Genomic DNA, 72089 nt, shown 5'->3' on the forward strand with positions numbered 1-72089 from the left:
TATATTTTTATTGGACACAGGTTTGCTCCTCAAAACCAATCAGAGTCTACAGTCAATCACGGATTACAAAAAGAAAACCAGCCCCGTCGCGGACCAGGATGTCTTGCTCCCAGACAGGCTAAATAACTTTTTTGCTCGCTTTGAGGACAATACAGTTCCACTGACACGGCCCGCTACCAAAACCTGCGGGCTCTCCTTCACTGCAGCCGAGGTGAGTAAAACATTTAAACGTGTTAACCCTCGCAAGGCTGCAGGCCCAGACGGCATTCCCAGCCGCGTACTCAGAGCATGCGCAGACCAGCTGGCTGGTGTGTTTAAGGACATATTCAATCAATCCTTATCCCAGTCTGCTGTTCCCACATGCTTCAAGAGGGCCACCATTGTTCCTGTTCCCAAGAAAGCTAAGGTAACTGAGCTAAACGACTACCGCCCCGTAGCACTCACTTCCGTCATCATGAAGTGCTTTGAGAGACTAGTCAAGGCCCATATCACCTCCACCCTACCTGACACCCTAGACCCACTCCAATTTGCTTACCTGTGTCTGGAGACAATGAGGATCCTACTTAGACGCACCGCAAAATTCACACACGCGACACTTAGTCACACTGCGAAGTATTGCGTCGTAACCCATCTGGACAAGAGGAATACCTATGTGAGAATGCTGTTCATCGACTACAGCTCAGCATTTAACACCATAGTACCCTCCAAACTCGTCATCAAGCTCGAGACCCTGGGTCTCGACCCCGCCCTGTGCAACTGGGTCCTGGACTTCCTGACGGGCCGCCCCCAGGTGGTGAGGGTAGGTAACAACATCTCCACCCCGCTGATCCTCAACACCGGGGCCCCACAAGGGTGCGTTCTGAGCCCTCTCCTGTACTCCCTGTTCACCCACGACTGCATGGCCATGCACGCCTCCAACTCAATCATCATCACACATCACGGACAAACTGAATTGGTCCACCCACACAGACAGCGTTGTGAAGAAGGCGCAGCAGCGCCTCTTCAACCTCAGGGGCTGAAGAAATTTGGCTTGTCACCAAAAGCACTCACAAACTTTACAGATGCCCAATCGAGAGCATCCTGTCGGGCTGTATCACCGCCTGGTACGGCAACTGCTCCGCCCACAACCGTAAGGCTCTCCAGAGGGTAGTGAGGTCTGCACAACGCATCACGGGGGCAAACTACCTGCCCTCCAGGACACCTACACCACCTGATGTCACAGGAAGGCCATAAAGATCATCAAGGACAACAACCACCCAAGCCACTGCCTGTTCACCCCGCTATCATCCAGAAGGCGAGGTCAGTACAGGTGCATCAAAGCAGGGACCGAGAGACTGAAAAACAGCTTCTATCTCAAGGCCATCAGACTGTTAAACAGCCACCACTAACATTTAGTGGCCGCTGCCAACAATACTGACTCAACTCCAGCCACTTTAATAATGGGAATTGATGGAAATTATGTAAAAATGTACCATAGCCACTTTAAACAATGCCACTTAAATATAATGTTTACATACCCTACATTACTAATCTCATATGTATATGTATATACTGTCCTCTATATCATCTACTGCATCTTGCCATCTTTATGTAATACCATGTAATCACTAGCCACTTTAAACTATGCAACTTTATGTTTACATACCCTACATTACTCATCTCATATGTATATACTGTACTCTATACCATCTACTGCATCTTGCCTATGCCGTTCTGTACCATCACTCATTCATATTCTTTATCCCTTTACACTTGTGTGTATAAGGTAGTAGTTGTGGAATTGTAAGGTTAGATTACTTGTTGGTTATTACTGCATTGTCGGAACTAGAAGCACAAGCATTTCGCTACACTCGCATTAACATCTGCTAACCATGTGTATGTGACAAATAAAATTTGATTTGATTTGATTTTGAGTTGGGAGATGCTAATAAGGCTTTTTGAGCTCAAGCCKCCAGCTGAAACACCTGTTCCGAAGAGAGATGGTGACTCACTCCTCACAGTGATCTGTTATTATTTGGGACTATTCACATATGGTGCTAACAATGAGGATAGGGCCTGCCTATATAGATTATTCAGTGTGTCAACAGTGCTCACATACTTGGACATCAGTTTAAATTATTGTGCCAGAGCAGGGTGTCTGTATTAAGGCACATGCTAACATACGCTAGCATTTGCTTTGTAGTTTGTAGCAATAATTAACCGTATAGCCTTTATAATTGTTGAATTAAACACAATATTCCGGGTGCATTAGTGAACTGCAATGCATAGATATAGCAGATTTGCTGTGTGGTTATTTTGTTTTTGCCTCAACAGTGTAAAAATAACCAATATGGAGATGCATTCGTCGAGTGAATACTGCTTTCAGGAGCCATTGATCAGCTGCTGTAACAGGAGAAGGCACATGCAGTATACACAAGAACTCAGCTAATTATGCAATCATGCCATAGTCATTTGAAGAACGCATAGACGGGTTAGCTGAGGCTGACAACGTCACCAAAACGATGCGCACCCTTCAGTGGGGCAGAAGTCCGTGTTTTGTGATTCTGGATGGCCAGATAGCTAGCAACAAGGATAAGACATGTCTGTTTGCCCCATAGTTGCACACATGTAGTTTTTTTGCTAAACAACCAAACCGTTTATAGCTACGTTCCCAAAATCATAAATGTCAAAATAATATAGTGTCAAAAGTGAAGATGAATAGCAGCTTTCTAGAATTGTCCATTATTAGAGACAAGAATGTTGTTTTTGTTGCTAGCATGCTGTGTTGTCATGTGTTGCTGCCTTGCTATGTTGTTGTCGTAGGTCTCTCTTTATGTAGTTTTGTGTAGTCTCTCTTGTCTAGATGTGTGTTTTGTCCTATATTTATATGTTATTTATTTTTTATTTCTAATCCCAGCCCCCGTCCCTGCAGGAGGTCTTTTGCCTTTTGGTGTGCCGTCATTGTAAATAAGAATTTGTTGACTTGCCTAGTTAAATAAAGGTTAAATAAAAAATAACATCCTGTCAAACTAGACCTTTAGATGTCCACCTGTGTTAAGATGGTCTTCAAAGAGGCCCTTGACTTTCAGCTTTAAAAAAAATATCATTATTTAACTAGGCAAGTCAATTAAGAACAAATTCTTATTTTCAATGACTGCCTAGGAAGAGTGGATTAACTGCTTTGTTCAGGGGCAGAACGACACATTTTTACCTTGTCAGCTCGGGGATTCCATCTTGCAACTTTTCGGCTACTAGTCCAACGCTCTAACCACTAGGCTGCCCCAGCCATTCTAATATGTGATATCGGTCACCTCAACACAAGAACCTGACACCAGAAAAGGTCCAGATGACATCAAAGAATGGAATTATTCATTGACTTGGAAAAATATGTATATATTCATTTAGGAATAGGATTTATAGATAAACCTTCAAAAAAGTATGAGCTCACTTTGGTAATACTGAACATTTTACACTTGAATGAAAATGATGGGATGGAAACAGGCTATTGGTAAGTTTGTTGGCTGTATTCAATTGTTAATGGTGAGGTCCCCTCACTTGGTTTTTCACAGCATTGTCAAAAGTAACATAACAAAGGATGTGTTGACAGATTTCCTCCAGGACCAGGCTTGTCCAGCTGTCAGGTCTGTTGACTTTTCAGTAAGGTGTGGCGCTGTCACAGCAGAAATCCACAATGTACAGCAGACATGAAAAATAGCGCTGTATAACGCATATCGTTTTACTTCCACTTATGTTTTGTTAAACAATTGGGTTGATTATTAAACCAAATTGGTTTGGGTAGGGAATGCCGGCTGTAGTCATTTGTCTTCTTCATGCTGTATGCTCCATATTTCAAAAACTAAAAGCATTGTATTTGGGACAATTAATTCGCTAAACCCTAAACCTCAACTAAATCTTGTAATGAATAATGTGGTAACTGAGCAAGCTGAGGAGACAACTGCTTGGAGTAACCCTGGATTGTAAACTGTAATGACAAAACATATTGATACAACAGTAGTTAAGATGGGGAGAAGTCTGTCCATAATAAAGAGCTGCTCTGCATTCTTAACAGCACTATCAAAAAGAGAGGTCCTACAGGCCCTAGTTTTGTCTTACCTGGACTACTGTTCAGTTGTGTGGTCAGGTGCCACAGAGGGACAGAGGGCTCAGAACAGGGCAGCACGAACAGAGCTAACATTAATAATATGCATGTCAATTTCTCCTGGCTCAAAGTGGAGAGATTGACTTCATCACTACTTGTATTTGTGAGAGGTATTGACATGTTAAATGCACCGAGCTGTCTACTGGCACACAGCTCGGATACCCATGCATACCCCACAAGACATGCCACCAGAGGTCTCTTCACAGTCCCCAAGTCCAGAACAGAAGAACAGACTATGGGAGGCGCACAGTACTACATAGAGCCATGACTACATGGAACTCTATTCCACATCAAGTAACTGATGCAAGCAGTACAATTATATATATTTTTTAAACTGATAAAAATACACCTTATGGAACAGTGGGGACTGTGAAGCAACACTAACATAGGCACAGACACATGCATACACACACATAATATACGCACTATACACACATGTAGATATGTGGTAGTAGAGTAAGTGCCTGAGGGCACACACTTAATGTTATGAAATCTGTTGTGAATGTATTGCAATGTTTAAAAAATGTTTTTTATAACTGCCTTAATTTTGCTGGACTTCACAAAGGCAGAAGCAACAAATATGCTAGCTTTGTTTATACCCTGATGAAGACAGCTTGGCTGTCGAAACGTTGGTAATTACATTTTTGCATCTGAGCTCCTAGAGTGTGCGGCTCTCCTTTATTTTCAAGCTTTGTTTGGATGACAGACTTACAAACACACGCGTGTGCGTGTCAAAGTAGAAGTCAGCCCAAGTGATTTTCAAAAAACAGTCAAAAAACATGCCCTGCTCAGGGCTTCTGATCGTTCTCTCTCTGCTCGAGTACAAAGTAGAGCTGTGTTAACTTTCATAATTAAAAGAGAATATGGCAAAGCCATCCGATCCATTCAAATCAAATTTATTTATATAGCCCTTCGTACATCAGCTGATATCTCAAAGTGCTGTACAGAAACCCAGCCTAAAACCCCAAACAGCAAGCAATGCAGGTGTAGAAGCACGGTGGCTAGGAAAAACCCCCTAGAAAGGCCAAAACCTAGGAAGAAACCTAGAGAGGAACCAGGCTATGAGGGGTGGCCAGTCCTCTTCTGGCTGTGCCGGGTGGAGATTATAACAGAACATGGCCAAGATGTTCAAATGTTCATAAATGACCAGCATGGTCAAATAATAATAATCACAGTAGTTATTGAGGGTGTAGCAAGTCAGCACCTCAGGAGTAAATGTCAGTTGGCTTTTCATAGCCAATCATTGAGAGTATCTCTACCGCTCCTGTTGTCTCTAGAGAGTTGAAAACAGCAGGTCTGGGACAGGTAGCACGTCCGGTGGAAAGGTCAGGGTTCCATAGCCGCAGGCAGAACAGTTGAAACTGGAGGAGCAGCAAGGCCAGGTGGTCTGGGGACAGCAAGGAGTCATCATGCCAGGTAGTCCTGACGCATGGTCCTAGGGCTCAGGTCCTCCGAGAGAGAGAAAGAAAGAGAGAAGGAGAGAATTAGAGAGAGCATACTTAAATTCACACAGGACACCGGATAAGACAGGAGAAGTACTCCAGATATAACAAACTGACCCTAGCCCCCCGACACAAACTACTGCAGCATAAATACTGGAGGCTGAGACAGGAGGGGTCAGGAGACACTGCTGTCTCTTATACACATCTAGATGTGTATAAGAGACAGGCCCCACCCACTTTGCCAAAGCACAGCCCCCACACCACTAGAGGGATATCTCCAACCACCAACTTACCACCCTGAGACAAGGCCGAGTATAGCCCACAAAGATCTCCGCCACGGCACAAACCAGGGGGGGGGGGGGGGGCGCCAACCCAGACAGGAAGATCACGTCAGTGACTCAACCCACTCAAGTGACGGCATGAAAGAGCACCAGTAAGCCAGTGACTCAGCCCCTGTAATAGGGTTAGAGGCATAGAATCCCAGTGGAGAGAGGGGAACCGGCCAGGCAGAGACAGCAAGGGCGGCCAGGCAGAGACAGCAATTTAATTTTCAACAATGCTGTGATGGTCTCCCTTGTGGCAGGGACTGCTACATGGTTTCATCCGGAGTACACAAACTTGAACACAAATCAACAAGGTATTTAACTGAGGTAAATACTCAATCTTTATTTTTTGTAAAACTATACACACAATCATTTCGTCAAGGCCAATTGCACTGCATCCTGTAGCGACAACACAGAGTCAAGAAGCAGGTGAGATGTTTAGTAAACCAAAAATGGAACGAGACAACATAACAGTAGTGTCTACTTATAAACACAGGAACTATACTGACTGGGGAAGTACCTAAGGGAGTGCCAGATATAGAGGTAATAAATGAGGTAATGGAGTCCAGGTGTGCCTCATGATGACGTGCACGTAATGATTGATGCCAGGTGTGTCTAATGATGGATCCCAGGACCGGTGGTTAGTATACTGGCCACGTCGAATGCCGAAGGGGAGGAGCCGGAGTAGATGTGACATCCCCTGGATTGGACTCCATGGTGTCTCAAACTTACTGCGGGGAGAATAGAGGATCATTATAATTGAGTGTGTTTTACCTCTAGCTTTGCATGTTCTCTGTAGGTACAGGTGCAGCAGGGACTTGCTGTCTCTTACACTCTTCACACACATGGTGGCAGTGTCTAAAAGAGACAGAGGATCCTGCTAATACTTAAACTCAACAACGTTAGCTTTATTTATTTATTTAATTTTTCAAAAATATATTTTTTAAATGTATTATCCAAAACATACAATATACTTGCAGTGAAGTCGCTCAACAACTACACCACACCAGTCATCCAACAGACTCCCATTCAGACGTTAGCTTTATTATCACGCACACACCAAACACCATTCATGTGCCTTAACTTTAACATACATGATAATCCACTGGCATGTTAAAGTTTAAGCCACGATAGCTGATATTGCACTTACATACCTGTCACCCATGGAATGCTAAAATCAACATGTATGCCCATTTGTTTATCCAGCAACTCAGCATCTGCCACCATTTAGGCAGGGAGCATCAACTCCACTGAGGCCAACAGGCCCTTTAAAGTTGCGTAAAAAGCCATGTGTGACCATGTCACCATAGAAACCAGGTTTCCCCAAACAGTATTGTGAACAGACATGATGAAACCTGCTGTATTGACCTCTCTACTTCCTCCCAATGGACTCACCTGCAAYTTTTGGGAATGGGCCAAGTTTCTTCAATACATATTAGAAAGTGCATGTTTGTTTGTGTAACAGCTGAGTGGTAATTCCAATATTACTTTTGTAATGTCAGTGTCTTACCTTTGTAGATGAGCCCCCCCAGTGACAGCCATGCTTCCCAGAGAGAGGGGAAGAGCTGAGAGGTTAGTAGTGTCATACTGTATTATTTGTTGGCAGTTTGGTTGATGTTCAGCTTTATTTACATCATACCTTCTCACTGAACTTCCACTGTAATGGAGATCATTAACCCCTTTGGTGACTGATGGTCAGAAAACAAGGCGTTAAAAAACGTCCAAAGTCCTCTTGTGAACAAACCCTTTGAATACGGGCAATTATACAAAAACCACAGTATTTGCAGACTACTGTTCATCACTGAGCAGAGCAAAAAAGGAATGAGTATGAAAGAGGAAAAGAAAGACATGCGCATAGACAGACACACACCAGGTTGACCCCCCATCATCAGTCACCAACAGCGTCCAGCAATTTTCAGGTCTGAGACGGTTTGGAATGCAATTTTCAGGTCTGAGACGGTTTGGAATGCAATTTTCAGGTCTGAGACGGTTTGGAATGCAATTTTCAGGTCTGAGACGGTTTGGAATTCAGAAGGTAGAATGTGAAAACATGCCATTTCCAGGGAAAGGGGCTTGATTAAATTCTCAGGTCATTTATATTAATTTTACTTTTSAAAAAAAAAAAWAATAATAATAAAACACCAAATATGTTGCTGTAGTTTGTCCATAAATCATAAAAATGTTATACTATTTGAAGTTTACATTAAACTATAATATTTATTAGGTACAAACACAGTGTCTGTGTATATGTTTTTGTGAATGTGACAACATTTGTGACTCCACGGATTACATTTTTGACCTGCTTTTTTATGTATTTGTGATTTGCATTACCTTTGTGATTTGCATTACAAATTTGTGAGTTGCGTTTTACGGATCAGTTTGTGCAGATTAAGATATTAATGTTTTAGACACGTTTCATGGGAACATTCATGTGTCCAGTTCTCTGTGGGGTAGGAGAATATTCCATCAACGTCTAACCAAACATACTTAGAACATGGTTGCCATGTTTTCAGAATATAAAATATGAATGTTTGTGGCATATTGTATCGGCGGTCACGTCACCACTGAGGGAACGCAAAGCCCGCACACATCATTTGGAAAGCAGGAGATTCCAGCTCATTGCACTATACTTCATGACTAACTTGAATAAATTAAGAATTTATGTTTTAAAGAACAACTGTTCTCTTTAGTATTTCTTAGACAAGAAGATACAATATGGTACAATGACAGAACTCGCCTTTGACTCATCCATGATCGAGTTTTGGTCGAAAATTCCAGATGACACCAAGAGGCTTCACGTCACTAGCTAGCTGACGTAAACTCACCCCATTCCGTACAAATGTGCGCAACCGCAACATTCAAACGAGGCTACAAAGAAAACTAATGGGACTGTAGCGACTGTGTTGACTTCAAAATCGGGGGTGTGAACTAGGTTCCTATTCAAGCGTTGATCGACATGGTAATGGCTCTATAGTACTGGAGAAAAGTTAAAAAAACGGACCCTCCGTTACATCGTGACGTGTCATGTCGTAACGTACAGCACGCATAAAGCAACTATTTCTGTCTTACAATCTCTCTCCACCAGGTGTAGCACTTCTCTCATCGTTTAAAAACAAGAAATGGACAGTGACGGGGGTAAGGGGGGGATATCTAGTTATTTTTTGCTTCATCATTGCATGCGATCATCATTCTCAAAGCRGCTGTTTACTTCTAAGATCACTTTAGCACCGCCCTAAAAACCAGATTCAAATTCGACACAAACCTTCAAATAGGTATGTAATGACACATTATATAAACTCTTTATAGTGTTTTATTTACATTTTAGAGGCGATAAGGTGATAAGTTGGACAGATCGAGTGAAAAAAAGCAATTTTCCCACAACATCTCTCCTTCTCACTATCACGCATTAGGTTCGCTTCCCCACCCGCCATTTTTAAAAAGACCCGACGGGGCTCATTGCCTGCTTGAATTATGCAGAAACGGGCAGCGTTTAGGTCATGTAATTGATAATGTTGGAAAGGGGAGAAATTGTGCTTTACAATGGTATTGACATTACAGTTGATCTGGAAGTATTACGTTTTTGGGGCGCTAAAATAAGGGCAATTGTACGGACCAAGGCGATGTACGAGTTTACGTTAGCTAACTAGCCATTGGGCTAGCAAGACTATCTGAGGTAAAATTAGCCACAGAGCGTGCAGTGCATGTAGCTAGTTGTTTTGCAGTGCTAGCTGGCTAACGACATGGAGCAGCTAAAGCCTCCGCTAACAACTCAAACATTTGGTTGCAATTGCAAAGAAGGGTCTAGCATACACACCACCAAGGGTACAGAGACTGTTTCTGAAACTTCAGAAATACAACTTGCAACTCCAGTACAGGCCAGGGTAAGAATTGGTAGTGGCAGACACATTGTCCAGAGCTTTTGACAGCTCAGAACCAAACCAGATATACGAGCAGGATGAGACCATACATGTAAACCTTAGAGAGTTGCCCAGTCTCAGATGAAATGTGGACAGTTATTTCACGTGCTACTGCAAATGATTAGTGTTTGCAAAAGATGATTCAAACCATAACATGCGTGTGGTCTGTACAAGCTATACCATACCCTTATGGTCAATACAAGGATGAGCTATCTGTACTTTTAAGATGGTCATACCAAGGATCATTTAGCTATTTGAATTTTAAGACCCCTTAAGGCAATGTTTCCCAAACTCTGTCCACAGGACCCCAAGGGGTGCACGTTTTGGTTTTTGACCTAACACTACACAGATGATTCAAATAATCAAGCTTTAATTATTTGAATCAGCTGGGGGTCCCGAGGCCCGAGTTTGGGAAACACTGCACCTAACCATTGCTCAATAAGTTTTATCTTAATGGCATGTGTTTATTGGGCCAGAATAGTTAAGCCCTTTCCAGAAGTAGCCATAAAGCCTCCTCCCTAGGCACTTATGTAGATCTGAAACAACTTGATGTAAGCAATAGGGTGAATGCACTTTGAAGTAAATCTCAGCCACAGGAGGCTGCTGATGGGAGAACAGCTCACAATAATGTCCAGAATGGAGCAAATGGAATGGCATCAAACACATGGAAACCATTTGTTTGATACCATTCCATTACTTCCACTCCAGCCATTACTACAAGCCCATTCTCCCCAATGAAGGTGCCACCAACCTCCTGTGAATTCTCAGCCCCTTATAAAAGTAGACTCAATCAAATATTTGATTGATCATAGTGATTAAAGAGTATAATTAAAACAGGTTAATATGCCCCACCAACATTAGACAACGGCTATAGTTCTTGCCCTTAAGAAAAAAAGAGATCTATTCCTACTTACCCCATGGTCTCAACACTTAGTTTTCCTCAACCCACATTGGCTCTTTGCTTTGTTTTCATCTGTATTTCTGTCATGTTCCACGGGCTCTGGTTGTCTGCTCTATATTAGCATTCATCTTGGGGCCAGAACAAGATGGCCCTTGTGTATTATGATCAGCATCAGCATTATGATTATCTGTGACAGACTTGGTATCACGATTATTGAACTCTTAAAGGCTCTGCATGGTCAATATTTGTCTGATGTGGCCCTACAGCATTTACTGCGATGCAGCCTCCACAGACTTCAGGGGTTTCATACTTCTTGTTCTTAGCGGAGCAGAGCTGTGAGTATTTATTCAGGATGAATCGCACCCTCCTACCGTCAAGCAATCATGTCAATGCGAAGCTATACGGAGCCCTCTGCATTGTTACAACATTTGAGAGGCGTAGGGTGATGCGGTACGGAGCATGATTTGGCCTCTGCATGCCTCCGGAGGCTCCGCAATTGCGTCACACTCTCCATTCAAAGCCTCCAACCACATTTTTGGATTAAGCATAAAATTGGCTGTTAACCCTTCTACAATTTATGCGGCTCCGCGGAAATCTAATTAACATTAAAAAAAAATCCCTATCAAGGTGTGAATTTCTTAACAGGCCTCGAAGCCATGCCAGGACCATCAGAAGCACCAGCCCCGACAGTAGGTCAATTTACTACAGGTACATCCATGTAAACTTCATCAGTCTATTCTGTAGTTCTAGCAATCTGTTTAACAGCCTTTGCATATGATACATCATGACTGATCCTATATCTCTGAGCTTCTCTCTGTACCTGGCATCCACCAAATGCTGCACTGTGTTGCTCTCCCCCACAATTACAGCACTTAACCACATTGCTTCCACATTCACCGTAATCTGAGCAGCTACATGTCCCATTCTCTGGCATTTAAAACAACGCAGTGCATATTGGACAAATTCTCTAACATTGAAACTAAGGCATCCTATCTGTATTTTTCCCAGCAAGACTTTCTCAGACTCGCCTCCATTTCCGACCTCTCGTTCCCTCATCCAAAATCTTTGCCGAGGACCAGCCCCGCCCACTTGTAAGGGGAGTTCCTTACTAATTAGTGACTTTAATTCATCAATCAAGTACAAGGGAGGAGTGAAAAACCCGCAGACACTCGGCCCTCCCTGGAATGAGTTTGACACATGTGCTCTAGGGCATGTGCTCATTGGGCCAGTATAGTTAGACCCTGTCCAGAATAAACCTTAACCCCTCCTCCCTAGGCACTAGTGTAGATCTGAAACAACTTGATAGGTGTAAGCAATAGGATGAATGCACTTCGAAGTAAATCTCAACTCTGTTAAAAGTTCACTCAAGAACACGTTGACGTAAATCTCAGCTCTGTTGAAAGTACACTCAAGAAAATATTTATTGATCATAGTGATTCAGGAGTATCATTAAAACAGGTTAATATGCCCCAACAACATTAGACAACATTAGACAACTCCCTTAAATTGTTGAAATAAGTATATCAAATCAATGATGAGAGAATAGTTCAATTAATTGATAACTGACACAGACATGGTGGTGTTGAAGGAACATCTGAATGCTGTGAACCAAGAGGTTGTGAGTTCAAATTCCAGGTGAGGATATGTTGAATAGTAATTACTGTATAAATGAACATGCATAATGTAATCATGTACTGTATGTCAAATATGTAAGTTGAAAACACTATGTTAAAAGCAATGTGTTTGTGAGTATCCCCAACCTTGCCAACTGACAAAAAGAGCTGTGAATGGATCAGTGGTTCACTAATCAGGGCCTTGATGGGCTTAGCAACAGTAACAATGCGTGCTGTGTAATGGAAACACATTTTTGGGGATAACTTTCCTTTGGGACCATCAGACAACGTCCTGACAACTGATACACAGAAATGTTCCATGAAACGTTAGCCTGACGACTCACACAAAATGTTTCTGCTGCTCTGTCATTCGCAACATATGTTAGTCTGAGACTGCCATCATTGAAGTTGTTTGTGGTGACGAGGGGCGTTCTCAGAAGGTTTTTGCTAACTTTAGAAAGAATGTTTTCATAACTAACAGAAAACTGGACACTCAAACATTAGGGGAACATTACGAGTAACATTACAAAAACGTTCTCTCGCCCCCTATAATTGTTAGCTGGGTGGTTGGCTAGCTAGGTTAGTTGGCTAGGCTAGCTAGCAGGCTAAAATAACTAACTTTAGCTGGCTGGCTGGCTAAAATAACGGCATATGCCGGTAACATTATTTGATAACTGGTTAGATGGCATTATGTATTACCAAACTGGTTTACTTGAATGTAGCTGTAAGCTAGGTGTTGATCGCAACTGGCTGACTTATGCAATGCTAACGTAACATTAACAGGCTGGTAGGGCTAACGTTAGCAAGCTAGTTGGCAAGCAACTTTGCAAGCTGATTTGTAACAATAAATTAATCCCTCTCTGCCAACGACCTTGTCAACCACTTTGAAAAGAAGGTTGACGACATCCACTACTCATTCACTCAGCCTATTGAGTCTATGATCTCACTCACACAGAACTACCCTACGCCTTGACTTCTTCCTCCCCTCTCTCCAGATGAGATCCTGCGACTAGTAAGGTCTGGCTGCCCGACAACCTGCCCGCTCGACTCCATCCCCTCCTCCTTTCTCCTGATTATCTCTGGAGACCTTCTCCCAATCCTCACTTCCCTCAAACTCATCCCTGCCCACTGGCTGCAGTCACTCCCCTCCTCAAGAAACAAACACTCGACTCATCTGACGTCAAAAACTATAGACCTGTATCCCTTCTTTCTTTTCTTTCCAAACACTTGAGCGTGCCCTCTCTGATCAACTTCCTCATTATCTCTCAGAATGATCTTCTTGAGCCTAACCAGTCAGGCTTCAAGACGGGTCACTCAACCGAGACTGCTCTTCTCTGTGTCACAGAGGCTCTCTGCACTGCCAAAGCTGACTCTCTCTCCTCTGTTCTCATCCTGCTAGATCTATCCGCTGCCTTCAACACCATGAACCATCAGATCCTCCTCTCCCCCCTCTCAGGTCAGGGCGTCTCAGGCTCTGCACACTCTTGGATTGCATCCGACCTGGCAGGCCTCTCCTACCAGGTGACTTGGAGAGAATCTGTGTCTGCACCACGTACTCTCACTACTGGTGTCCCCCAAGACTTGGTTCTAGGCCCTCCTCTTCTTTCGATACACCAAGTCACTCAGCTACATCATATCCTCACATGGTCTCTCCTATCATTGCTATGTCGATGACACTCAACTACTTTCTCCTTCCCCCTTCTGACACCCAGGTGGTGACACTCGTGGCTGCGTACCTAGCAGATATCTCAACTTGGATGTCGGCCCACTACCTCAGGCTCGACGAGACGGAGCTGCTCTTCCTCCCAGGGAAGGCCTGCCTGCTCAAAGACCTCTCCATTACGGTTGACAACTCCACAGTGTCGCCTTCCCTGTTGTTCTCTGCAAACATCTGCAAACATCAAAGCAGTGACTCGCTCCTGCAGATGTCGCTTTGAAGAATCTCAAATAGAATATATTTTGATTTGTTTAACACTTTTTTGGTTACTACATGATTCCATATGTGTTATTTCATAGTTTTGATGTCTCCACTATTATTCTACAGTGTAGATAATAGTAAAAATAAAGAAAAACCCTTGAATGAGAAGGTGTGTCCCTTGACTGGTACTGTATATGTATCTCTATCGCTGTTTATAGAAGACTCACTATGCATCCTTAAATGGCGATCAAGCCACAAAGGGGGTCTAGTGTCTGTTGAGTTTGTGTAATAAAGGAACAAGCGTTATTATGTAATTGCTTGGATTAAAAAGTTCAGTCCCTTTGACTTATTCCACATTTTGTTGTGTTACAGCCTGAATTCAAAAGGATTAAATATGTTTTTTCTCACCCATCTACACACAATATCCCGAAAGTGAAAACATGTTTATAGAAATTTTTGCAAATGTATTGTAAATGAAATAAATAAATATCTCATTTACATAGGTATTCACACCCCTTTGCATGCCACTTCAAATTGAGCTCAGTGTCACGCCCTGACCATAGTTTGCTTTGTATGTTTCTATGTTTTGTTTGGTCTGGGTGTGATCTGAGTGGTGTGTTGTGGGTGATTGTTCCTGTTCCTGTGGTTAGTGTTCACTATTTCGGGACTGTTGCGTCTTCGTTTATTTTGTCAGTTTATTGTTTTTGTTCTTTCTTGAAGTATTCTAATAAATATGAATACTCACCACGCTGCATCTTGGTCTGACATTTCTTACTCCTCGTCAGAGGAGGACGAAAACTACCGTTACACTCAGGTGTATCCAATTTCCTTTGATCATCATTGAGATGTTGCTACAACTTGATTGAAGTCCACCTGTGGCCACTTAATTTAGAAAGAAACATACCTGTCTATATAAGGTCCCATAGTTGACAGTGCATGTCAGAGCAGAAACTACATCATGAAGTCCAAGGAACTGGCCATAGATTGCCGAGATTGTCACACCCTGATCTGTCTCACCTGTCCTCGTTATTGTCTCCACTCCCTCCAGGTGTCGCTTGTTTTCCCCAGTGTATTTATCCCTGTGTTTCCTGTCTCTCTGTGCCAGTTCATCTTGTATGTTTCCAAGTCAACCAGCGGTTTTCCCATTCGCCTGCTTTTTGCATGCTCCTTTTTCTAGTCCTCTCGGTTTTGACCCTTGACTGTTTCTGGACTTGGTACCCGTATGCCTGACTATTCTACCTGCCTTGACCACGAGCCTGTCTGCGACTCTGTACCTCCTGGACTCTGATCTGGTTTTGACCTTTTTGCCTGTCCACAACCATTCTCTAATCCCCTTTGGATTAATAAACGTAAGACTCCAACCATCTGCCTCAGGTGTCTGCATTTGGGTCTCGCCTTGATAGAGATAAAATTGTGATGAGACATACAGTATGTCTGGAGAAGGGTATAAACAATTTCTAGAGTGTTGAAAGTTTCCAAGAGCACCGTGGTCTCCATAATTGAAAAAATATGGTACTACCCAGACTCTGCCTAGAGCTGGCCGTCTGAGCAACCGGGCAAGAAGATGACCAAGAACCCACTGACCACTCTGACAGTACTACAGATTCCTTGGCTGAGATGGGAGAACCTGTCAGAAGGACAACAGTCTCTACAGCACTTCACCAATCTGGGCTTTATGAAAGTCCTTGAGCGGCCCAGTCAAAGCCCAGACTTGAATCCCATTGAAAATCTTTGGAAAGACTTGAAGATTGCTGTTCACTGCTGCTCCCCATCTAACTTAACAGAGCTTGAGAACAATTCTAAAAACTTTGTCATGATGGGGTATTGTGTGTAGATGGGTGAGAAGAAAATATATTTAATCAATTTTGAATTCAGACTGTAACACAAAATAAAAAGGTATGAATATTTTCTGAAGGCACTGTTTAAACAGGTTTGTTGTTTAGATGAGTCGGCTATGTGTGGTACACCACCATGGTCAATACCTCTATATCAGGAGCTCTCTTCCTTGTACTCTTTTCAGATTTGTCTCTGTGGATGTTACGATCTCCATGTTGACACTGGGACATACATCAATCTTGGCCAAGTTGTGTGTGTCTCACCATCTTCTCCCATCAGCTGGCTCTGCCTTCACTGTCACTGTATTCTCCGGTGTTTCAGTGCTCATGATGCCAAATGTCTGGAAGAACCTAATATTTGCTCAAATACTCTGCCCAGATTTCCTCTTGGACTACTAGTCTTCGTTGCTACACGTTTCAATTTACTCTTGTTTATTCCTCGACTACATTGTCCTCCTCACTGTTCCCTTTTTCAATAAACACTGCAGAGGCCCTGGTCGAAAATTCTCTGTGCTATGCCAAACAGCACCTAACCTGTAACGGCTAATTCAGCTTCACATTAGCCCGTTACAATCTGCTAGCTAGGGCAGGTCCAGAGTACAAAGACCTGCTGTGGTCTTAATGAGTATATCATTTAATGTATCAGTGGTTTCAAAAAGAACTCAAGACAATAATATTACAAACATTTGAAGTCGGAAGTTGCAGTTTTTCACAATTCCTGACATTTAATCCTAGTAAAAATTCCCTGTCTTAGGTCTGTTAGGATCACTTTATTTAAGAATGTGAAATGTCAGAATAATAGAGAGAATTATTTATTTCAGCTTTTATTTCTTTCATCACATTCCCAGTAGGTCAGAAGTTTACATACACTCAATTAGTATTTGGTAGCATTGCCTTTAAATTGTTTAACTTGGGTCAAATGTTTATGGTAGCCTTCCACAATCTTCCCACAATAAGTTGGGTGAATTTTGGCCCATTCCTCCTGACAGAGCTGGTGTAACTGAGTCAGGTTTGTAGGCCTCCTTGCTCGCACACGCTTTTTCACTTCTGCACACAAATTTTCTATAGGATTGAGGTCAGGGCTTTGTGATGTCCAGTCCAATACCTTGACTTTGTTGTCCTTAAGCCATTTTGCCACAACTTTGGAAGTATGCTTGGGGTCATTGTCCATTTGGAAGACCCATTTGCGACCAAGCTTTAACTTCCTGACTGATGTCTTGAGATGTTGCTTCAATATATCCACAATTTTCCTCCCTCATGATGCCATCTATTTTGTGAAGTGCACCAGCCCCTCCTTCAGCAAAGCACCCCCACAACATGATGCTGCCACCCCGTGCTTCACGGTTGGGATGGTGTTCTTCGGCTTGCAAGCCTCCCCCTTTTTCCTCCAAACATAACAATGGTCATTATTGGCCAAACAGTTCTATTATTGTTTCATCAGACCAGAGGACATTTCTCCAAAAAGTATGATCTTCGTCCCCATGTGCAGTTGCAAACCATAGTCTGGCTTTTTTATGTGGTTTTTGGAGCAGTGGCTTCTTCCTTGCTGAGCGGCCTTTCAGGTTATGTTGATATAGAACTCTTTTTACTGTGGATATAGATACTTTTGTTCCTGTTTCCTCAAGCATCTTCACAAGGTCCTTTGCTGTTGTTCTGGGATTGATCGCACCAAAGTACGCTCATCTCTAGGAGACAGAATGCGTCTCCTTCCTGAGCGGTATGACAGCTGCGTGGTCCCATGGTGTTTATATTTGCGTACTATTGTTTGTACAGATGAACGTGGGTACCTTCAGGCATTTGGAAATTGCTCCCAAGGATGAACCAGACTTGTGGAGGTCTACATTTTTTTCTGAGGTCTTGGCTGATTTCTTTTGATTTTCCCATGATGCCAAGCAAAGAGGCACTGAGTTTGAAGGTAGGCCTTGAAATACATCCACAGGTACACCTCCAATTGACTCAAATGATGTCAATTAGCCTATCAGAAGCTTCTAAAGCCATGACATAATTTTCTGGAATTTTCCAAACTGTTTAAAGGCACTGTCAACTTAGTGTAGGTAAACTTCTGACCCACTGGAATTGTGATACAGTGAATTATATGTGAAATAATCTGTCTGTAAACAATTGTTGGAAAAATTACTTGTGTCATTCACAAAGTAGATGTCCGAACCGACTTGCCAAAACAATAGTTTGTTCACAAGAAATTTGTGGAGTGGTTGAAAAACAAGTTTTAATGACGCCAACCTAAGTGTATGTAAACTTCCGACTTCAACTGTATATTATATGCCATTTGCTTTCAAGTCACATGACTCTTGCCACATAGCTGTTGTCACACAAGGACAACTATACATCAAAGAGATATTTGAGTCACTGGGAATAAAGTCCAGCTCAGTAAATGTAAATGATTTGGGTGTGCCAGCCTAGTCTCATTTAGGTGTTGTCCTCGGCTGTATTTACCAGACTGATGACTAGATTGCAGGTGTTATCGCCCTCTTGTGGTCTTGAAAGGATCTGATTGGAAACATAGGGTCTTTTATTGTTTATTACTCTGATCAAAAATATAAATGCAACATGCAACAATTTCAAAGATTGTACTGAGTTACGATTCATATAAGGAAATCAGTCAATTGAAATAAATTCATTGGGCCTTAATCTATGGATTTAACATTACTGGGAATACAGATATGCATCTGTTGGTCACAGATACCTTAAAAAAAAGGTAGTGGCGTGGATCAGAAACCCAGTCAGTATCTGGTGTGACCACCATTTGCCTCATGCAGCTCAACACATCACCTTCGCATAGAGTTGATCAGGCTGTTGATTGTGGCCTGTGGAATGTTGTCCCACTCCTTCAAGGGCTGTGTGAAATTTCTGGATATTGACAGGAACTGGAACACGCTGTCATACACGTCAATCCAGAGCATCCTGAACATGGTCAATGGGTGACATGTGTGGTGAGTATGCAGGCCATGGAAGAACTGGGACATTCCAGCTTCCAGGAATTGTGTACAGATCCTTGCGGCATGGGGCCGTGCATTATCATGCTGAAACATGAGGTGATGGCGGCGGATGAATTGCACGACAATGGGCCATTCATCCTTGAAGGTCGCTTTAGAAAATTTGGCAGTACATCCAACCGGCCTCACAACTGCAGACCACGTGTATAGCGTCGTGTGGATGAGCGCTTTGCTGATGGCTTATGGTAGAGAAATTAACATTCAATTGTGTTTTTAACAAAACTGCACATTTTGAAGTGGCCTTTTATTGTCCAGCACAAGGTGCACCTGTGTAATGATCATGCTGTTTAATCAGCTTCTTGACATGACACACCTGTCAGGTGGATGGATTATCTTGGCAAAGGAGAAATGCTCACTATCAGGGATGTAAACAAATTTGTGTACAACATCTGAGAGAAATCCTTTTTTTGTGCGTATGGAAAATGGCTGGGATCTTTTATTTCAGCTCATGAAACATGGGACCAACACTTTACATGTTGCGTTTATATTTTTGTTAAGAGTAGTTAAGTTCCCAGTAAGCTACAGTGGTTACTCTAAGAAATATTTCACATATGATTCCAAGAATATTTGAAGCACAATTTAAATATGAATACTAAGAAGTACAACCCCCTCTCATTACATGACTTAACCTGCTTATATTATCCTATGTTGAGTCAGAGATATATACTGTATCTATGATGAGGGCCTAATATATCTCCCTCTGACTCATTCACCTTTCTGCTATCAGAGGCTTTAAAACTACAAAGTTTTGTCCAAGTGTTGGTGACCTACCCTGCTGATCTTTATTTACAGGAAATAATGAAGTGTTGTAGATATGTCATTGTTTACCCAGGTTTGCAGTTTCATTTGAAAATCACAGAACAACATATGCCCTTTTGATTAAAATGTGTATGTTGCTTTATTTGTCCCATTCTAACCCATTAATCCAGGTGACAATTCATTATGTTCTTATTTTCCCTCTAGTGAAGCACTGTAACTCAATCTGTATTGACCTCTCAGTGCRCTACCCCTTAGTAAATGCCTCCTCCTCCTTGAACCCCTCTTGTGAGAACAGGATGTTTTCCCTGCATGTGACTGGGAGATCCCCACAAAGGCAGCCCTGTCAAACCCATCACTATAATGTAGTTATATAGGCTGACCTATTCCAGCAAACTAATGGGCTGCTCTTATGTGGAATCAAGCAGCACCTATTCTGCAAAGGTAGCTATGAAATGTAAGTCCTTTGAAATGAAAAGTACATGGCTTTTTAAGTTCCATACATTTATGAATTTGAGGCCAGGCACAGAATGTTACAAAATTGAGCTTTACGCATTATGCTTGTCAAATATGTTGCAGAAACATGGGATATCAGAATATCATTTTGAACTTGAGACAAAAAACAACTCATTCAGATAGGGAACAATAAAGAAAATCACGCCCTTCTGTAAACAACAGTTTTCTGTGTAACCAATTGTATTTTACAACAACGTAGTTGCTTATGACTGAAGGTAATTTTCACCATTCACAAAGTGTATTGGGAGGTTCCTAATGCGTGAACCGGCCAATGAAGGTCCATCGTGGGTTGGTTTTCGTTCTTGCACGAGGAAATTCCGATTGGTGAGGGGATTCGATTAATGCTCAGGGCATTCCCCGGGTGAACCGGCTTAGCGTTGATTGCGTCCATTTGGAACCGGGCTGCATCCCGGGCATGAGCCGCGTGCCCCGTTTTGGCCGGCGGAGAAGTCGGTTCAAAACAAAAGTGACGTCGGGTTAAGGTCATGGAGTAACGAGTATGTGTTTTCACCTGCAAAAGTGATTGAGTAAGATAAAAACGCTTTATCTGCCGTCCTAATGAAAACCAGTTTGAAAATTCGAGCATATATTTTATGAAAAATAGATGTTGTATGTTTCTGAACGATGCTGCACTGTTCACAATATGACTGAGAGGCGCAGATTACTGTTCGATTTGAAAAGAGCGTGCCTCGCTCACCGGTTTTGCCCGGTCACGTGTTGGGCCATAGTTCGGTTCAACCCGAGGCAGCTTAATCGAACTCTCCCATTGATATACGTAGGTACTTTTCCTAGCCAATGAACCTCAGCGGTGGGATGGCCTGGTTTGGAATTTTGACCTCTCACGTTCATCCAAAGGAGGGTCCAAATTCTTTGTCTTCAGATTTCCTACATGACACCAGAGACAGCCTATTATGAAGGAGTAGGGGTGCGGCTACTAGGTTCCTCGTCCACCCAAATCATCTGTGGGCATTGGTTATGTTGACATGTCCCGCCTACTGGCCGGTCTGCGGACTTCACACAGGCAGTTGTGTGTTTCATAAAAATGCACTCTGATGCGGCAAGTAAGTAGCTATAGTAGTGGCTTTTGGTGTGTTTAGGCTCCACGTATTGATAATTTACGTAACAGCGACCGGATCTATTGCATCTATCTGTTTATCTTTAGATTTAGCTGTTTATCGAGTGTCTAATAGAGGTATGTGCAGACTATCTGTCTATTGCCATTCTCTTTGTATTTCCAAGTGTTGTCTTGGGGCGCAACAAAGGGACTGTACTGTGTTATTGCTGAATGTACGCACTTTTTGTTGACTTATTGTTAGGACAACTAACGTTGCAAAGGCTACTATTCGGTTGAATACATCAGCTAAATATGTCATTATTGTCGACCTATTATACTGCTATTTTGTCGCTTATTTAAGGACGGGAATGAAGTGCTACTGCAAAGCAACTTACACTTGGAACAGTGTTGTGTAGGCTAAATAGGTCAGTTTTCCAGTCAACTGCGGAAAATTACAGAGGATGAAAATTGTGACGCAGTTCTGTAAAATATATTTCTATGCTTGCTGCAATAGAGCTGGCCGACTGCGCGTCATATACATCAACTGTTGCAAGAGAACCATAAGATACTTGCATGCACTATTCCATAGGATGTAACATTTTTGTATCGATATAATATGCATTCATCAGTTGGGGTGAGTGTCAGGAGAGGGGTGCAGAATGAAATGTTAATTTCTGAGGGTGGGAATTGTAGTCTAATTCCACTCTCCATTGATCAAGATCTTAGAGCTTTGATCCAGGAAATGGACTACAACAACCACAATGTCTCCCTCTACTCTCCAGATACTTTGTAAACTCTGTGCAAGTTGTGTCTGTATTGCTATTTTAAGTAGTCTATTCAGTTAGCGCTATCATGAGGTTCGGGCCTTTCGTTGATCTAGGCGTGTGAGCGTTTTGACTATAGAAACGGATTAAAAGCGAAAATGACACTTCTTTGAGCGCAGATGAGGAGATTACATGTTTTATTGGAAAGGCCATGTCGGCGTGGTGTTTAATCATAATCGACCACTCTACTTTTTTGTCTGGCATTCTGTGAACCCTGTTACATTTGAATACAATCCTCATCTGTCAATCCTGCTCATGATCTGACTGTAGACTACTGTATTATATTACTGTATTCTAATGTATCTACGTAGCTACAGTCCTTCATACCTCTTTCTGGTTCGTATTAGGCCCACTGAACGATTATAACGGCTCAGCATAAAAATGCATATTTTATTGTCAATCCCATCACGATGAAAGGCATTGATTATGTGCAGTTATGGCTGTTTGACATCACTATTTAGTCATCCCAACTATTTTGATACAAATTGTGAAGGTGATTAAGATGGTTGTACATGCATACCWTCTCATTCCTATTGGCTGAATGCAAAGATGTGACCCCTATGACAGAGGGAGGAGCATGATGATGTAGGCAGGCTGTGGMTAGCAGATGGTGAGTTCGCCCAGCTATCAGTGCCCTGGGAAACCTATGTTTCTCTGAGAAGCAGATCATTGTTTAATATTGCCTACTGTTGCGTGTCTGTTCCATATCTAATGTATGTAATGTAGTGGTGTTACATTTAGAGATGTGCTGAAATGTACTTTTCCCCCTTTAGATTTTCAGCTGAACTCCCATTTTTCTACACTGGCCAGCATCCACAAAATCTACCACACCCTGCACAGGCTGGTAAAAGCATTTTTCCCTCATACCAATATGTGTTTTTCATGTGACATATGAGTACCAGCCACCTGTTCCAACAGTTTACTTTATGGAGTTACTCTGGCAAAACGCTAAGAATTTGATCATGGACATTTACCCCTATCTACAAATGAATCCTAGTTATTAATGAGTTATAGACATGGATGGATTTTTCTATTCCTGGATGGATACTTAAAAGGGATTAATTCATCCTTCCTCTCATCCTATTTCTCTCCTCCCTCTCTCTCTGAAATAATAACTGCATCTCTAAAGGTTACAGGCTTGAGGAAATGAGAGAGCAAGCCTCCCCTCACACCCTACCCCTGCTCACTGCATGCGAACGTCGGTGCTGCTGTGTGTGTGTGTGTGTGTGTGTCTCTTGGTGGGGGTTGCCTAATATAGTTCCATTTATCTCTCCACTCAGAACCTGACGGAGGACGTTGGACAGGACGGTCACTCCACAGGTACCGACCCTGCCTGCACCTTAATGCAGACCCTCATGACACTTACTAGCTACGTTTCCATCCAATTGGCGGCAGGTTTTAACACAATATTAGCATTTTCCCACCACAGATGTGTTTCCATCTAATTGATTAAAGGCTGTGCGTGATGACGTAGTGCACATGAAAATAACTTTTGCTGTTAAATTCCCATGTACCAAAAGAAAAAGACAAGTTAAATGGGTTTCTATTGAATTTTAAACCCTACTGATGGTTTTGTCACAATCCTTTTGGTTATATAGCGAATGTTCCCACTCTGGCCTTGGCAAGTTCGCTCTAGCCAACAGCTCACAGATACAGTGCAGGTATAGCCTACATGATGAGATTATTATGGACAAAAAGAGCAAGATTATATTTATTTGTCAAATGGCAGTAAAGCATTGATCATCATGTCACCAGAATAAGACCTTCCATATTTATTGAAAGGAGCATCAAGCTCATCACCGTGCTCTTTCATCAACCTGTGAAGTTCATCATAACTTATTTCATCTGTAGCCTAATAAACTGCATGCTTTCCCAAGTCGTAGTGGGAGGACCACACAACATATCGTCGCGTGACTCCCAAGTTTACTTCGATGTGATGGTTATTTGCACCTAAAGGCATTTCCACCGCCATTTCTCACATAATACATTTTACCGACGCTAAAAGATCCCATCTTGTCCAGCGTGTTTTGTTTTGTCGACATTTGGAAAGTTTACCGACAAAATTTGATGTTTCCATCACGTCCTGTCAAAACATTTTCTATCTGACATGTATTTACTCGCATAAAAAGGTTGGATGGAAACCTGGTTGCTGTTCTCTATATCTCTCTCCTCACTCTCTCTCTCTCCTATTGTGTTTCTCTCAGCCTGCCGCTCCAGAGCCATGCCTCCTAGGAAAAAGAGGAGACCCACTACTGGAGATGATCTGTCAGCTAAGAAGAGTCGCCAGGACAGGTACTACCAACCTGGTACACCAACGAATGCATCCATTAGATCAGGTCTTACACAATAAGAGGAATTATATCCAACAGTCTTATTCAGATTCACTAATCACTCGTGGACAGGCTACGTAACATCTGTCAAAAGACTGGGATGACTAACACCTCGATCACACCGACCGACAGTCATTGCATTTTGGTACACCAGAAGTACATTCATTTCCAATGGAACGCTGTGTTTGCCTTGCAGCATTCCCTTGCGGAGGCAGTTGCGGTGCGTTCTGTGTGGTCTATATATCCAACGTATGCATCAAATTGTATGCGTCGGCTTGACAGAAATAGTAGCAAAAGGTGAATGTTGAACTTTTGTTGCACACATATCCAGTAAACATTTTTGGATTACATAATAAAAATGCTGTGTCATTTAATTACGCAGCGTTGACGCAAAGACACTGTCAGTCTGATCGAGGCATAGCGAGTAACAGTTATTCATGTGCGCAGGTTTTTCGTCACTGGCTATTTGAACAAGTCTTTATTTAGCGGGTGTGTGTGTGTCTTTTCAAAATTCGCAAGAGGAGGGTACATTTGACCCCTAGCCTGGCATAGAGAGGCGGGTGGAGCTACCATCCTGCTTTTGCTCCTCAGTCTAGTATATTTTTCTCATACATCTCCCCCCAGAACCTAATCCAGTATGTTACGCAATTGCGCGCAATTTTTGTTCTGGATTTCTGTTCACTGAAACGGTATGCATGTGTGATGACACGTGATTTGTCTCCCCAGTGGATTTGCATACTTCATTGTCAGCTTAGAAATCCAAAAGAGCAGCAAGAGGAATTTCCATCACATAGCTCATCCAATAGTTATTTGTCAGGATTAACTTTTTTCTACATCGTAGTGTGTGATATGCTCCTAGACGGTAGGATTTTAGYTCACACAATGTATTCCCAGCACCCGCAGTAATGTGTGAAATATGCTGTGTGTGCAATGCCGTAGATTGTCTGAATGGTATTTTTCAAAATGCAGTGTTTTTAGAAAACATGAGGCACCACAAATCCGAGAGGAAGAGACCTTCTCCAGTAAAAGATGTCTGGAGTGGTTCTATGAGTACGCAGGTGAGACACAAGGTTTGTAAATATACATTTTGCAATTCTCTATCAGTTTATATAAGCACACATAATGGTGTAAATACCTTTGTTACTCTTAGATTTGGGTTTTCATGTCATAGTTGAATTGTACTGTGTGAGAGCTGTGAATCGGGCATCATTGATTGCTTCATAAAGGATGTCTCTTGCTTGCTGAAATGATGTCATAGATTAATGTTTTGTGTTTGTCACCTGCAGGTGGGATAGGGTCATAGAGAATTGTTACGTATGTATGTACGCATTGTGATTGTAATTTTTGCTGTGATGATGTCAGAATACTTTGTTACCTCATTCTATGTCATAGAATTCTATGACATCATAACAATAGCGATTACAATCATAGTTTTCGTGATGTGATGTCATAATAGGGACTGCTTTGACCTCCGGATTATGACATCACACCATGTAAATATAATAGAATCTCTATGGTTGTGATGTCATAGCATTGTTGTGTCTGTGGCATACTATGATGTCATAATATCAGAGATTAATCCTATGTGTTTGTTTCTGGTAGGAGTGGATGATGTCATAAATAATGGCCCTGTATATATGTGTGTATCTTTGATAGGCTGTGATGATGTCGTGGGGCCAGAGGGAATGGAGAAGTTCTGTGAAGATATTGGAGTGGAACCAGAGAATGTAAGGATGGCTAGTCATGTCTATGTAGATGGGTGACATTTATAATCCATCCACATGTGCATGCACTTGGTTGTTATAGTTGGGTACAACTCCATTATTCAGAGATGGCACAAAGATGAAAATGACTAATTGAAAAGTAAACATCTCAAGCATTTCATGGTGTTATAGCATATGAGTGTATGCTGTTCTTTGTGAACAGGTGGTGATGCTGGTTTTGGCCTGGAAGCTAGATGCCCAGAGTATGGGCTACTTCACCCTACAGGAGTGGTTGAAAGGCATGGGCTCCCTGCAGTAAGTCTCTGCTCTCAGTTTGTGTGTTTTACTGTACGTGTGTTCTGTGTGTCTCCCTACTGTTTGTCCTTTTCTAGCTGTGCCATGTACAAAATGGTGCTGACCCCAGACTGGGTTTATAGTCTGCCTCCGTCTGTATAGTCTACTTTATAGTCAACAGTCTGTACTCTGTCAGCTGGGACTCTAGTCTGTCTCTAACTTGTCTCTCTGGCGTTGTCAGGTGTGACTCCACAGAGAGGCTGAGGAACTCCCTGGACTACTTGAGGTCTGTCCTAAACGACACCACCAACTTTAAGCTCATTTACAGATARGCCTTCGATTTTGCTCGGGTGAGTGAGGCAAAGCCGCATCTGCAGTATTCTCACTAGATTTCCTCTGACTGGGATAATTATTTTGACTGGTATATTTATTTGTTGATGTTTAGATTCAACACACGAAAGATGACAGACAAATGAAACTATTACCATTTGTAGAAATTAACACAAGGGATAAGTGACGTCAGGTAGGAAAGTAAGTCTGTGCTGTCAGCTTTCAGCTTAGTTTTGAGTGTCAAGATAATTTTCTTATTCGTCTTGCATGGCTGAAGCTCTCATCATGAGTACTGCTCTTTCTATTGAGTCAGTCATATTTGACCCCTGACTTCTGAGACATCTGTTAGGGCTTTATTCAATCTGTAAAGCTGAGGCGTTACAGACTCCGCAAAATACATTTAAAGGTCATTTCCGTTTGAGCCGACATATACAGCGTTTACAGGGAAGGCAGTCTCCGCTAAAGCGGGAACATTGCCTTTAAATTTSAGTCACGCCGTAAAGCTGAATTTCCGTGATACTGATTGAATAGAGACCTTCATTTCTGATTTTGTAGGAAAAGGACCAGAGGAGTTTAGACCTGAACACAGCCAAGTGCATGCTGGGGCTTCTCCTGGGGAAGACGTGGCCACTGTTTCCTGTGTTCAATCAGTTTTTAGAGGTATGGTGTCTTAACCTGTGTAACATTCAACTTGATATAGTACATACAACATTTGACACGGGTTTTGTCACTATGTATTGACTGCCTGTCCTGTCTGTCTGTCATTCAGCAATCCAAGTATAAGGTTATCAACAAAGACCAGTGGTGCAACGTTCTAGAGTTCAGCAGGACAATCAACCTAGACCTCAGTAACTATGACGAGGATGGAGCCTGTAAGTGGACACACACACAKACTAATACACAATCACTCATTCCCTAAGTGGTACAGGGGATCAGTGCTCTAACGTTATCCTTCTTTTCTCTCTTCTTTTGTCAGGGCCCGTTTTGTTGGATGAGTTTGTGGAATGGTACAAAGAAAGAGAGATGTCATAGCATTAGGTACACTGCAACAAAACCACATTATAATACAACGACGATGACAAACGGTTATGAGAAAACTAAAAACAAACAATACAAAATGGGAGAGGTGCTTGTCAGTGATGACAGGTGGTGCATCCAGGTAATGATAGCGATATGGTTTGGGGGGGGGGGGGGTTTAGGTGCAAGCCGCTCTGGCGAGATTAGGATGTAGGTCACCATGGAGACACAAACCCTCTCCAGGTAATGATCCCTACCCATGTTACATTGTGGGTAATCACACGGCGAGCCCCAGTGGCGTTGCGCCCCCTCACTGTGATGTCATATTGCTGCGTGTTAGGATATCGTGTTCTCATGAGTGGCTAAATGGTTTTGTGTGTGCGAGAGATCCACTCTTGAACCCTTTGCTCCCGTTCGGAGGAATTAAACCAACTAAATCCCTCCATTTTGAACGGTTGGTCTTAGTCTTAAAAACAAGGTCATTTTGACCCGGTCACATTTGAATATTGCATATCTGTGCTTTGAACTTGATCTGTGCTTGTCTCTTTATAACCTACAGAACCCATCATTTCTATCAGTTTTGTCCTGTTTGGGTTGAATTGGAATTCTTGAAGAAGCACACTGTCAAATGGCTGAGTGTTACAGTAGTTGGTCTTTTAGTCATGGTCATTAAAGCTGTTGTTACAGGTGGATGATGACACCTGTACAGTTTACTGTGATGAAGTCATTTGTGCCAGTGCTTTTTGAGCCCCTTTTTTTCCATCCTTAGTCTTACTGTGATACCAGCCTGTGCTAAAGCTTTGTAGCCCCCTGTGAAGGCTTCAGATTACCTCATACCACAACAACTAACCAATCAGCAGTGCTGCTTATTAACTCTTATTACAGTGCAGTGGTCAGTCGTTAGTGGACTGGCCAGCATCCATTGGTTATGTGACCAATCTATGTTTCTAAGCTGTAGGTTTTTAAGAGTTTTCTGTGCCTCTTTAACAATTTATAGAAGTCACTTTACTTGCTCCACACACACACACACACACACAGTGGTCAGGGATACGTTCAGGATTAAATTAGACTGTTTGGCCTAAGTTGCAAGTTAAAATAGAAACGTACCTCTATTTTTTCTTCATATCTGGCATATTGCTTTGGTCTTGTCTTCTGTTATGTCCACTGATCATGTCCAGTTTCATCCATATTACTAACGAGCCTCTCTCTCTCCCCAGTACTGAGAGTGTTATAATTGGAAGACTGTTTAAGGCCTTTGAGGAATAGGTTGTGTAGGGTAGGCAGGCTGTACATTAAGGGGAAATCCAATCCCAGCATGCATGCATTGCCATGTATCATTCAAGAGGTCTCAAAACCATGGACACTGACGGGTTAGATTTAGAACCCGGTGGTGATGCAAAGGTGTTCTTTTTGCCTAGCGTAGGGCTAATGTTCTTGTAACACATGTAAACTTTTGTCTCTAGCTGTGATGTGACGCTCAATTGTCATGAGAGTGAAACTTTGCATGCATGCTCTCCATCAGAGCCATCTGCGAATGGATGAGATCTTTGAATACTTATTTTATTGTTGTTGTTTTTGTACAGGAATTTGTGCAAGTGTTTTTGTGCTTCATTTGATATCCTTGGTCATGTTGTCTTAACGCTTTATGAAAACCATGACTGTGTATATGCAGAGCTGGAACACACATGCAACCTCATTTGGGGAAGAGGAGTTCCATCCTGCATTGCCCAACCACTCCCTTCTAACACACACACAAAGAACCACACTGTTAGTCTCTCAAACAAATGGACATGAACTGAAATTAACGAAAGTTCGAGAAATTGGAGAAAGGAGACAAGTTTTGTGCAGTGTTGAAGGTGTGGTGTAAGAATGGTATCAGGTCATATGTCAATCATTTATTGGTCAAACCCAGTGGTGTCTGAACTAAAGCATGTACAGTAAATGGTTCAATTTCTGAAGTAATAAGAACACATGATAGCTTCACCTATCAGTTATCCATGATGCTTTGACTGTCAGTAATCAGTGTATTTGTGTATATTAGGTTTTGGTAGGAGATGGAGCTAGTTGCTAAACTGCTCACTAATCATTTGCACAAAGTCTAATTCTGATGGTATTCTACATTGGTATTGCAGGAGGAAGAACAACTTTGTCCTGACTGTATGTACAGTATGTATGTCTGTTTTCACTGTAACCTATCTCTACGTATAAATGGGTTTATTAACTTATCGTTGTCTTTCATTTTTGCTTTACCATTTTCCTTTACAGAACGATTGTGAACAATTGTTGTCAAAGGATGTTTCATTCTGCGTTCCTAAATTGCACAGGATCATATTTGGTCCCTCTACTGTAGGGCTAATGTATTTTTGTTCTGACTATTGCATTACCACAGTAATAACTACATGTGCTGTGTGTGCACCTTATTATTCAGGTATCCATAGAACAACAGAGACAAAGGCATCACAAACACAGTATGGGTTACTTTCTTTACAGGTTTATTTATGATGCATACCAACGTGGTCTCCGAGCATTTCGTATGATATGTTATGAATTTCAATTCATACAATATGTTACGCATTTGCAAAACGTACGATATGTTACGAATTCCAATTTGTTGTGGCTAGGGGTGGCTAATGCTAATGTTAGCTGGGTTAGGTTAGGGGGGTTAGCTAAAATGGTTAGGGGAAGAGTTGGCTAACATTTTAAGTAGTGGCTAATTGGCTAAAATGCTCAAGTTGTCCATGATGAGGTTCAAACACATAACCTTTGGGTTGCTAGGTGTTCACGTTCTATGCTTACCCATCCACCTGACCAACCACCCTCCGTTTGTACTCCCTGATGAAGGCCATGTAGCTGAAATACGTCGGATTTTTAAAAACTTTGTTTCTATTGAACATGCCATACAAAAAAAGGCATTTTTAATTATATGAAGAGTGCCTTGGTCCTCCTTTCTTTTTGATGACCAATTCACCCCTTTTACCAAAGAGCACCTTCTATCTACCAAAATGTACTATTGTGTCCCTTAGTAGTGCTTCCCTTCCTCCTCTTTCCACCCTCCTTTTGATTTAAGTAACCTATCTTATGTAAACATACCAAACATAACATACACTACATGACCAAAAGTATGTGGACATCTGCTTGTCGAACATCTCATTCCAAAATCATGGACATTAATGTGGAGTTGGTCCCCCCTTTGCTGCTGTAACAGCCTCCATTCTTCTGGGAAGGCTTTCCACTAGATGTTGGAACATTGCTGCAGGAACTTGCTTCCATTCAGCCACAAGAACATTAGTGAGGTCGGGCACTAATGTTGGGCGATTAGGCCTGACTCGTAGTCGGCGTTCCAATTCATCCCAAAGGTGTTCGATGGAGTTGAGGTCAGGGCTCTGTGCAGGCCAGTCAAGTTCTTCCACACCAATCTTGACCACCATTTCTGTATGGACCTCGCTTTGAGCACGGGGCCATTGTCATGCTGAAACAGGAAAGGGCCTTCCCCAAACTTCTAGGTTATTGTATGCTGTAGCGTTAAGATTTCCCTTCACTGGAATTAAGGGGCCTAGCCCGAACCATGAAAAACAGCCACAGACCATCATTCCTTCTCCACCAAACTTTACAGTTGGCACTATGCATTGGGGCAGGTATTGTTCTCCTGGCATCCGCCAAACCCAGATTCGTCCGTCAAACTGTCAGATGGTGAAGCGTGGTTCATCACTCCAGAGAACACATTTTCACTGCTCCAGAGTCCAATGACAGCAAGCTTTACACCACTCCAGCCGACACTTGGCATTGCGCTTGGTGATCTTAGGCGTGTGTGCTGCTGCTTGGCCATGGAAACCCATTTCATGAAGCTCCTGACAAACAGTAATTGTGCTGACGTTGCTTCCAGAGGCAGTTTGGAACTCGGTAGTGAGTGTTGCAACCGAGGTCAGACGTTTTTTACGCGCTTCATCACTCAGGGGTCCCGTTCGGTGAACGTACTGACTTGCTGGAAAGGAGGCATTAGAATTACGGTGCCACGTTGAAAGTCACTGAGCTCTTCAGTAAGGCCATTTTACTGCCAATGTTTGTCTATGGAGATGGCATTGCTGTCTGCTCGATTTTATTCACCTGTTAGCAATGGATGTGACTGAAATAGCTGAAAACATGGCTGCAGGGGCAGTATTGAGTAGCTTGGATGAAAAGGTGCCCAGAGTAAACTGCCTGTTCCTCAGTCCCAGTTGCTAATATATGCATATTGATGGAAAACACTCTGAAGTTTCTAAAACTGTTTGAATGATGTCTGTAAGTATAACAGAACTCATATGGCAGGCAAAAACCTGAGAAAAAAATCCAACCAGGAAGTGGGAAATCTGAGGTTTGTAGGTTTTCAACTCATCACCTATCGAATACACAGTGGGATATGGGTCAGTTTGCACTTCCTACGGCTTCCACTATATGTCAACAGTCTTTAGAACCTTGTCTGATGCTTCTATTGTGAAGTGGGGCCGAAGAAGAGGGGAATGAGTAAGGTCTGCCATGAGCTGACCATGCGCGTTCATGTGAGAGCGAGCTCTGTTCTATCCCATTTCTGAAGACAAAGGAATTCTCCGGTTGGAACATTATTGAAGATTTATGTTAAAAACATCCTAAAGATTGATTCAATACATCGTTTGACATGTTTCTACTTACTGTTACGGAACTTTTTGACATTTCGTCTGCTTTTAGTGAACGCGCTTCGTGAATTTGGATTTTGTTTACCAAACGCGCTAACAAAAGTAGCTATTTGGACATAAATTATGGACATTACCGAACAAAACAAACATTTCTGGTGGAAGTGGGAGTCCTGGGAGTGCATTCCGACGAAGATCAGCAAAGGTAAGTGAAGATTTATAATGCTGTTTATGACTTTTGTTGACTCTACAATTTAGCGGGTAACTGTATGGCTTGCTTTTGTGGCTGAACGCTGTTCTCAGATGATTGAATATTGTGCTTTTGCCGTAAAGCTTTTTTGAAATTTGACACAGCGGTTGCATTAAGAACAAGTTTATCTTTAATTCTATGTAAAACATGTATCTTTCATCAAAGTTTATGATGAGTATTTCTGTTATTTGATGTGGCTCTGCAATTTCTCTGGATATTCTGGAGGCATTTCTGAACATGGCGCCAATGTAAACTGAGGTTTTTGGATATAAATATGAACTTTATCGAACAAAACCTATATGTATTGTGTAACATGAAGTCCTATGAGTGTCATCTGATGAAGATCATCAAAGGTTAGTGATTAATTTTATCTCTATTTCTGKTTTTTGTGACTCCTGTCTGGCTGGAAAAATGGCTGTGTTTTTCTGTGATTTGGTGGTGACCTAACATAATCGTTTGTGGTGCTTTCGCTGTAAAGCCTTTTTGAAATCGGACACTAGTGGGATTAACAAGAAGTGTATCTTTAAAATGGTGTGAAATACTTGTATGCTTGAGGAATTTTAATTATGAGATTTCTGTTGTTTGAATTTGGCGCCCTGCACTTTCACTGGCTGTTGTCATATCGATCCCGTTAACCGGATTGCAGCCCTAAGAAGTTTTAAGGGGTGTCCACATACTTTTGTATATATAGTGTATCATACTAATTTCAGGGTCCCGGATTTACGTTTACTATGTTACGTCTAGTCTATGACCAGTCTGTGCATACACATCATGTGGAGAGGCAGTGTCATGAAGATATATTTTGTGGCAAAGAAAAAAGGGGATTTGTGTATCGAGTAAGGTAGGTAAGGATGTGAWTCTGGGAAATTCAAACAGTGTTTAATGCTCCCACCTTTATTATATCATTTAAAGTCATATAAACATCTATTTTCATTACGATAAACATGTCTGGTTTTCCAGCACAAATTACTCATATTTTACAACAATGTAAGAACAGTATAATTCTGTAATAAAATATAAAATCCAACTTCTAATCTCTTTGTCATCTGCTGCGTTTTTCTCAATATTAAGTGAAACTTTTCTTAAATCAGCACAAACYAATACAGTTGGTCTTAAGCCTCACTGTGTCTTACAGTGGAGAAGGTCAGGTCAGAACCATCCCTCTCAGAGATCTCACTATGCTGTGTGGCCATAATGGTTTCTGGGGTAACGCTCTGATACTGACGAGCTGTGCCGAATGGTTTAGCAGCCAATAACCCCATATAGTTCTTCTCTCCCTCATCTCCCTGTGTCTTGGAAGTACGGCCAAATCCATCTATGGCTCTCCACCTCTGTTGTCCCCTGCTCCTCCATCCAGAACCAGCTGCCTCTTCTCCCTCTGGGAAAGGTGGTGGTGTTCCTGGGGCAGCAGGTGGAGCCAGGTGGGGCTGAATGTCTACAACTAGACGCCTCCTATGGCGGCGGATTTGGAGTGGAGACTCTATAGGCCTCGCCTCATCAGTGGAAGTGGAGAAAAAGGGTGATGTTTTTGGCAAAGACAGTTTGGGAGAGGGATTGGTTTCTTCCTTAAAGCCTCTGTCCTTTCTGCTAATGGTACGCTCTAGTATGGGACTGCTGTAGTGTGCTCTGGCTCTCCTGCCCACCTCATCTGTGCTGCTGTCTGGGTTGATATTGAGAGCACTCCTTTGAGAGAAAGAAACATTCATGTTTGTAGAACTGTCCTTTGTGTCCCACCTTTGTGCCTCTGACAGTGCCTTCAGACCATCAAGCCCTGGCCTTTCCCACCTGTCCTCTGCTCCGGTCTTCCTCTCCACCTCATCTGTGGCACTAGCTGAGTTGTAAAGGCTGATATTGAGAGCTCTTCTTGGGGCAAAGGAGACATTAATAGGCGTGTCCCCAGGACTGAGCGAGAAATCTGTGACGTCTCTCCCTGGTTTCTTTGTGTGTTCTGTAAGCTCATCTCCATTCTCACTGCTAGCAGAGGATGATTCGGCAGGTGTAGCATCCTGAGAGGGCTGGATATTCTGATGCCTCTGGAGTCCAGGGATGTAGAGTGGAACTGGTGGCTCCTCAGTTCTCGCCCTGTCTGAGGAGGTGGAGTAAAATATTGATGTTTTGGGAGCAGGCTTGGCATCTTCCTGAAAACCTCTATCATTTGTGGTGGTTATACTCTCATACTTTGACTCTGATGATTGATTTTGAAAACTCTCCTTGGAGAAGCCGATATTGAGAGCTTTCCTTGGAACAAAAGAGACATTAATGGGTGTGTCTCTAGGACTGAGAGATGGATACTTATTTGGGACCTTAGCTTTCTCCTCTTCTCTTTTTTGGTTCATTGTAGTCTCATCTTCCCTCTCACTGCTGGAAGAGGGTGATTCAGAGTTATGTGATGTTCGTAGGGAAGCAGGTGGAGTTTCCTGATGAGGCTGAATATCCACATGTCTCCTGAAAGTAGGGATATAGAGTGGAACTAGAGACTCTTCATCCCTTGTCCCATCTGAGGGAATTGAAGATTTGGGAAGGGGCTCCTTTGTACTGATGGKAATCTGGGAGGTTAGACCCATGTCAGTCAAACTTGGCTCTGATTGATACTGAAAACCCTCCTTGGAGAAGCCAATATTGAGCGCTTTCCTTGGTGCAAAAGAGACATCAATGTCTGCGGGAATGAAAGATGAATATGTGAACCTGAGATTTCTCTTCTCTTTTTTGATTCATTGTCGTCTCATCCTCACTTTCACTGTTTGAAGAGGATGAACCAGCATGTGGCGTGAACCTGGGGCAGCAGGTGGAGTTTCCTGAGTGGCCTGAATATCTAAACGTCTCCGGAGGCTGTGCATAATCTAGTGGAGTTTTCTCTAGTCTTGTCCTTCTGGGAATCGATGTTGGGGAAGCGGCTCTTTGGGGTGATATCACTCTGAGAGGAGAGATCAAGCCAGGCGACCTTGTCTCAGGCTCTTGTTGATATTGAAACCTCCTTGGAGAAGCTGATATTGAGAGCTTTCCTTGGGCTAATAGAGACATTAATGTTCTCCAAGACTGAGAAATGGATCTTTGTGTGTGACATCTGGACTCTCTGTCAAGTTCTTACTCTCACTTCCAGAAGAGGATGAACAGAGGTGGTGGTGTTGTGGGGCAGCAGGTGGCGTCTCCTGATGAGGCTGATTCACATGTCTCTTAAAATGGGGATATAGAGTGGAACTAGAGACTCTTCATCCCTTGTCCATCTGAGGGAATTGAAGATTGGGAAGGGGCTCCTTTGTACTGATGGAAATCTGGGAGGTTAGACCCATGTCAGTCAAACTTGGCTTTGATTGATACTGAAACCTCCTTGGAGAAGCCAAATTGAGCGCTTTCCTTGGTGCAAAAGAGACATCAATGTCTGCGGGAAGAAAGATGAATCTGGACCTTGAGATTTTCTTCTCTTTTTTGATTCATTGTCGTCTCATCCTCACTTTCACTGTTTGAAGAGGATGAACCAGCATGTGGGCGTGACCTGGGGCAGCAGGTGGAGTTTCCTGAGTGGCCTGATATAAAACGTCTCCGGAGGCTGTGCATATCTAGTGGAGTTCTCTAGTTGTCCCTTCTGGGAATCGATTTTGGGGAAGGGCTCCTTTGGGGTGATATCACTCTGGAGAGAGATCCAAGCCAGGCGACCTTGTCTCAGGCTCTTGTTGATATTGAAAACCCTCCTTGGAGAGCTGATATTGAGAGCTTTCTTGGGGCTATAAGACATTAATGTCTCCAAGACTGAGAAATGGATCCTTGTGTGTGACATCTGGGACTCTCTGTCAAGTTCCTTACTTCACTTCAGAAGAGGATGAACCAGAGGTGGTGGTGTTTGTGGGGCAGCAGGTGGCGTCTCCTGAGGAGGCTGACTGTCACATGTCTCTTAAAACTGGGGATATAGAGTGGAACTAGAAGATTTCATCCATTGTTCCATCTGAGGGATTGAAGATTTGGGAAGGGGCTCCTTTGTACTGATGGAAATCTGGGAGGTTGACCCATGCCAGTCAAACTTGCTCTGATTGATATGAAAACCCTCCTTGGAGAAGCCAATATTGAGGATTTCCTTGGTGCAAAGAGACTCAATGTCTGCGGGAATGAAAGATGAATCTGGACCTTGGATTCTCTTCTCTTTTTTTGATTCATTGTCGTCTCATCCTCACTTTCACTGTTTGAAGAGGATGAACCAGCATGTGGGCGTGACCCTCGGGGCAGCAGGTGGAGTTTCCTGAGGTGGCCTGAACTCATCTACACGTCTCCGGTAGGCTGTGCATCTTAAGTGGAGTCTCTCTAGTCCTTGTCCCTTCCTGGAATCGATTTTGGGGGAAGTGCTCTTTGGGGTGATATACTCTGAGAGGAGAGATCCAAGCCAGGCGACCTTGTCTCAGGCTCTTGTTGATATTGAAAACCCTCCTTGGAGAAGCTGATATTGAGAGCTTTCCTTGGAGCAAAAGAGACATCAATGTCTGCGGGATTGAAAGATGAATCTGGGACCTTAGCTTTCTCTTCTCTTTTTTGATTCATAGTAGTCTCATCCTCACTTTCACTTCTAGAAGAGGATGAACCAGAGGGTGGTGGTGTTCGTGGTGGAGCAGGTGGAGTGTCCTGAGAAGGCTGAATATCCAGACGTCTCCGGAGGCTGGTGATATAGAATGGAGCTGGAGACTCTCCAGCCCTTGTCCCGTCTGAGGGCAATGAAGGCTCTTTTGGGGTGATGGCACTTTGGAAAGAAAGACCCAAGCCAGTCAACCTTTTTTCAGGCTCTGGTTGATATTGAAAACCTTGCTTGGAGAAGTCGATATTGAGAGCTTTCCTTGGAGCCAAAGAGACATTAATGTCTCCAAGACTGAGAGATGAATTATTCTGTGAGACATCTGGGACCTCTCTGTCAAGTTTCACTGAGTTATCTGTAGTCTCATCTTCACTCTCACTGCTGGAAGAGGATTCAGAGGGTGGTGGTGTTTTTGCGGGAGCAGGTGAAGCTTCCTGAGGCTGAATATCTAAACGCTTACTGAGTCTGGGGATGTAGACTGAAACTGGTGGGTCTTCAACCCCTGCCACGTCTGAGGGCAATGAAGGTTGGGGAAGGGGCTCCTTTGTGCTGATGGCACTCTGGGTGGTTAGATCCAAGCCAGTCGACCTTTTCTCAGGCTCTTGTTGATATTGAAAACCATCCTTGGAGAAGCCAATATTGAGAGCTTTCCTTGAGGCCAAAGATACATTAATGTCTCCAAGACTGAGAAATGGACCTTTGTGTGTGACAGCTGGGACTTGAGCTTCATCCTCCTCTTCCTCATCGCTATCCTTGTTCACTGTGTACTTTGTGGGTTCATCACTACTATCACTGGACAAATCAGAGTGCTCTGAAAACAAATGGGAGCGTTGAACTTCCTGTCTCAATTCACTCACATGAAATCCATCCTCATCTGGGGAGGGACTGACTGGGTCCTTATAGTGCTGCTTGTCCAAACTGACATCATATTTGAGATAGGGGTTCGCAGCAGCAGGGTCTGTTGTGCTATCATGTGTAAGCAGTGCATCCTGGACAATCTCCTTCTCCTTCACTACCTCCGTCTCTGGGTTCACAGTGTACTCTGTAGGTTCATTCCCACTGTCACTTGAGTTGCTGGAGCTGGACTTATCATTCTCCCTCCAGTCTTTCACAAGTGTTTCTTTATTCAGCGTTTGTTCATACTCTTTTCTCAACTGATCGGCAAAAGCAGAACCTGAAAGATCTTGACTACTGGACCGTGCCGATGCACCTTGGATGGAATCAGGGAACTCAAAGCTCTCTCCGCTGTCATTCCACAGCTCAGGATCCATGGGGTTGGGATCTGCCATGTTTGATTTCCTATAAGCAAATCCAGGGATCTCACCCACTCTGCCAATGTTGATCTGTAGAACATCAACTGGTTTAACTGTAGGGAAATCTGAACTCCGCTCAAAGGAGTTGTCTTCCTTCTGGGGGGATTGAGGCTCCCAGGAATTATTCCGGGTCTTGCGCTCCTCCAATCTCTGAGCCAAATTGTCTTTGGGCCAGTCCATATCCTGATCCCTATCTGGACTCTCCTGGTCAGAGTGTGAAGACACAGACGAGCTTCGACACCGCTGCAACTCATCTGGGTCAGGGATGGATTCAAACTCCATGCCGTGGGTATGGACTGGGTAAGCGCCCCTTTGTGGTTCACTCAGAGAGATATCAGAGAGGTCTCCACTGTGAGTGTCTGTCTCTGGGTTGTCATGTCGGAAGCTTCCTGAGCTGACAGAGCCCCGTGCACTAGGCTTCTCCTCCTCAGGTGGGTGATAGACCTCAAGGGAGGGGTGTGAGGCACCCCTCTCCTGAACATTCTCATATGTTGCATCATATTCCCCAGCGAGGTTGTCCTGCATGCCATTGACCACAGTATCATAGTATGGAATGCTATTCTGATCCCTTAGTTCTGAAGGATGTCCACTAAATGTCACTCTCCTCTCCCTGTGTGTCCCTAGATCCTCTCGCTCATCCTCATCTGAATAGGCCTTGTTGTCGTAGGGGGCCTGCCCAGCAGAGGAGACCGATTGTGGTGGGGAGGCGCTTTGCGTGGTATGGTTACAGCAGCTACAGCACCTCCTCCAGAGAGTGTCCAGGAGAGGTCTGGTCAGAGCACCAATTACAAATGCTACCAGGAAGGTGATGAACACAGACAGGCAGACAGGCAGGACCAAGTCAGACTGTGTTCTCTGGGTAGCCCTGTGGAGATCTAGAGAGTTCAGATCTGTCTCCTGACCTTCCCCCTGGATGCTGCCGAACTCTGGGTTAATCTGTAGCCGCTCCCTGTGTAAACTCCTCGTGTCTCTGGTTTTCCTCTGTGTCTTGTGAACGCGCAGGTTGAATACAGACACAGACTCCTCGTCTGTCCCAGAGACGCACACGTACAGTCCTGCGTCTCGCTCTGTGATGTCACTGATCAGCAGGCCTGCCTGGCTCCCAGGAACTTGTCCATTGGGCGTCCACCATGTTGAATCTAGAACAAATACATAAACAGTGGGAGACTATTATAAAGCCAAGTGATTACAATTCACATGGTTGTTAGCTATATACTCAACACACACAAACAAAGAAATGAAAGGTCCAATGTATCTGTTTTTATTTCTGGATAACAATTAAGTACCTTACTGTGATTGTTTTCAATTAAAATGGTCAAAAAGAAACAAAAATAGCTTCTTAGCTCTAATTTTGCTAAGACTGTCTGGTAGTGGTCTGAGTGGGGAGCGGAAAACTGAAAAGTAGCTGTTATTGACAGAGAGGTTTGGAACTCTTTCTTGTTGGTCTATTAACTCATTTACSGCCTGGTGATGTCACTAGGCAGGCCAAAACTCCATCCCACCTGAAATTTCAGAAGGCCTTTTCAAACAGCTCGTACACTAAAAGAGCATTATCATKATTTTCACACTATTATTCCAACCTCATAGTGTGGAAATATATATAAAACACAGGGAAATCAKATTTTTGACTAGACTTGGCCTTTAACTGTTGGTGTAATGCAGGGCCCTGCCCCCTCTCTGGATGCATATTTTGGTTTTTGCCTAACAATACACAGCTGATTCAAATAACCAACTCATCATCAAGCTTTGATTATTTGAATCAGCTGTGTAGTGCTAGGGCAAAAACCAAAACATGCACCGGGGGGGAGGGCAGTACCGAGTTTGGGAGACCGTGGTGTAATGTATCAGAAGTGAAAGAAGTGTGTTACCTTGCTTTGGAGAGCCACAGGGCAGCAGGATCTCTGTCCCTTTATCCACTGTCACATCCTGGTGGAGCCCCGCCCTGTTTTCAGCAGTAGAGCAGGTGAGGTCACTGTCCTCCAGGTGTAGCAGGTCTCTACCTGCGTGGGTGGAGGGGGATGAACACACCACCCCCCTCCAGGTCTGCTGCAGGGCCCTYTCCCTGTCGTAGGCCATCTTCCTCCTCAAGCTCCGCAGGCTGCAGTCACACCTCCACCTGTTCCCACTCACCTCCACCAGGACATTCAGTTTACGCAGCGACAGGTAGGCTGATGGAGTGATCGTGGTCAACAGGTTGAAGCTCAGATCCAGGACCTTGAAGGATGACATTATGAACATGAATATCAAAAATCTGGTCAGGMGGGAAGAAAAGGACAACAAAATGGCTGTTATGATGTTGTAGTTATCATGTGTATAGTTACCCTGAGCTCTGGCATGTCCCTCAGGGCCTGTGGGTGGAGGCTGGAGATACGGTTGTGCTGCAGGTGGATCTCTCTCAGAAGGGTGCACCTGCTCAGGTCTCCAGGTCGTAGGTCAGAGATCCTGTTGTGGGAGAGCTGCAGCACCTGTAGGAACTCACTGCCTCCCAGGCCTGAAGGACAAAGCACAAACACAGTCCTAACATTAGAYCAACATTGGTGTAATTACACAGATGACTGGGGCGGCCCCTGTTTGTCCTCAGTGTAAATGCACAGAGGATAGTAATTGTAAGGTGTGAGTCCTCTGCTCACCTTTGTACTGTTCTATACATGGGCAGCAGTCCGGCATTCCTCTCAGAGCTTTACAAGCAGCCGACCAACCTGAGATGAATGAATACCTGCCCTTACAGCTCCCTATACCTGACAGGTCTAACAGTATTTGAGTGATTGACAATAACATGGTAGAATACTTGTAATTGTTTTGTTTTTAACTACGCTAAACATTCCATCCTGGGATCAGTTGTGGAAAAAGTAACCAATTGTCATACTTGAGTAAAAGTAAAGACACCTTTATAGAAAATGACTATAAAGGTGTGACCCGGTAAAATACTACTTSAGTAAAAGTCTAGAAGTATTTGGTGGTAACACTTTACTTGACAACTAGCGTCATAACATGTTATGATACCATCATAACCATGTCATAATATGTCAGAACAACTGACATAACTTGTCGTAACCTGTTATGACACATATATTTAGACCTGTTGTGACATATATTGCTGGTTATGACACCTACAAAATAGTGTAAAAACCCACAAAACCTACCATGGTAGTTATTTTATGGCTGGTTATGACACCTACATAAGAGTGTCAAAATCCACAAAACCTACCACACAAGGCAAAAGATTCCATTACATCATAGCCTGTGTCAACAGTATGTTTATGTTGTGTGTATATATGTATATATATACATATATATATATATAATTGTAKATTTTTTATTGACTATGTTAAATTATAATTGTAATTGCGCACACATTGATGTCAGACATGCACCTACTCCAATGCTCTGTTGCTGATGACTGGGATGAATGCAGGAGAAGATTTCAGGAGCAGGACAAGACACCCTCTTTTTGACTGATGACTGATATAAGGGCATGTACATGAAAGGCCTGTCTGGCTTATATGATTATGAAGCTCATAATGCTTCGCGACAGTGTCATAAAGTGTATTTCCTTAGTCCAAGTTAAGTAACACAGGATGGTCATAATGCTTCATGACAGTGTCATAAAGTGTATTTCCTTAGTCCAAGTTAAGTAACACAGGATGGTCATAATGCTTCATGACAGTGTCATAAAGTGTATTTCCTTAGTCCAAGTTAAGTAACACAGGATGGTCATAATGCTTCATGACAGTGTCATAAAGTGTATTTTCTACAAGCTATTTAAAATATGATCTAAAAAAACATGACTAAAGAATTCATTACACTAACAACAAAGGATTTAAGAAACAAACTTTCAAACAAAAGGAAACTTCTTGGCAGGGGAAAAACAAATTTGAATAAATGTGGGTTTTGACACTCTTATGTACTATGTGTCATAACCAGACATAAAATAATGCAATGCATGTCACAGCAGGTGTAAATGTATGGGTCATGACAGTGTTATGACCATATTATGACAGGTTATGACAAGTTATGTCAGCTGTTATAAGCATGTCATATTGTGTTATGACACTGGGTGTCAAGTAAAGTGTTACCCAAAAATATATTTAAGAATCAAAAGTAAGAGTATAAATAATTTCCAATTGCTTACATTAAGCAAACCAAACGGCACAAGGTTCTTGTGTTGTATTTATTTACGGATAGCCAGGAGCACACTCCAACACTCAGACATAATTTACAAACAAAACATTTGTGTTTAGTGAGTCTGCCAGTTCAGAGGCAGTAGGGATGACCAGGGATGTTCTCTTGATAAGTGTGTGAATCGGACAATTTTCCTGTCCTGCTAAGCATTCAAAATGTAACAAGTACTTTTGGGTGTCAGGATAAATGTATGGGGTAAAAAGTACATTATTGTCATACTTGAATGTAGTGAAGTAAAAGTAAAAATTGTCCAAATATCAATAGTAAAGTACAGATACTCCAAACACGACKTAAGTAACACTTTAAAGTATTTTTTACTTAAGTGCTTTACACCACTGCCTGGGACAACAAACAAATCACTGGGGTTGGGTAGAAATATGTGTACTGTTATGACTGATTAAAGCCAAGGATTTTCTATTGACAGCACTTATTTCACACTATGATTTTCAGTCTCCCCCGTCTCCTCTTTTCTCTAGGGTGAGACTGCTGAGCTGAAGTGAGACATTGTGGGCCTGGGCTTCATTAGAGGAGCACTGGGAGACTGMGAGCAGAATATCAAGCAGCATAGAGAGGCCTCTGTCTGTCTCACAGAGCTCACATAACAACTGCCCACAGTCCTCACAAACCTCAAACTAGGAGAAAACACTCACAGTCACCAGTGAATACATATAAAACTGATGGAATGTTGACAAAGAGAGATTAAAAACTACTGTAAAATGATGATTGAGGCGTGGCCCTCTTTTAAAACACAATCATTGCACTTTTACACCCTCTTATGAGCCATTGGAATGTCAGTAAACAGCCTCCAAGGTTGGCTGAAGATTGTGCAATGGTTTGTCAAGTTATTTTTGTGATTGGCAGGGCTGGTTTAATCATTTTCTTATAGAGCAAAGTCCTAATTATTAAGGATAATCATTCATAGGCGTATGGGTGTGAATGTGTGTGTGTGTGAGCATGTGTGCTTATTTACTGTATGTGTGTTAGGCAAAGTCACATTTTCATGATTAGTGTAACTACATGTATAGTACAGCGAAGCAATTCCTTATGTATTTGTGTGTGTGAGAGAGAGACTCACCTTCAGGAATCATCTCTAGCTGGTTCCGCTCAGCAGAGAGCAGCTGCAGAGTTGGGGCCCAGGACACACATCTCCCTCGGCTATGTGAGAAGGGGATTTTCCAATGTTTACCCCTCCAGGTCCTCCGCACACACAGAGACAGGTGAGTGATGCTGTTGTGTCCAAGCCATAGACTCTTAAGCCCCCAACTTGGCCATGAGGGGGTAACGGACTTCAGGAGGTTGTGAGAAAGATCTAGTTCAGTGACAGTGGATGGAACATGTTGTTGGGCCTGGGAAAGGCCAGCGAAGGAACAGTTTAGCAGACCTTTCTGACAAAGGCAGGACTCCGGACAAGCAGGGGGAACGGGAGAACACTGGAGCCCCTGGTTGAGGAGGAGCAGCACTGCAGCACAGAACATCCACTGAGACCCGGCCATCACAAACAGCCCTGTGCCTATATAGGTAAAACAAGAGAGAATAACTAAAGTTAGRGAAATGTGAGTTTCAACATGAAAGACAATATCTGAACACATACAGTATTAAATATTAATGTAATACATCTTACACATACAAAAACAKCCAAATGGAATCAAAACACACACATTACTCTCAAATGTAGAAATCAAACTGCAATATTGGCACACGTCATAAACAAAAATCTAAATTAATACGTTAAAAAGATTCTAACTCACCCTTCCGTGTCCGCATTGTATACAACCGAAGCGAACTTGTGACTCTCACTCTCTCCCCACCCAGCGCACCGGCAAAGGTAGCATATTATTTTAATTTGTCTCCTGTAGTTTCAGATCAAAGTCTGCAGTGTGTACTGCCATGTTGAGTCAGACATGCACATACACAAAAATTACATAAGCATTTCGCAGATTCCCTCAATCATTCACATGACATGGTTAATGTCTTACCAGGATGTTATTACCCTCTCCTTCATAGGTAACTGTGCTGCCAGGAATCCTCATAACAAGGACAACTAAGCCCAGCTTGGATTTATTATTGATTGATAAATCACTGGATCGGAACTGAATTAAGCTAAAAAATAAATCTTGGTTATTTAGCCCCTTTACAGTGTGAAATGTAGTAAACATAGAATGTAATACACACWAAATTAATTGTGGCATAACACCTCCAAGTGGGCATTGTGGGATAGGGCACAAAAAGGGTGGTTTTAAACATGAAAATAAAACWGCAAATTGACAAAAGACAACAGGGCCTTTCAAACACAGCACAACCCTTTATTAAACAAACATGGAAGTTAAATAACGGACATTTTCCAAAAGCTCATTCTCAAGGTTCCAGTGGAAAACAATGAATACATACATAAATAAAGMCATGGAGTCCATATTGCTGCTTGAGATGATGACCACATTGTTACCGTAGCAACACTTTAATATACACTCCTGTTAGAACAAAGTAAATACACATCACACTTGTAGCACTGCCACTCATGTTATGTTGCACAAAATGTCACTCAAAATTATTTGTTTCAAACCAATGTTATCAAAATGTATAATTGAAACAAACACAAAAGTCTCATGAATACCACCCCAAAACAACAACAAAAAACAGCTGACTGCATTAATCTGTAGTATATCTTATAATTGTCCTGTTTCTGAGCATTAGGCAGTATGATATTATAGACACATGAAAATGTATTCCATTTGGCACCGTAACTAAAGACACTCCAATCTCTTCCCTTGTGAAGACACAGAGACAATGTTTGGCACATACAGGATGAGAAGGCAGATGTACAGGACATTCCAAAAGTATTCAGACCACTTGACTTATTCCACATTTTTGTACGTTACAGCCTTATTCTAAAATGGATTAAATAGTTTTTCCCCCCTCATCAATCTACACACAATACCCCATAATGTCAAAGCGAAAACAGGTTTTTAGACATTTTTCAAAATGTATTAAAACATTTTATTTTTTATTTTAAATATCACATTTACATAGGTATTAAGACCCTTTACTCAGTACTTTGTTGAAGCACCTTTGGCAGCGATTACAGCCTTGAATATTCTTGGGTATGACCCTACAAGCTTGGCACACCTGTATTTGGGGAGTTTGTCCCATTCTTCTCTGCAGATCCTCTCAAGCTCTGTCAGGTCTCTCCAGAGATGTTCAATCGGGTTCAAATCTGGGCTCTTGCTGGGCCACTCAAGGACATTCAGAGACTTATCCCGAAGCCACTCCTGCGTTGTCTTGGCTATGTACTTAGGGTCGTTGTCCTGTTGGAAGGTGAACCTTCGCCCCAGTCTGAGGTCCTGAGTGCTCTGTAGCAGGTTTTCAAGAAGGATCTCTCTGTACTTTGCTCCGTTCATGCGTCCCTCGATCCTAACTAATCTCCCAGTCCCTGCCGCTGAAAAACATCACCACAGCATGATGCTACCACCACCATGCTTCACAGTAGGGATGGTACCAAGTTTCCTCCAGACGTGACGCTTGGCATTCAGGCCAAAGAGTTCAATCTAGGTTTCATCAGACCAGAGAATTTTGTTTCTCATAGTCTGAGAGTCCTTTAGGTGCCTTCTGGCAAACTCCAAACGGGCTGTCATGTGCCTTTTACTGAAGAGTGGCCACCGTCTGGTCACTCTACCATAAAGGCCTGATTAGTGGAGTGCTGCAGAGGTGGTTGTCCTTCTGGAAGMTTCTCTCATCTCCACAGAGGAACTCTAGAACTCTGTCAGAGAGACCACCGGGTTCTTGGTCACCTCCCTAACCAAGGCCCTTCTCCCCCGATTGCTCAGTTTGACCAGTCGGCCAGCTCTAGGAAGAGTCTTGATGGATCCAAACTTCTTCAATTTAAGAATGATGGAGGCCACTGTGTTCTTGGGGACCTTCTATGCTGCAGACATTTTTTGGAACCCTTCCCCAGATTTGTGCCTCGACACAATCCTGTCTAGGAGCTCTACGGACAATCCCTTCMACATCATGGCTCGGTTTTTGCTCTGAAATGCCCTGTCAACTGTGGGACCTTATATAGACAGGTGTGTGCCTTTCCAAATCATGTCCAGTCAATTGAATTTACCACAGGTGGACTCCAATCAAGTTGTAGAAACATCTCAAGAAGAGGATTTTTCCTGAGCGCAATTTCGAGTCTGGGTCTGAATACTTATGTAAAATAAGGTATTTCTGTTTTTAAATTTTAATTGGCTGTAACGTAACAATGTGGAATAATTTCCGAATGCACTGTAGATAGCAATGTAGAGAGCACTAAAAGTAATCTCATAAAGCCCAGATTATCTCCTGAAATCAGTAATACTGGACAGCTAAAATTATGTTTCCTATTTTAAGTGTTAACCCTTGCACATATCCCACTAACTCCAACTCATAACTCCTTAACTAACCATAATCAAAACATAAATATAGTGGCTAAGTGATCAGTGGCTGATGCCTAATACAGGGTGACTTGTACTTGAGTCACACACAGCTGCCAGTGGAAATATACATAAGCAAATCATTATCAATATAAATACCCAGAACACTGGTAATAATACTGGACTGCTTGGTAGAGTGCTGTGTCTGTTGTTACTTCATATAGTGAGCTGCTCTAAGTCTAAACAAAACAAAATTATAATACTGTATGTAGCTCTTATCTTTGGCCAAGTGGATATGCAGACAAACAAAAAGGCCACCATAAAAAAGAGAGTGTTTCTGGGTGTTACATTTTGAATATGTATGCAGTATGCACTGCACATTGTTCTAGAGTATTTCAACACTGGTTGGCCATACTTGACCATCTGTAAATTGTAGGACAAGATGGATGGTGTAACATCAGTTTGTCTTCCAGTCTCTTTAGTGGGCTGTTCCACAGGGGTTGTCTGAGGTCTGGCAGCCCATGTTCTGATACTTCACCTGGACACGGAACAGAGTGCCGTCTGCACACATACACAGCTTGTACCTCAACAGACCTTCGTCGAAATACACGTTGGCCCCCACTGAGGAGTTTGGCATGCGACTGACGCTCACCATCACCGACCCGTTCAGAACAATACTGTTCTCCTGCAAAGGGAAAGAACTTGTTAACCATAACTTTTAATGGAATACAATACACCATAGACCAGGGTTTCCCAACCCTCTCCTCACCTCTAAACTGGCACACCTGATTCAATTAGTAAACTAATCATCAAGCCTTTGACTAATTGAATCAGGTGTGCCAGTTTAGGGCTAAAAGAAAAATGTGAAAATTCTGGGGGGCCTGAGGAGAGGGCCTGATAAACATGGAGACCAAATTGGGTAAGGGGTAACACTCACAGCTCTGAGCTCGATGTCCCCTCCRATCCTGAACTCCACCGTCTTGCCCATGATGAAGACCCCCTCATTGCCGCGGATGATGGCCTTGCTGTCCGCTTTGATGGACAAGTCAGAGGAAGCGTTGCTGGTGATCTGAAAGCAGAGAGAGTATTCAGAGATCTACCACTTTTTTCTGGGATTTAAAAAAAAAATACTAATCAAAGACAGGAATGGATACTAGAATGTATTTTATCTACAGGAACACTATTTGTGGTGCTACATGTTTTATTAGATGGCTTCTGTTGGCCTGGAATATACCCTTTCTGTGGAGGCTTTCTTCACACTGAGTACTTTGACTCCTTTGGGCAGGTGGAATTCGTGGTTTTCAAAGTCTGTGCTGAAGAATGTGTTCTGAGTGCGGGGGTCAGTGAAGGATATGCCCATGTCACTGGTGATAGACGTCTTCTCTTTCTCAACACTGAGCTTAGTGGAGCCCTGCTGAAACACCACCTGGAACACAAATACAAAAACCATATACATGTAAGAGCATACAGTCTGAGTAGCCCTTTTCTGCAGTCAAATGACCCAGTGGCCTCATGGGTGGAATGTTTTTCATAATTTAATAATTAAAACATTCTTTTTTTAAACCCAGCTGAAAATCTGCTGTTTCTATGTCAAATGGTTTTGTGATATTTAAATATTTTTAAGCCCATAACCATGTGTTTGAGGTGTATACTTATGTTTCAAAGTAGAGTTGCTTAAGACTACCAAGAAACACTGATTTAGCCCAACGCAGTAAAAGGTTAATGTATTTATATTTGGGTATTGGGGATGTGTGTATGTATAGACTAGTTACAACAATGCATTTGTGTGTTCTGAATCTATTCAGTGTGTGTGTGTTTGTGCCTGTGTGTTGTCTAGGTGAATGGGTTTTGACTAACTGACTGTTTTGCCTAAGTGAGTGTGTTTTGCCTGAGCTCACCGGGTTGTTGTTGCCGGTGATAACCAGGTCCTGGTGTGTGTGTTGGGTGTGTGTTGCCTAAGTGAGTGTATTTTTCCTAAGCGAATGTGTTTTGCCTGAGTTCACCGGGTTGTTGTTGCCGGTGATAACCAGGTCCTGGTCCTTCCTGCCCCCCACAGTGCTCTTGTGTAGTGGGTGGACCACGCCCATGTCTGCCTTCTGCTTGAAGCGCAGCAGCCCACTCTCATGGAACTCTATACTGTCACAACCACTGGGCCCGATGCGGATCACTGTCCATATCACTAGAGTGATCTGAGAGACGGGACAAATGTCAGAGATTCATATATATTGATTTGTCATAATCAGAACTAGTTATAACATATCCATAACTAACATTCTGATGATACCATGCATGCTACTAGCCTGAGTTAAATAGTTAATTCAGATAAATAAGGATGATTACATTATGCAGAGAATACTTTGTGTGTCATTGGGCACTCACAATGAGGTTGATGAGAGCCAGCAAGAAGAGCAGGACTATGATGCAGACAGCCATGTTGCCCTTGCGTCCTCTCAGGCCTGTCTTGTGCAGGCGCTCCTCCTCAATGGGCACATAGCCTGCCTTGAAGTTGCTGTTGTGCTCCTTGTTGGTGGTCCGCCGTTCCATGGCCTTCTCCCTCATGGACCTCTTCACAGGCCCATTAGAACTCTCCTTCAACACACAGAACAGCAGCAATGTCAAGGCTCAGTAGGCTCACCCAACTTTATCATGCTATACTGCTGTGACATCTACAAACAACACTTTCTGGGTGGTCCCCATCAATCAAAGCATAGACTTCACTGTACACCTACCTACCTCTCTGTGTGAGATTAAACATTAAGAGTTCTATACATTGTAACTACCACATGTTATTTTGTTTCACTCTGCAGTCTAGTTGACCTAGTAGTTGATACAACATTGATACAATGTAACAACCCAATTGACAGCAGATTTAACTGCCATATGTAGTTACAATGTAACAAATATACTGTATCTCTGAGTACAGAGAAACAGAACCACATATTGAAACCACCACATTCTATTTTATTAGACTTTCTGCAGGCGTCGCTGGATAGACAGGTTGCTTCTGAGGAATGCGCGCAATTAAACACCCGGGTCTCTCTGTCTGTAGGTAATGACTAAAAATAAAGTACACGTATATTCCACGTAACAAATATGAATAGTACAGGTCCATATTCAACTCTGATGAAAATATAACTTCATGATATGGGGTAATACAACCAGTTTAAACTTTCCAATGCCGTGGAAAAACTGCGGCAATCAAGCCGTTATCTATCATAAAAAGCGTAACAGTAGTACAGGGCTTGGAAGCGTGATAGCGTACTATGGATATTCCGCATACGCTTTACAACGCCCGACCGAATACCGCAATTCCTTTCAAATGAGTTCGTAGTGCATATAGATGCCTACATCTAAACCACCGACGTTTGGAAAGCAAAACGGGAAGGCAAAATGTAGAAAAACAATKATGTCTTAATGGAAGCAGACCTGCTCAGACGCCATGTTCACCCTCCCCCTCTTCCAAAGCGWTTGACAGCTCCGGAGTCCGGAAAGACAGTGGACTAGACCAATTCATTCAAATGAATAAAATAATATATATCTGGCCAGTTTTAATACTTGTGAGGGTAATTAATTATTATATTAGCAGGTGGAATTGGAAGCCTTTTTATCAAATTGTTCATAGCTGGATCACTGTAGGCTACAGTCCARGTTATCACAGATGGTTCCTTCCTGGCTAAACCAGCCAATGGGAAAGGCCCGCAACAGGATTCCAAAATAAGAAAGTCTATATAAAGCCTGTCCATTCATATTTTCTTCCAGGCAGGGCTTCCGAATAGTCTACAGTCAACAGACAATTAGCATCAGTTTATCCCTACTTAAGTGATGTTTATTTAAATGAATGAAGGTTTTTTATCAGAGATGATGACACAACTTGATAATGTATGGATGCCACAGCCCCTAAAACACCACCAGACCGACACTTTTGCTAAAGCGTGGCTTTCGGTGTTAGTGGGACATTTTAGTAAATMAACTGGGACACTGTATTCTCCTTAGAACTACATTCGTGTCTCACTTCAATCAATAAGACTGTAGAATTTGTAGAAGCTTGTAGATAACATACTGTTTTCAGAATTTTGTGACAATAAACTTTTACTAAACCTTCCCCATGCCCTTGGAAAATGTATTGGGGGACATTCCAAGRTCTTGGGAGTCTGCACAGCTTTAACTTGATCCTGGAACACCTCTACTATCCRRCAAATTCCCCTTTCATAATTAATGTAGCCTCTTTCTATAGTCTCTTTCTTCCATGTCATTGTGCTTCCTTTATTTCCTTTCCTACCCATGTTTGTTATTTTCCCTCTAATTCCTTCCACCCTCATCCTATGATGTTTATTTGCTTTATAGTGTATAAAATCGATTCAGKGATGCTATGAACAACTAAAACAACATATTTCAATGTATTTTATCATATCTAATGCCAGAAATATATTTWAATTAATTAACGATACTTTTTTAAAGATTCATCAAACACCAATCAGGGGAAGTGGGACAATACTATAAACCTGGTTTTCATAAAATATAATAAGTGTTTACATGAATAGTTATTATATTTTAAAACACTACCAATAACACAACAAGCTAAATTGTTTATAATTAATTATAATTGACTGAATTATACCTCTGTCATTCTAGCGCAAGGTTTCATATGTACTCCGGTTTTTCATGAGTTTCACACTACGATGATGTCACACTAACCAAAACCATTTTTTTCAAGCACAGAACACATTCAGCAACAAACCAAATAACATTTATTTTGATTGGGTTACAAAATTACCATAGTACAGTAGGCCTACCTTAAAATACAAACGTACCACTAGGCCTATAACCGATTTGTCCAACTAATACTGACGTCATCCGAAATTAAATGGGCCTCTGAAAAAAAGCTGTGTTTCACATRTTCCACATATGACATTAATGGTAGGCGACACCCAACGCCCACGTGTGTGTAACAGTATGACATTACAATGGTCTCGTTTACAGCACAGACAGCCTACTTCACTTGTGCGCCTACATCATAAAGGAAGAACCGGTAGAAGACGCTTACGGTCTATACATTTCTCACATAAATAACCAGACTATTACTGAAAACAATGCAAGTGGCTTTAGCAAACATTCTCAATCTGTATATGAGTAAAATGAGTAAAAAGCGTTGCCACAACTGAGATGGTACTTGGCACCCGTTGTAACGAAGGTGGACAAAACGTCAAGGGCAAGAATTTCTAAGGCGGGTATAAAAAGGGAGCGCGCGCCTGTCACGGGCGCTCTCGCCCCAGATTAAATCCCACGGTTGTCCAAGAGCATTTTGAACCTTTCAAGATTAGGGAGGGAGCAGACATGGCCGACTCGCTAAGGAGGCTGGTGAACACATCTTCCTTCAGCGTTCTACAGGACAAACTTGAGTCCTGGTACAAGGACTACCATGTAAGTCATCAATAATTTATTTCTGCCCTAAATCTGTTGGCCGAAAAGTGGCCTAAACAACAATAAAGGTAGGCGACACATGATTATTGCAATAATTCGATCCATGTAATAGATAATAGGCTATTGTCTAAATTAGTCTTGGCTATAATAAATGTGATATTGGTGTGGAAATCAATAGCATATTTAATGAATCACTGTTTGATTCAGCAAATGCGTTCTTCCCTTGAGAACTTGATTCCTCTATAGAATTTCTGTCCACCCATCTAAAATAACTTGATTAGKCTACTTGATTATGCCACTCATGACCAGATAGTGAAATATATTTGGAATCATTATTTGGTATTTATTTTTATTTTTTACAATGTATCACATTGACAATGGATTGGAACGTTTTTGAAACAATGTAACGTTAGAGGCTAAAGGAATTCAATTGTTTCGATTAAATAGATTTTCTGGCGAAGTTTGGTTGCTATAGACGCTAGTCGCCATGGCGACCGTGAAACCATTGCTGACTCTGAAAGCTAGTGGCTCGAGCACGCCCCCGTGAGCATTTTGGTGTGAACCTGAAACGCTTGTCCTGATAGAACCCATGCATTATCACACATAGATACTCCAGAGACCAACCAGTGCATTTGCCCGGAAGTCACAGATCATTTATTTTAAAAGTACATATAGTATATCCCTCAATTCATCATGATCAATACAGATATTCACTAATCAGTGATCCATGTGAATGTTTGTTTTTTAAATGTCCTCCATTGTTGACCCCACAATTGAGATTAGATTACATCTTTAAAATGTATGTCCCTTTTGTGATGGTACATAATTCTCATACAGTGTCTGTRACCTTCCTAGGTCATCTCCTGTGATCAGAATCTGAACAGGTGCTGTGAATTGGTAGAGCTCACCTCCAAGATACAGGGTCAACTCTTCACCATCCTCAACTTCACTGCTAGAGAGGGTATGTGTCCAAGCTTCTCACAACTCCCCTCTRTTTTGCCTTACCCAAACAATTCTCTAATAATGTCTCCTTTTCCTTTGAGTCAGGTGGTCACTATGCAGGAGTGGATGTACTCAAATCACGCCTGCTGCCTTGGTTGGGGACCTGTTTCTCCATGGCAACCTCCTCTGTCACCAACGACACCAGCCTCAACCTCATCCAGGTGAAATAATATGTTCTGTTATTTATGGTTCTACTACTGTACATTCATTAAGTTATTCTATTCTATTATGCTGTCCTGTCACATAGTGTAAATAAGACAGTGATAATCAAGGTTAAATGAGGAGTGTTGTCATACAGGAGTCTGTGGAGAAGGAGAGGAAAATCAGGGAGCTGTCTGCCTCCCATGAGAACGACATGCAGAAGATGGAGACTCAGCTGTGCTCCACTCACCTACAGCTGGACTCTGTCAAACAGGAGTAAGTCTGCACTAAACATACAACAAATGATTCATCTATACAATAGACCTACTCATTTCTATCCAACCAAATCAGTCTGCCCCAGGTTACGTTAGTATGGCTAACTTTCTGGTCTCTGTTTTATTCACCTACTGGTATGTTGAATGCGTTTACAGACTGGCGGATGCTCATCTGCAACTGGACAACACAAAAAATATGTCAGCCACAACTCTGCTGGCCACCGAGGATGAGATACTACAGCTGAAAGCAGAGTGAGGGAAACATACTGTCATACAATATTGTACAAGTTTCATTTGAGTATTATTTGTCCTCTTTGACTTATTGATGTGTATGTTCTGAGGTTATTAMGGTGTGTATCTGTGTGTGTCAGGTTGCGTGTGGCCCGTGACCAGGTGGAGACCTATAAGAGGAAGCTGGATGTTCTGGATGACTATGAGAGACAGGTGCGTCTGCTGAGGGATGAGGTGTCTTTCCTCACAGCAGAGAAGAGCATGCTGCAGGAGAGGTGAGCAGGACACGCACACACACACACACGCACACGCACACGCACACACACACACACAGGGCCGTAGCTACAAATGAGGACACAGAGGGTCAGACCGTGGTCATTTAAAAATAAAATAATAACATTTGTTTTAGGAATTCAGTCACTTACTGTTGAGAGTTAGAATAGTAGAATACACAAGGTCAGTAATTTTTTTAGATTGGTAAATTAGTCTAGTTAGTCTAGCCAGCTATCTAAACATGTAGTAGTCATGACCGACTTACCGAGGAAGACCTCCAGGGGGCCCTCATTGATTTTGTTAGTCACTCACTCATATATCATATTAACATGGCATAAGTCAACCATCCCTCCCCTCTTCCTTTCTATCTGTCTCAGGTTGGTGAGGAGTTGTTCCCCCAGCCCCCTGGCCAGACAGAGCCGCCCCTCCAGCCCTCTGAAGAGTGAGTCTCCCACCCGGGCCCAGCTCACCAATTCATCCCGCCACGCCAGGCTGGTGTCCCGCTTCAGTGACTTGTACGCTGTGGAGCGCCTGGAGGCCCAGAGTCTGCTCCGACGCTACATAGACGACCTGGAGATGGTCCAGAGAATCATCTTCATTGCCACTGTGGTATGACATCTGGAAACCCTGTACATTATGGAATAACACTACATACAGTACAACCTGTGATGATTAGCTGGGATTCACAATGTATTGGAGATGATCCTCCTAGCACATGTAACCACCTGACCTTGTTTTCATCCAATTTGATATGTCAGATCTGAGGTTCTGGTTTCTCTGTAAATCTCCTATACCATACAGTATCTCTAATCCCTTTGTCTAAGTGTGTGTGTGTGTGTGTGTGTGTGTGTGTGTGTGTGTGTGTGTGTGTGTGTGTGTGTGTGTGTGTGTGTGTGTGTGTGTGTGTGTGTGTGTGTGTGTGTGTGTGTGTGTGTGTGTGTGTGGTGTGTATGTTTGTCAGGAGGCCTTCCAGGCAGCCAAGCTGGCCTACCGTCAATTCAAGCTGCGAGTGAAGAAGACCCTGTCACCCTCCCACCTGGGGCCAGAGACCCTGGAGGACTCGGTGGTGGACTATATCGTCAGGAACCTGGACCTCTACGACGTGCAGGCCAGTGTTAATGTATGGCCTACACTTTTCTCTCTTACTGACATGTCTGACATGTTACAAAAACCTGTAGATTCCAGTCACCTTTACATTACAATTTCAAGAGTCTCACACACTGTAGTTCATTGAGTGTTTGTTAATAGGAGATGTGTGTCAGAGTGTATTGTGATGTGTTTCCCTCTCCCAGGACGTGATCAACGCCATGAATGTAAACCCACGGATCTCCTTCCCCCCGGAGGTGAACTTTGCCCTGATCAACAGCTTCATCCGGGAGACATGCAGAGTGGCTTTCGCCATGCAGACACTGGACCCTCCTCTGGACCTGGCTTTCACCAGCGGTGGAGAACTCTACAGCGACAACAAGTCAGTCTGCATCCATTGACTTCATGAAACAAGATGTTAGATGTACAATTCCTAATCCTACCACTAGATGTCACCTTGGTCACGTATATACATCTCCTCCCTCTTCTCTCTGTCTCTCTCGCCCTCTCTCTCGCTCTCTACCAGGTATCGTCGTAGCTATGACTCTGAGTTTACTGCTCCTCTGGTGGCGTACCATGTGTGGCCAGCACTGGTGGAGGGGGACGGTGTCATAGTGAAGGGAGAGGCAGTCACCAGGAGAGGAGCTCTGGTACTGATGCACCTTCAGTCCCTACTGTAGAAGCATAGGCTTTGCTTGAGCAATTACTGCATGATCACAATATAAAATGCAGAATGATTCATGTGGTGTTTCTCTGCTGTCTTCCAGTGGAGGAGCAGAAGCAGGAGCTGCAGTCCTGTTCGCTCTGGCAGCCCCACACGCACTCTCGTAAGTTACTACGACGACTGAGACCTAACACGTTAAAATAATGTCACAAATATCAAGAAACTCTTTGGAAAGATGTGTCAGCCCAGGGTTTTTATGATGCAAGAAAATATTCAGGGAAGTTGCAGTTGGGAAAGCYCACTAGATGAAAGCTGTGCATGTGTGATTTAGTGTTAAGACTTTTCTTTTGCCACCAAAATACATCCATGCATACCCTGAGCCCTTGGGGTAAGTACAACAACAAAACAGCAACTCCTAGATGTTGTATTAGTGGGAGAGAGTAACTTAATCTCAAATCCAAAGGTGCAAGAAATGCTCTGTGTGACAGACTTTCTCTCTTTCTCAGGGGTTTAGTCGCAGCAGAAGCCCCTCTCCCGGACGTCTCTCCGCCAGTCGCCTGTAAACCCTAACTGACCACTGAGTTACAAAAGGAAAACAAAATTCTACACATTGATTTCATGTTTGCAACAAAGACAGATTTTTAGCTTTAATGGACTGGATCCTGTCGTTATTTGTCAGTTGTGATGACTTGATGTTAAGTAGTTAGACTCCGTGTCAATATGGACATTGGTCCAGGGTTTACAGTATTCTGGAGAGAAGTTCCATGTTACCATTACAGTATCCAGAGACTCTGGCAGCTGGTCCTTTCAGATCAATCCTTTCAGGGTGCTGTAGCAGCACGTGACAAGGTTATGTGTGTGTTGTGTGTGTGTGTGTGTGTGTGTGTTGTGTGTGTGTGGTGTGTGTGTGTGTGGTGTGTGTGTGTGTGTTGTGTGTGGTGTGTGTGTGTGTGTGTGTGTGTGTGTGTGTGTGTGTGTGTGTGTGGTGTGTGTGTGTGTTTAATCTATGCTCATTACTTAGTGATTCTTAATGCGCACTATGCAAAACCAGGATGATTGTGTGGTTGACCATAATGTAACTTTTTTAAGGACATTTAGACCTGCACAGTATCATTTTCTGAGACTGTTGTAGTTTAGGTTTTTATCTTTAACCTCAAACCTTGATAGACTCTGGGTTATAAGGAATATAATGAATACATTTTAATGTAAGTCTTAACCTGCTTATATGTTGGTAGATTTTCTTTTGTAAGACACATGGTGCTAAAGTTCAGTCAGAACTGTTCAACTCCACAAAAAACTAGAGAGATTGGTTTTGCTGAGAATAATGATTAAGCATACAGTTTGTAAAGTAATCAGTTCCAGTCTGTTTCTTTGTTTTGGTGTTGTGATATTAGCTAGATGTGTGGTTTGGATGGATTTGGAGCAATAGAAGGGATTTAAAGTGATACAAAACATATTCTGTAACTTCAAATGGTTGACTTGAGAAAATATGCCTTTTTTGTTAGTCCTAGTGAAGTTGCTTACTATCTACTGTACGCACAAGATCCAAAAGCAACCATATACCATATTTAGGATAATTATTAGGCTGTAATCAATGAAATGTGGAACTATTTTTCACTATTTTTAACGTTGTGTCTTTGGCAGCTGAAATCATTATACAGTCTAATCTTTCATTTAGCATTAAACAGTGTGTTAGTGTTGTGTATGCAAAACGTTGTGATAAACAACAAAAAACTTGGACTTAAATATATATAATGTAATTGAGCTGTTCTTGTTACAGAATAGAAAAAACAAAATTATGTACCAACAGATTGTGCCTTTTTATAGATTAAATAAATAAATCAGAAAAAAGGTTACTATCAATTTCTTGTGATAACGAAGACTAATTTAATTATTGTCTTCCTTACCCTCATCCACTGTCAGTCATTTTTTCCTGCAGTCCTTACCCCTCATCCACTGTCAGTCATTTTTTCCTGCAGTCCTTACCCTCATCCACTGTCAGTCATTTTTTCCTGCAGTCCTTACCCCTCATCCACTGTCAGTCATTTTTTCCTGCAGAACACGCTGAATTCTAGTCAGTTATTATGATCGTGTTGTACTAGTATGTAGGCTATAAATATACTCTGTAGGTTATGTGTACTTTGTAGTCTATGAATATAGGCTATGAATGTAGACTATGAATGTAAGCTATGAACAGGTCCATTTGGGGATGGGAGGAGGACATCCTATGTGGCAAATAATCCCATTACCAGTGTGGTTTTGGGTTGTTCATGATGTGGGTGGCTGTTGGAGTATCCTTAGTGTTGTTCTTTGTCCCTGTCAGAGAGTCTAGAGACCAAACAGAGACAGGCAGACAGGCATGGAACACACCAAACCAGTTACTAAGACACACTGTTTCGAAAGACTGATTCACTGACCATGAGGACAAATAAAAAATACCATTCTGCCGTTGCCAGGATATCACATAACCTCCCCCAGCCTAAGCCATGGCCTATTTAGAGAGACTACAGCCATGTAATTACAGAATGTCTCAGGACTCAYGCCGACAGGAAAATTAGAAAGCACTGCTTGGTATAATGCATGCAGATGTGTTATGAATTCATACACTTGTAATTTTCAGCGTGAAAAACCTGCTCTCTTTTGCGCATACTGTATTCTGTGTCCTCAAAGAACCCTMGTCAAAGTTATTCTTACAGCAAGAAACATGTTGCACCGTAATGTTCTTCCCTCTCTCTCCCAACTACAGCAAATGACTCTTCCATCATCCTTTACAGCACCAGTGCCCCTCATAGTGCATGAAAGAAAAACAGTCATGTTCCCTATGGGTGAAGTTAGAGATGTCAATTAAAAGTATGCTCCATCATTGTAAAGGGTTCGAGTCAGTATCTCATCAGGGTGTTGATCTCAGTGGGTCTCCTCTACTGTTCTGCACTGATGTTAAAAAGGGAGTTCCAGTACATATTGCACGCAAGTAAGACATGAGAGGGCACTGTTGTTCCACTGTAGAGACTCTGCAGGGGAGAAGAGTGGATCCAGAAAGAACAAGGTTTTCTCTTGAGCCAAAAATATGCTTTTGACTTGTTTAAAGAAGAGAGGGGAAGTTTGTCCTTGTCCTTGGACTCTCAAAGTCACTGCACATCAGGAACTTGGTGCAAGACTAAGTGTTTGTGGCTGTGTAGTTAAATTAGGGCCTAAACCATGACTCTCCGTCAAGAGACACTGAGAGCCATGGAGAGAGCAACAGGGAGAAAGAAAAGACATAAGACATAAGAGCCCCCAGACATGCTGAAGAGCGCGTGTGTGCAGCGCACGTGTGTGCTTTCATGTGCGTGTGTGTGTGTCTTTCTTTGTGTGTTCATATGAATGCACTCATTAAGCACAATCCCAGTGGTGATGCCAGTCTCGTGATTATCCAGCATTCACAGTCCCTAATTAACACAGTCTAATTAGTGCCCCCTCTCCCAGGACTTGCCCGGTCCTGGCCTGCTCCCCTTCCCTCTCCCCAGGCAATGCCTTGCCCAGTCCTGCCCTGCTCGCCTCCTCTCCTCACAGGTCAGACACATGACACAGTTGGCTGTCCAGTACATATAGTTAGCACCCCTGCTTCACAGAGCACACACTAAACTGAAACAGACATTAGGCCAGCTTCCACCCTCCAGGTCCTTTTTGTTGACAATAGCAGCTCACTGGTCATAGTTGTTTGGCGATGAGATAGTGCATGTAAGGGGTCTATTCAATCCGTAATGCTGAAGGTCCGCTTCATAGCGCGATTGACAATTAAATGTAATTTTCCCGTGGTCGCGGAGACTTCAGAAGGAGAAGAGCAGATGTCACCTCCAAAAAGCTTTCTCATGGATAATGGCATTTTATTTGTTTATACATTCATAACATTGAATTAAAATATGTTTTTCACATGGTGGGTGACAGAAGAATAAGATTTCAATGAACTTGCTAACACAGCTAACTACCTACCTAGTTAGTTCATCTTTAGCTTGCCATCAACGTGCAGTGTGACTGACCAAGTTAAGAATTGTTTTGAAAATTGAAGTTGAGTAGAGTTAGCTAATTTAATGTATGTATTAGATATCATTATATTTACTCACTGCTTGAGCACACTGCCAACCCGGATGTCCTAGCCGTGTCTGAATCCTGGCTTAGGAAGGCCACGAAAAATCCTGAAATTTCCATCCCTAACTATAACATTTTCCGACAAGATAGAACTGTCAAATGGGGCGTTGTTGCAATCTACTGCAGAGATAGCCTGCAGAGCTCTGTCATACTATCCAGGTCTGTGCCCAAACAATTCAAGCTTATACTTCTAAAAATCCACCTTTCCAGAAACAAGTCTCTCACCGTTGCCGCTTGTTATAGACCACCTTCTGCCCCCAGCTGTGCCCTAGACATCAAATGTGAATTGATTGCCCCCTGTCTATCTTCAGAGCTCGTACTGTTAGGTGACCTAAACTGGGACATGCTTAACACCCCGGCCGTCCTAAAATCTAAGCTAGATGCCCTCAATCTCACACAAATGATCAATGAACCTACCAGGTACAACCCCAAATCTGTAAACACGGGCACCCTCATAGATATCATCCTGACCAACCTGCTCTCTAAATACACCTCTGCTGTCTTCAACCAGGATCTCAGTGATCACTGCCTCATTGCCTGCGTCCGTAATGGGTCTGCGGTCAAACGACCACCCCTCATCACTGTCAAACGCTCCCTAAAACACTTCAGCGAGCAGGCCTTTCTTAATCGACCTGGCCCGGGTATCCTGGAAGGATAGAGTAGAGTTCCGTCAGTAGAGGATGCCTGGTTATTCTTTAAAAGTGCTTTGCTCACCATCTTAAATAAGCATGCCCCATTCAAAAAATGTAGAACCAGGAACAGATATAGCCCTTGGTTCACTCCAGACCTGACTGCCCTTGACCAAAACAAAAACATCCTGTGGCGTACTGCATTAGCATCGAATAGCCCCCGCGTTATGCAACTTTTCAGGGAAGTCATGAACCAATATACACAGGCAGTTAGGAAAGCAAAGGCTAGCTTTTTCAAACAGAAATTTGCATCCTGTAGCACAAACTCCAAAACGTTCTGGGACACTGTAAAGTCCATGGAGAATAAGAGCACCTCCTCCCAGCTGCCCACTGCACTGAGGCTAGGAAACACTGTCACCACCGATAAATCCATGACAATTGAGAATTTCAATAAGCATTTTTCTACGGCTGGCCATGCTTTCCACCTGGCTACCCCTAGCCCGGTCAACAACCCTGCACCCCCCACAGAAACTTGCCCAAACCTCCCCCATTTTTCATTCACCCAAATCCAGATAGCTGATGTTCTGAAAGAGTTGCAAAATCTGGACCCGTACAAATCAGCTGGGCTAGATAATCTGGACCCTCTATTTCTAAAATGATCCGCCGCAATTGTTGCAACCCCTATCACTAGCCTGTTCAACCCCTCTTTCGTATCGTCTGAGATCCCCAAAGATTGGAAAGCTGCCGTGGTCATCCCCCTCCTCAAAGGGGGAGACACTCTAGACCCAAACTGTTACAGACCTATATCTATCCTACCCTGGCTTTCTAAGGTCTTCGAAAGCCAAGTTAACAAACAGATCACCGACCATTTCGAATCCCACCGTACCTTCTCCGCTATGCAATCTGGTTTCCGAGCTGGTCATGGGTGCACCTCAGCCACGCTGAAGGTCCTAAATGATATCATAACCACCATCGATAAAAGACAATACTCTGCAGCCGTATTCATCGACCTGGCCAAGGCTTTCGACTCTGTCAATCACCACATTCTTATCGGCAGACTCAACAGACTTGGTGTCTCAAATGACTGCCTCGCCTGGTTCACCAACTACTTCTCTGAGAGAGTTCAGTGTGTCAAATCGGAGGGCCTGTTGTCCGGACCTCTGGCAGTCTCTATGGGGGTGCCACAGGGTTCAATTCTCGGGTCGACTCTTTTCTCTGTATACATCAATGATGTCGCTCCTGCTGCTGGTGATTTTCTGATCCACCTCTACGCAGACGACACCATTCTGTATACTTCTGGTCCTTCTTTGGACACTGTGCTAACTAACCTCCAGATGAGCTTCAATGCCATATGTCATGATGTTGCCTGCGTGGGTATAGCAAACCCCATCCCCCTCTCCCTGCCTCCCCTTTGCTCCTTCAACCCATGCTGTGATCACAGAGAGACGTTGTAAATTCCTGAGGATCTCCTCATGGCTAAACAGTATTAAGAGAGAGAGTAAACTTTCAGGACAAAGGAATTCTCTTCCACCTCACAGAACTTGAGGTACGAACAGATTTCATGTTCCGGAAAAAGTATTAAAGGCCGGTGGACAGTCCAGCTATTAACATGTRCATTGGTCACCATGTGAGAAACTCACGTGAGACTGTGGGACCACATTGCCATACCGCTGTTTATATAATAACCTCAGATARGAGGTTAACATCTGTTTGTTGTATAAAATGAATGAGTGAGTATGATACTGTTTGTATAATTGTGTAATATGATTTTGAACTGTTTAATGAAGGAAAATACAATTGTATTTGTATTTGAACTATTTGAACTATTTGGTTGTATTTGAACTAAATCCAAGGACCGCCCCTGAGCCAGTTGGGTCAGAGACCATGGGACCACCCCTCTCTGCTATCTGAATAAAAGCCAACTTTTAGGAAATTACCATAAGGCCATGTTTCTCTCAATCACGAGAGGACAAAGGTTTGAGAACAGACTGCTGAATCTTTTAACCATCCCACGTGGTTAAACTCTTATACCAATAAGAACAAGTTTTGATATTGATTACTAGTCTGCAGCTAGGAATTCTGTATCATTGAACGCGAAGAAAGACAACCGCCGAAACAATCATTCTATAACGAATGTCCCTCTGAACAATCCACAACCGAGACAGAACTTCACTCCAACCAAAACGAACTTTTCTCCAACGACCAAGGCGACACACACACTGGACGTAACTATATATATATTGATTGCAATTGTTCCCGAATGAGTGAGCGTTCATGTGTAAGGATTAGCATGTCAACTGTTATAATTATGGACTCTGTAGTGAATTCTTAGTCGAACGCAACTTTCCCTTTGTCTAACAGCCGCCATGCCGGTTTAGCCCACTAGGGCATATTCCTTCCACCATTTCATGTAACTATTTTAAGTTTGTTTGTTTATGCATTTCTGTGAATTAATTAGTTAGTAATAAATAAATGATTTAAGACAATTGATGTATGGATGACTCATAGTGAAGACTGGGTTCGTGCAGATCAGCGATTTACGACGTTTGGAATGAGACTGACGTAAGGTAGAGTAAATACAAATTGAATTAGAAGACCATTGATCAGATAGGAAAATATCTGAAAGGTTATATTGGGAAATAATAACCTTGTAATCTAATAACTTTCCCTGGTGCCCTCGAATTCATAGTTAATTAGTTACGCTATTACTCAAGTGGTCGCGTAATCCCTAATTATAGGAATCTATGATAAAAACTAGTAAGTCTTCAATTTAACGATAGCAAAGACACGACACATACAACTCTCCTTCCGTGGCCTCCAACTGCTCTTAAATGCAAGTAAAACTAAATGCATGCTCTTCAACCGATCGCTGCCCACACCTGCCCGCCCGTCCAGCATCACTACTCTGGACGGTTCTGACTTAGAATATGTGGACAATTACAAATACCCAGGTGTCTGGTTGGACCTGTAAACTCTCCTTCCAGACTCACATTAAGCATCTCCAATCCAAAATTAAATCTAGAATCGGCTTCCTATTTCGCAACAAAGCATCCTTCAATCATGCTGCCAAACATACCCTCGTAAAACTGACTATCCTACCGGTCCTTGACTTTGGCGATGTCATTTATAAAATAGCCTCCAACACTCTACTCAGCAAATTGGATGCAGTCTATCACAGTGACATCCATTTCGTCACCAAAGCCCCATATACTACCCACCACTGCGACCTGTATGCTCTCGTTGGCTGGCCCTCACTTCATATTCGTCGCCAAACCCACTGGCTCCAGGTCATCTATAAGTCTTTGCTAGGTAAAGCCCCGCCTTGTCTCAGCTCACTTGTCACCATAGCAGCACCCACACGTAGCGCGCTCCAGCAGGTATATTTCACTGGTCACCCCCAGAGCCTATTCCTCCTTTGGCTGCCTTTCCTTCCAGTTCTCTGCTGCCAATGACTGGAACGAATTGCAAAAATCACTGAAGCTGGAGACTCATATCTCCTTCACTAACTTTAAGCATCAGCTGTCAGAGCAGCTCACAGATCACTGCACCCGTACATAGCCCATCTGTAAATAGCCCATCCAACTTCCTCATCCCATATTGTTATTATACATTTTTTTTTGCTCCTTTGCAACCCAGTATCTCTACTTGCACATTCATCTTCTGCACATCTATCACTCCAGTGTTTAATTGCTAAATTGTAATTACTTTGCCACCATGGCCTATTTATTGCCTTATCTCCCTAATCTTACCTCATTTGCACACACTGTATATATACTTTTTCTACTGTATTATTGACTGTATGTTTGTTTATTCCATGTGGAACTCTGTGTTGTTGTTTGTGTCGCACTGCTTTTCTTTATCTTGGCCAGGTCGCAGTTGTAAATAAGAATTTGTTCTCAACTGGCCTACCTGGTTAAATAAAGGTGAAATATATATTTTTTTATAATATTGTCAAAGCTATTGTTAAATATTATTGGATAGCCAAGCAATGTGTTGATTGCTAGCTAAATAACTTAGCTAGCTGTCATGCCCTGACCTTAGTTATCTATGTTTTCTTTATTATTTTGGTTAGGTCAGGGTGTGACTAGGGTGGGTATGCTAGTTTTGTATTGTCTAGGGGTTTACTAGGTCTAGGTATTTGTAAGTCTATGGTGGCCTGATTATGGTTCCCAATCAGTGGCAGCTGTTTATTGTCTCTGATTGGGGACCATATTTAGGTAGCCATTTCCCTTGGGTATTGGTGGGTTCTTGTCTATGTGTAGTTGCCTGTCAGCATTCATTTGTATAGCATCACGGTTCATTTTGTTAGTTTTGTTTAGTGTTCATTCTTATTATAAAGAAGAATGTACGCATGCTGCGCCTTGGTCTCCTCCTTTTGATGGCTGTGACACTAGCTTTACTGAGGGTCGGGTGTCTCTGATAGAACTGGCTAGCTAGCTACAGTATATTATGTTTAGCCAAAAGAAATTTATATTTCCCTACTGCAGTGGATCGATCTGGTCTGGAGCCAGCTGCCTATCGACAGACCCCAGACAATGTAGCCTTTTTATCATTTAACTAGCTAATTCCCAATTAATTTTTAACAAAAAATGTGTTTACATCCCTGTCAGTCAGTGAACATGTATCCTTTGCCAAGATAATCCATCAACCTGACAGGTGTGGCATATCAAGATAACGATTTAACGGCATGATCATTACACAGGTGCACCTTGTGCTGGGGACAATAAAATGCCACTCTAAAATGTTTTGTCACACAACACAATGCCACAGATGTCTCAAGTTTTGACGGAGTGTGCAACTGACTGCAGGAATGTCCACCAGAGCTGTTGCCTGATAAATTAATGTTAATTTCTCTACCATACGTCGTTTTAGAGAATTTGGCAGTACGTCGAACTGGCTTCACAACCGCAGACCACGTGTAACCATACCAGCCCTGGACCTCCACAACCAGCTTCTTCACCTGCGGGATCGTCTGAGACCAGCCACCCGGACAGCTGATGAAACTGTCAGTTTGCACAACCAAATAATTTCTGCACAAACTGTCAGAAACCATCTCAGGGAAGCTCATTTGCGTGCTCGTCGTCCTCACCAGGGTCTTGACCTGACTGCAGTTTGGCTTTGTAACCGACTTCAGTGGGCAAATGCTCACCTTCGCTGGCCACTGGCATGCTGGAGAAGTGTGCTCTTCACGGATGAATCCCCGTTTCAACTTTACCTGGCAGATGGCAGACAGCATGTATGGCAGTGTGTGGGCGAGCGGTTTGCTGATGTCAACGTTGTGAACAGAGTGCCCCATGGGGGTGGTGGGGTTATGGTATGGACAGGCATAAGCTACGGACAATGACCATGATTGCATTTTATCGATGGCAAGTTGAATGCACAGAGATACTGTGACGAGATCCTGAGGCCCATTGTCGTGCCATTCATCCACCGCCATCACCTCATGTTTCAACATGATAATGCATAGTTCCATGTCACAAAGATCTGTACACAGTTCCTGGAAGCTGAAAATGTCCCAGTTTTTCTATGGCCTGCATACTCACCAGACATGTCAGCCATTGAGCATGTTTGGGAAGCTCTGGTTAGACGTGTACGACAGGGTGTTCCAGTTCCCGCCAATATTCGCTCAGCTATTGAAGAGGAGTGGGACAACATTCCACAGGCCACAATCAATAGCCTGATCAACTCATGCAAAGGAGATGTGTTGCGCTGCATGAGGCAAATGGTGGTCACACCTGATACGGACTGGTTTTCTGATCCACTCCCCTACCTTTAAAAAACAAGTTATCTCTGATCAACAGATCCATATCTGTATTCCCAGTCATGTGAAATCCATAGATTAGATCCTTATCACGCCCTGACCATAGAGAGCTTTTCATTCTCTATGTTGGTTAGGTCGGGGTGTGACTAGGGTGGGTCATCTAGGGGATTATGTTTCTATGTTGGCCAGGTATGGTTCCCAATCAGAGGCAGCTGTTTGTCGTTGTCTCTGATTGGGGATCACATTTAGGCAGCCATTTCCCCTTTGTGCTTTGTGGGATCTTGACTATGGATAGTTGCCTGTTAGCACAATTGTTAGCTTCACGTTTCGTTTTGAGATTTATTGTTTTGGTTTTGCTGTGAGTTTCACTTAGAAATAAAAAGATGTGGAACCCAGATCKCGCTGCGCTTTGGTCCAGTTATTCTAACGAACGTGACAATCCTAATTTATTTATTTCAATTGACTGATTTCCTTATATGAAATGTAACTCAGTAAAATTGTGAAATTGTTGCATGTTGCGTTTATATTTTTGTTCACTAGTTGTCAAAGTATACCACAGCATGCTATTGTGATTTAGCGCTGAAATTTGTAGTTTTATGCAATCCATTTTAATGTAGTCTAGCTAAAGTATGTAAAGTAAAAAACAACATATTTTATTCATTAAAATAGATGGCAACGTACAGTACCAGTCAAATTGGGCTAATTGAGTGACTGTCAGTGAGTGACATATAACAATTGCACCTTATGTATTCTACTCTTCCAACTCTAAACAGTAAGTTGAGAACCAGACTGAGTTCCTAAAAATATATACAGTACCAGTAAAATGTTTGGACACACCTACTCATTCAAGGGTTTTTCTTTATTTGTACTATTTTCTACATTGTAGAATAATAGGGAAGACATCAAAACTATGAAATAACACATAAGGAATCATGTAGTAAGCAAAACATTTTTATTTTAATTTTATATTCTTCAAAGTAGCCACCCTTTGCCTTGATGACAGCTTGGTACACTCTTGGCATTCTCTCAACCAGCTTCATGAGGAATGCTTTTCCAACAGTCTTGAAGGAGTTCCCACATATGCTGAACACTTGTTGGCTGCTTTTCCTTTACTCTGCGGTCCAACTCATCCCAAACCATCTCAATTGGGTTGAGGTCGGGTGATTGTGGAGGTCAGGTCATCTGATGCAGCACTCCATCACTCTGCTTCTTGGGCAAATAGCCCTTACACAGCCTGGAGGTGTGTCATTGTCCTGTTGAAAAATGTTTGATTGTCCCACTAAGGGCAAACCAGATGGGATGGTGTATTGCTGCAGAATGCTGTGGTAGCCATGCAGGTTAAGTGTGCCTTGAATTATAAATAAATCACAGACAGTGTCACCAGCAAAGCACTTCCACACCATTACACCTCCTCCTCCATTCTTCACAGTGGGAACCACACATGCGGAGATCATCCGTTCACCTACTCTGTGTCTCACAAAGACACGGTGGAAGAAACCAAAAATCTAAAATTTGCACTCATCAGACCAAAGGACAGAATTTCACCGGTCTAATGTCCTTTGCTCATGTTTAAGGCCCAAACAAGTCTCTTCTTATTATTGGTGTCCTTTAGTAGTGGTATCTTTGCAGCAATTCGACCATGAAGGCCTGATTTACACAGTCTCCTCTGAACAGTTGATGCTGAGATGTGTCTGTCACTTGAACTCTGTGAAGCATTTATTTGGGCTGTAATCTGAGGTGCAGTTAACTCTAATGAACTTATCCTCTGCAGCAGAGGTAACTATGGGTCTTCCTTTCCTGTGGCGGTCCTCATGAGAGCCAGTTCCATCATAGCGCTTGATGGTTTTTGCAACTGCACTTGAAGAAAGTTTCAAAGTTCTTGAAATGTTCCGTATTGACTGACCTTCATGTCTTAAAGTTATGATGGACTGTCATTTCTCTTTGCTTATTTGAGCTGTTCTTGCCATAATATGGACATGGTCTTTTACCAAATAGGGCTATCTTCTGTATACCACCCCTACCTTGTCACAACACAACTGATTGGCTCAAACGTGTTAAGAAGGAAAGAAATTTCACAAATTAACTTTAAACAAGGCACACCTGTTAATTGAAATGCATTCCAGGTGACTACCTCATGAAGCTGGTTACTAGATGATTCCATATGTGTTATTTCATAGTTTTGATGTCTTCACTATTATTCCACAATGTAGAAAATAGTAAAAATAAATATGAGTAGGTGTGTTCAAACTTTTGACTGGTACTGTATATTTATGAAATATATTTTGGAATATTTTTAATAGCTTAATATTTCCACACCATATACTTAAACACATAAACATACAGTGGGGAGAACAAGTATTTGATACACTGCCGATTTTGCAGGTTTTCCTACTTACAAAGCATGTAGAGGTCTGTAATTTTTATCATAGGTACACTTCAACTATGAGAGACGGAATCTAAAACAAAAATCCAGAAAATCACATTGTATGATTTTTAAGTAATTAATTTGCATTTTATTGCATGACATAAGTATTTGATACATCAGAAAAGCAGAACTTAATATTTGGTACAGAAACCTTTGTTTGCAATTACAGAGATCATACGTTTCCTGTAGTTCTTGACTAGGTTTGCACACACTGCAGCAGGGATTTTGGCCCACTCCTCCCTACAGATCTTCTCCAGATCCTTCAGGTTTCGCGGTTGTCGCTGGGCAATACGGAGTTTCAGCTCCCTCCAAAGATTTCCTATTGGGTTCAGGTCTGGAGACTGGCTAGGCCACTCCAGACCCTGTCTCTTATACACATCTAGATGTGTATAAGAGACAGCTCCTTAGTTGCCATGGCTGTGTGCTTCGTGTCGTTGTCATGCTGGAAGACCCAGCCACGACCCATCTTCAATGCTCTTACTGAGGGAAGGAGGTTGTTGGCCAAGATCTCGCGATACATGGCCCCATCCATCCTCCCCTCAATACGGTGCAGTCGTCCTGTCCCCTTTGCAGAAAAGCATCCCCAAAGAATGATGTTTCCACCTCCATGCTTCACGGTTGGGATGGTGTTCTTGGGGTTGTACTCATACTTCTTCTTCCTCCAAACACGGCGAGTGGAGTTAGACCAAAAAGCTCTATTTTTGTCTCATCAGACCACATGACCTTCTCCCATTCCTCCTCTGGATCATCCAGATGGTCATTGGCAAACTTCAGACAGGCCTGGACATGCACTGGCTTAAGCAGGGGGACCTTGCGTGCGCTGCATGATTTTATTCCATGACGGCGTAGTGTGTTACTAATGGTTTTCTTAGAGACTGTGGTCCCAGCTCTCTTCAGGTCATTGACCAGGTCCTGCCGTGTAGTTCTGGGCTGATCCCTCACCTTCCTCATGATCATTGATGCCCCACGAGGTGAAATCTTGCATGGAGCCCCAGACCGAGGGTGATTGACCGTCATCTTGAACTTCTTCCATTTTCTAATAATTGCGCCAACAGTTGTTTCCTTCCCACCAAGCTGCTTGCCTATTGTCCTGTAGCCCATCCCAGCCTTGTGCAGGTCTACAATTTTATCCCTGATGTCCTTACACAGCTCTCTGGTCTTGGCCATTGTGGAGAGGTTGGAATCTGTTTGATTGAGTGAGTGGACAGGTGTCTTTTATACAGGTAACGAGTTCAAACAGGTGCAGTTAATACAGGTAATGAGTGGAGAACAGGAGGGCTTCTTAAAGAAAAACTAACAGGTCTGTGAGAGCCGGAATTCTTACTGGTTGGTAGGTGATCAAATACTTATGTCATGCAATAAAATGCAAATTAATTATTTAAAAATCATACAATGTGATTTTCTGGATTTTTGTTTTAGATTCCGTCTCTCACAGTTGAAGTGTACCTATGATAAAAATTACAGACCTCTACATGCTTTGTAAGTAGGAAAACCTGCAAAATCGGCAGTGTATCAAATACTTGTTCTCCCCACTGTATATGTAGAACTATATGAAAACTGCCAATTCTGTAATATGTCCATGAATTTTTGTCCATATACACATATGTAAATACATGTACATACATGTTGTTAAAATATATGTAAATGTGTTATTTTTCCGTACTCTCCTGATATATTGTGGCTCCCTTGCAATCAGCCAGTTTGAAACATTTCCTCACATGAACTTATTTATATATTCTTGTTTAACCTTTGTGTTGGTGAACCTATGATCCTGAGAGACCGGGGAATATGTATGGAAAAACCCTGTGTGTTCTGGAACGTGCAGACACCCTCAATCACTCCATCCTGGATGCGATGGAAACTCCGGCCATGTTTCCTCACCACATTCCCTCACCCGAGCGTGTCCTTTCTGACCCGGCTCGTATAGTCCAATCAGCTCCTAGCTCCCATACCCAGTGCCAGGGCCAGCCGTTACCATGGCGTAGATAGAACTGGGTCTACAGCACAGGAGGTTGCTGAGGGGAGAACGGCTCATAATAATGGCTGGAACGGAGCAAATGGAATGGCATCAAACACATAGAAACCATGTATTTGATGTATTTGATACCATTCCACTAATTCCACTCCAGCCATTAACACGAGCCCGTTCTCCCCAATTAAGGTGCGACCAACCTCCTGCAGTCTACAGGGGCTGTGCTGCTGCGACACCACACTAGTGAGAGCTGAGAGCTCTCCCTTTCAGAGCCAGGGGAATGTTTACACAGGTGTGCTGTGGTCAGCCGTGGTCATGGAGTGGTTAACCACAGAACCCCGCAGTCCAGAGGGGACAGATGAGAGAGAGAGGGGTCTCTATTGGCTCTGCCAGGTCTCTTCTGGGGACAATAACTCACAACTCTCCCCTACCGAGAGGCAGGTCCATCCCAACATGCAGGCTCTAGCCTTTTGGGCGCCCTAAGCAACATGACCATACTGCACACTATATTCACTCACTGTACATACTATATGAAGTCACACACATACAGTACACCGGCTATAACACACACGCACATACACATTCTTTCTCTCTTTCCTTGTCTTTCTCTCTTCTCTTGCGTTGTGCACTATAGCTGCAGAGATAATGTGGAGGGGAGCATGCATTGGAGATGAGCCATGGTACCCTCTAGTCTGTCTGCTGCTTTAAATCTCTCTCTCTCTCTCTCTCTCTCTGGACTTGGTTTCCTGTCTCAACATCATCTTGTTCCACCGTGCCTGGGACTTGAACGCCCAGTAGAACGTGTAATAACCCACCATT

At 42.8% G+C, this 72089-nt stretch overlaps 4 protein-coding genes across 9 annotated transcripts; 2 read left to right on the forward strand and 2 right to left on the reverse strand.

Annotated features, from left to right (window-relative positions):
• The first annotated feature begins 21330 nt into the window (after positions 1-21330).
• LOC111972306 (DCN1-like protein 4) lies at positions 21331-30150 on the forward strand. Of its 5 annotated transcripts, none has more exon segments than XM_023999292.2 (11): positions 21331-21434; positions 23025-23095; positions 23532-23571; positions 24456-24543; positions 25551-25651; positions 26238-26308; positions 26508-26599; positions 26820-26928; positions 27464-27568; positions 27678-27780; positions 27885-30150. In XM_023999292.2, coding segments are annotated over 11 exon segments (855 nt in total). In that variant the 5' UTR covers positions 21331-21415; the 3' UTR covers positions 27941-30150.
• Positions 30151-36215: 6065 nt separating this feature from the next.
• LOC111971868 (uncharacterized) lies at positions 36216-44753 on the reverse strand. 2 transcript variants are annotated; one of them, XM_070446188.1, is made up of 6 exons: positions 44620-44753; positions 43947-44381; positions 41011-41180; positions 40558-40903; positions 37172-39828; positions 36216-36446 (listed from the first exon to the last, which is right to left on the reverse strand). In XM_070446188.1, the coding sequence occupies exons 1-6, from the start codon at positions 44633-44635 to the stop codon at positions 36276-36278; spliced, it is 3795 nt and encodes a 1264-aa protein (XP_070302289.1). In that variant the 5' UTR covers positions 44636-44753; the 3' UTR covers positions 36216-36275. The 2 variants fall into 2 exon arrangements, with proteins under 2 accessions (XP_070302289.1, XP_023854430.1); XM_023998662.2 differs by having other exon boundaries at positions 36354-36389; positions 37112-39828.
• A 2505-nt stretch (positions 44754-47258) lies between these two features.
• On the reverse strand, positions 47259-50790 carry LOC111972333 (beta-sarcoglycan). The gene is made up of 6 exons (XM_023999343.2): positions 50689-50790; positions 49642-49851; positions 49266-49451; positions 48497-48688; positions 48200-48331; positions 47259-47947 (listed from the first exon to the last, which is right to left on the reverse strand). Exons 1-6 carry the CDS (start codon positions 50701-50703, stop codon positions 47741-47743), a joined length of 942 nt encoding a protein of 313 aa, XP_023855111.1. The 5' UTR covers positions 50704-50790; the 3' UTR covers positions 47259-47740.
• A 1549-nt stretch (positions 50791-52339) lies between these two features.
• Positions 52340-57211, forward strand: spata18 (spermatogenesis associated 18). Its single transcript, XM_023998690.2, has 12 exons — positions 52340-52683; positions 53539-53644; positions 53731-53846; positions 53984-54102; positions 54258-54353; positions 54473-54607; positions 54983-55214; positions 55567-55725; positions 55898-56073; positions 56218-56341; positions 56459-56518; positions 56862-57211. The coding sequence occupies exons 1-12, from the start codon at positions 52597-52599 to the stop codon at positions 56916-56918; spliced, it is 1467 nt and encodes a 488-aa protein (XP_023854458.1). The 5' UTR covers positions 52340-52596; the 3' UTR covers positions 56919-57211.
• The last annotated feature ends 14878 nt before the right edge of the window (positions 57212-72089 follow it).

Source organism: Salvelinus sp. IW2-2015, linkage group LG13 (assembly GCF_002910315.2).
Source record: "Salvelinus sp. IW2-2015 linkage group LG13, ASM291031v2, whole genome shotgun sequence".
In the NCBI taxonomy this organism is placed as follows: domain Eukaryota; kingdom Metazoa; phylum Chordata; class Actinopteri; order Salmoniformes; family Salmonidae; genus Salvelinus; species Salvelinus sp. IW2-2015.

Excerpts from the sequence above, each read along its gene's own strand:
- spata18 (XM_023998690.2), top strand. The coding sequence starts at position 52,597 with ATGGCCGACTCGCTAAGGAGGCTGGTGAACACATCTTCCTTCAGCGTT. Across the intron at positions 53,645-53,730 it reads CAACTTCACTGCTAGAGAGG|GTGGTCACTATGCAGGAGTG; the intron begins GTATGTGTCCAA and ends CCTTTGAGTCAG. Across the intron at positions 53,847-53,983 it reads CCAGCCTCAACCTCATCCAG|GAGTCTGTGGAGAAGGAGAG; the intron begins GTGAAATAATAT and ends GTTGTCATACAG.